General features: G+C 39.3%; 1 protein-coding gene across 4 annotated transcripts; it reads right to left on the bottom strand.

Annotated features, from left to right (window-relative positions):
• Positions 1–16,491: 16,491 nt before the first annotated feature.
• Positions 16,492–48,927, bottom strand: calcoco1.S (calcium binding and coiled-coil domain 1 S homeolog). 4 transcript variants are annotated; one of them, NM_001088576.2, is given in 13 exon segments: positions 16,492–16,777; positions 32,361–32,575; positions 33,984–34,086; positions 34,382–34,477; positions 34,866–34,991; positions 35,646–35,900; positions 38,266–38,356; positions 39,109–39,257; positions 40,604–40,762; positions 43,082–43,272; positions 45,032–45,134; positions 46,862–47,030; positions 48,320–48,597. In NM_001088576.2, coding segments are annotated over 13 exon segments (1,683 nt in total). In that variant the 5' UTR covers positions 48,340–48,597; the 3' UTR covers positions 16,492–16,771.
• Between the last annotated feature and the right edge of the window lie 23,162 nt (positions 48,928–72,089).

The following is a 72,089-nucleotide window of genomic DNA, read 5'->3' as shown; positions in this document are numbered from 1 at the left end:
TTGTTAGACCAGTAGGGGTCCCTAGCACATCAGGAATCAATTGCTCTCTACAGCTGCTGCCATGTTCTCCCTCCCCTGCTTTTACATTTTGTGCTCTTTTCTCCGCTGCTTTGTCTCACATTGCTTTACATTTTCATCTTGTTTTCTGGTTCTGTTCTTCTGTTTATTCCTTTCAGTTGCCTTCTACCATTTCTCTTTAAGCAACGTTAATTATCTCCTCTTACACACATCCGTCTTTGCCTGCGCTCCCCTGCGTTGCGTTTTCTTCCGTTCAACCGCAGGAGAGCGAAGGAGTAGACGCAGTCAATTATTGTGAAGGGGGCTGTACTCACACAGACGCATATAAATGGCAAACGCAGGTTGGGACGCAGCATGTTGCATTTCACCTGCGTTCGGCGCATACAATGAGTCTGTGTAAGTACAGCCCCCTTCAGAATAATTGACTGCGTTTACTCCTGTGCTCTCCTGCGACCGAACGGAAGAAAGCGCAACGCAGGGGAGCGCAGGCAAAAACTGCCTTGTGTAAGAACCCTTACACATGTTTCACCTCAATTTCTCCACCTGTAAGTCTAATAATTATTCTTGGATGTTCTATCTTCTGTTACAGGTGAGTTATCAGGGAAGCACAGGCATATATAGATTGAGGGTAGGGCTACATGGACGTTTTCGGCCTGATCCGATGCGCTGTGACAAAACGCCAGTGTTAACTCGCATGCGACGTAAATAAGGTAAGAGACAGAAATGCCGGATGAAGTCACAGCGTTGATCCGACGCGACATGACTGTCGGAAACAGATGCAGTGTGCAGCGTTTGCATCGGATCAATGCTGCGACTTCATCCAACAATGCAATCACTTACCTTATTTCTGTTGCATGCGATTTGACGCTGGTGTTTTGTCGCAGTGCGTCGGATCGCGCCGAAAACGTCCGTGTAGTCCTACCCTTACCAAAAGATGCACAGGTAAGTTCTCAGAACAGGACACACTCAGCAGGACTATTTCTAAATGGAACCACACCTTGTGTTTTACTCCCTTCCCTTAAGGGCTCTTACACATGAGCGTTCTGACCTGCGCTCCCCTGCGTTCCATTTTTTGGCGTTCAGCCGCAGGGGAGCGCAGGAATAGACGCAAGTCATTATTTGAAATGGGGCTGTACTCACTCAGGCACGTGTAGGCGCCGAACGCAGGAAAAATGCAGCATGTTGCGTCTGAACCTGCGTTCGGCGCCTACACGCGCCTGAGTGAGTACAGCCCCATTTCAAATAATGACTTGCGTCTATTCCTGCGCTCCCCTGCGGCTGAACGCCAAAAAACGGAACACAGGGGAGCGCAGGTCAGAACGCTCATGTGTAAGAGCCCTTAGAGTGTAAGCTCTTTCTGTATAGGGCCTTCATCACCTTTTGTATCGGTATTGATTGTGATGTAACTCCATTTGTTCTATGTATATATTTCATGTGATTTACCCTGTAGTTGTATAATCACATTTACTTTACAGTGCTACGCAATATGTTGGCGCTATATAAATACATGTTAATAATAATAATAATAATAACCAAGTGACAGCCCTGCCTATTGCTCTTGCAGATGCAAAAAAAAGTCTGATTAAATTCTCCTGTTTGGAGTATTTAAGTGTCAATGCCGAAAACCCTAACTGGGGGCTGACTCCAAACTGAAATCTCCACTCTGAGCCTATAGCTAACACCACGCATGCTGATTATAGGACTGATTCTATCTGTAGCAGTTTCCCTAGCAAGGGTTTAGGGTTCTAAAACAAAAAGAGACTGTGCACCTGCGCTAGGAATAGGGTTGGGACCCATGGGAACCTATGCTGTTTAAGTTATGTCCCCAGCATTATTCCTCTCTACAGTAGACAACAGAGTTCAACCTCTTGGATTTAATCTGTGTCCTGTTCAAAAAAGTCTAAGAAATGCTGATATATAATTGGCTTCCGTCCCCTGCTCAGGACATACAAGAAGCTTACTGCATATACTATAGTATTGTCTTTTCTCTGCCTCTCTATTGAATTAGCTGTGCCGGGTGATGTCCCACTAACCTACAGTTGTTTGGGGTTGTTGTTACTATTAGGACACACCCCTCACCTGTTTACTCTCTACTCTACTCTCTACCTCTACTTCTCCCCTCCTTGCACCTTTAACCAACATCAATATGGATTTTGTTTGACCTCAACTGCATTGTTCCAGATATTCAGTTATTGTTATATCAGGGTGCTACTAGGGTTGCCACTATTTTACCGGCCTGACCAGTAAAAATGATGCTTGACCCCAATGTTATTAATAGGGAAAAAAAATCGAAATATATAGGAATATAGGTATTTTTTTCCAAAAAAGGTGGCAACATCCATCAACAAAGCCTCACTGAGCTCAGCAGAAAGAACAGCATTGTTATTTCTTCTTCTGGGCAAACCTCTTGTCTTTCAGTTCTCCTCCCAAGCACAGAAGGGGTTAATTCCTCTCTGCCTCCCATCGTTCAGATAGCCCAGCGGCTGGAAGTATCACTATCTCTGGCTGATTTATTCTCCTGCCATTGTGAGGTACCCTCCCCCAGCGGGATGTTAATGCGGGAAGCCGTAAAGAGGTAGAGGGATTCCATTAATTAAATCGGTGTTATAATTAACTTTCATTAAATGAAAATCAATAACGAGAGAGAGAGAAAGAGGCTCAGGTGATGGGAACAATCCGGATTTATGGCGAGGGATTGAATAGGTGCCCAGGCACCTGGAGACATTAAGCCTGTTATTGTTAAGGTTGCTATATGGATCATAAGAGCCTGCGCATGTGATTACTGAGCCTGGAGGTGCTGGGAAAGAGATTGTCTCCTCTCTCAGCAATCGTTCCCTTTGTCTTTGGTTCATTAACCTGATACAGGTTAAACTATATCCCCAAAATGAACACTTAAGCAACAGACAGTTTATATCATATGAAGTGACATAATCTTACCAAACTGGAATATAGTTTTAAGTAAATATTGCCCTTTTACATCTCTTGCCTTGAACCAACATTTTGTGATGGTCTGTGTGCTGCCTCAGAGATCACCTGACCAGAAAAACTGCAGCTCTAAGGGGGTTATTTATCAAAGTCTGAATTTATCTCAATATTTTCTGCTGCAAACTACGATCAAAACCTCCTGGGTGCTTTGCAGGAAAAAAAATCAGATTTTCACGATTATTTCGGATTTTATATCCGATTTTCAAGATACTTTCGGATTTTTCATTCGATTTGGCCAAAACCCGAGAACTTCCGATTATTGCATGAAACCCAGTGCACATCAAAAAAATCATTGGGACTTCTCCCATTGACTTATATGAACCTTCAACAGGTCTAAGGTGCCGGATTTTCAAATTCGGACTTTTCCGTCCTCTGGGTTTAATTAATTCCGAAAAATTTGAGATTTTTTTCACCAAAAATTTGGATTTTATACAAAAAAACACGTATTTTTAGGGTTTTTGGCATTCGGAGTTTAGTAAATAATCCCCTATCTGTAACAGGAAGAAGTGTGGAAGAAAATGACAGAACTCTGTCTGTTAATTGTGACAAAAACTCCGCAAATAGACGGCACTTCTGGACAAAATTTATTGTAGCGAACTGCTAGAAAAAGGCCTAACGCGTTTCGGGATTAGATCCCTTAATCATAGGCTAACCATATGATATATATATATGTAAGTGCTGTCTATTCGCGGAGTTTTTGTCACGAGGATACAGTGGGGACACGGCATCTGGCTGAGCACCTGGTATGGAGGAATAGCTGGAATAGCGGTGAGCTTGAGCGCTCTTTTTTTTTTTTTTGGTTGCTTTTTTCTTTTTTTCTGTTAATTGGCTCATGTGACCTAACAAGAATATAGTTTGTTTGGTATGTTTGTGTGCGCTGTGAATCGTATGATCCCTTATAAAAATAATATTATTATGAAAATGGTTTATTTCCATGAAGCAGGGTTTCACAATTTTCACAGTCAGCACCCCCACCTCCAAAATACTTTAATGTGATGCACGTCCAATGGTTTCCAACCTCACTCCGTTCATCAATTCAAATTGTAGTAATAGACGGCACCAGTCATTGGTTTGTTGTCTTAAAATGCCTTTATTGGGACATAGGCTCTGACCCCAAACACCCGGCAACGTTTCAGACCTCTCACGGTCTTTTCTCATGAAGCAGGGTTTTACATATGAGCTGTTTTATGCAATATCTTTTTATAGAGACCTACACCTATGGGGGTATAGTTTTCCTTTAACAGCAACAACACATTTTCCATGTTCAATTCAGCCTTTGCAAACAAAAGCCAGAGAGCATTGCTCAGAATGGGCAATAAAACATCGATTCCCTTGCTTGGCTTAGACTGTGGGAGGCTGCTCAGTTTACATATATGCAGCAGCCACTGGTCTGAGCTCCCTTGAGCAGGCTACAGCTCATGTGCCCGTGCCACCCATAATTCTTGGTGTCTTTGTGTAAGGGCTGATAGATTAGGAAGAAATATTTAATTGATTTGTTTATAAATAGATTCTGGGTCTCAGGCTGGAAATATGAGGCTGGACGGGAATAAAGCAAATTTATATAGCCATATAACAACAGCAGCAAACCGTGAATCACAGTAAGGAATAAGGCATAGGTTGGGGCCGTGGGGGAGGTGGTTGAATAAAAAAAAAGGAAACTAAGCAAAAAGCCAGCGAATATGAACAGAAGCCAATAGGGAAAAGAGATCTAGAAATTTCAGTAAAGCACCATAGTTAAATAGATACAGATGTAATATTATAGAACTTAGAACATGCTTACACAATGGATGAGCCAGTCCAGTTCTCATCATGACATACTAGCTGTCAGACCTCTCTACACTTCTCCTGGGCATCTCTTCCCTCTTTATTGCTGATGAATGATGCCATGACAGCAGGCAGTCTCTCTGGCTCTTCTTTCAGTCTCTGTGAAGAGCTACACGTGATGGATAACAGCTCTCTCTCTCTCTCTGTTCTTCTTACAGTCCTGGATAAAGGCTTCCATGAAATCCACGACTGCTGCTGGTAACTCTATCCAGCTCAGTACAATGTATTCACAGGGGCCCTTAGATTTCAAGGCTGTGGTTCCCCAGAGCAGGCCAGTTAGGGGAAAGTCCCTGCTTAAATTTATAGATAATCCTGAAACCCCAAATCAATATGGATTACACTTGGGGTGTAAGGATATTTATAAAGAGTTTGTTCACCATTGAGTTAACTCTTAATACGATGTAGAGAGCGATATTCTGAGACGGTTTTGCAATTGGTTTTCACTTTTTATTTAACGTTTGAGTTATTTAGCCTTTTATTCAGCAGCTCTTTAATTTGCATTTTAAGCAGTCTGGTAGCTAGGGTCCAATTCACCCTAGCAACCATGCATTGATTTGAATAAAAGACTGGAATATGAATAGGAGAGGCCTTAATAGAAAGAGGAAAAATAGCAATAACAATACATGTGTAGCTTTACAGAGCATTTGTTGTTACATGGGGTCGGTGACCCCCAATCGAAAGCTGGAAAGGATCGGCAGAAGACAGCAAATAATTAAAAAACGATACAAAATAAATAATGAAGACTAATTGAAAAGTAGCCTAGGATTGGTCATTCTATAACATATAAAAAGTTAGTTCAAAGGTGAATGGCTGGTAAAACTAGGTTTTCTGGTATATCTGCAGATATGCAGAATGTTAGACCTCAAAGTTGAAAAAGTCCAAAAAAAACCACTGTTGTGAGGCTTAGAGGACCAATATCTTTATTGAAAAATAATAACATGTCCTATAAAAACATATACAGAAAACAAACGGCACATCAGCACTATCTCAATGGGTGGATTCTCCATAAAAATTAGAAGAGGTCAAGCTTGGAGCCTTCACAGGTCAGCGGGAATTGCTCCTTTCAGCATTCAATTTAACAATTCAGTTGTTTTATAACTATTTATGAAGGTGTGGGCTCTGCTATCCAGAAAATTCCAAATTACAGGAAGGCAATCTCCCATAAACTGCATTTTAATAATTGTTAAAAATGATTTCCTTTTTCTCTGTAATAATAAAACAGTAACTTGTACTTGATCCCAACTAAGATATAATTAATCCTTATTGGAAGCAGAACCAGCCTATTGGGTTTATTTAATGTTGCATGTGCAGTGAATCAGCAGAAAAGAAGATGGGGAGCTACTGGGGCATCTTTAGATACACAGATCTTTACTGCTAAAGGGTTGTGGTTGCCTTGGGCTGGTACAGAAGCACACAACATAATGTACAACATTTCTAGCTACTTCTTTAGTTAAGCTTTAGTTCTCCTTTAACATACAGGATCTTCCCTCTTATATGCAGCTGTATTTGCAAATGTGCCATGTAGTAAACTGAAGCAATGGATGACAAACAACCTATAAGGAAGGCCTTGCTGATTTCTTAAACAAATAAGACAATGAGAGCGAGAGACAGAGCATGTCTGGGTTGAACCATGGCCTGGGATTTAGGCAAGGGCCAGACGATACGGATTTTCTGCAGGTGGAGAATTCACTGCCCCATTGCTCCCCTTCTCTTCTTCAGGCATGGAAGGTTCCGGCATGAAATGCAAAATGTCTCGTTTTAGCACCGAACTCCACCACGTCTGCCTGCCCCCAAGCTAGGGTTGCCATCTCTTCGGATTTCCGACAGCCTGGTTTTGGGAAGGGCTGCCATGGTGAAAAGTGCCTGTCCGGATTCCTGGGGCAGCACATTCATTAGATACGTCATGGAACTAAGGGGACTGAGACTAGGCTTTTGATGTATTGACACGTTAATGTAATGCATTTTTTATTGGTAGCAATAGAACAGCACCACCTGTTGAGGTGTATCCGGTGGATAAAACAGTAATATGGTATTGTTCTGCAATCTGGTTGCTAGGGTCCAAATTACCCTAGTAACCATGCATTACTCGCAATAAAAAAATATTTGAAAGACGAGTAATAAAAACTAGCAATAACAATACATTTGTAGCCTTACACAACATTTGTTTGTTTTTTTAGATGGAGTCAGCGACCCCCATTTGAAAGCTGGAAAGGGTCAGAAGAAAGTAAAATAAAGTAACTACAACTTCCAGCAAGTCTTCAGCTTTGATTCCGTGCTGGAGTTGCAACACGTGAGGAGCCAAAGATACAAAACAGCGACAGGTAAAGGCAAATCTTATTGGGGCTGATGTGAGAAGTAAGTGGAACGCTCATCATTATTATTATTGTCATGCACGGAACTGATCGGCAGAAAACGTAAAAGCAGTGGGTGAGAGACTTCCTGGCTTTATAGATGACAAACAATTCCAGCGTTGGCTAACATGCTATTTAGGGCTTTCAACACATCTGCTAGCAACCTGGCTCCTGTAATGCAGCTCACATGCCAGAGTTAGGGGCACAGGGGTTAATTTCCATGAATACTTTAAAGAGTTCTGAAAGCCCGAGGGTGCTAAACATTGATTTTATGCTCCTGCGGGCAGAGTGGCTGGGAGACACAAGGGGTGGGGTGTAGAAAAAGCCTCCATCAGAATAAAACAAAGACAATGTGATTGTGCTCTGTGCCAGCGACTGATTGACTGTGGCTTTGGGAATGGGCTCCCATGTGCTCAGCTCCTTGCCTATAAATTACACTCTGTGTGTGGGAATGGGACACTTGACTTTCCTAAATGAGCTGCCCGTTAAGTTCTAGAAAGTGCCATTGTTAGGAACTGAAAGGGTTAGGGCTGCTATAAAGCATTTTCTTTAGACATGTGTTTCAAATACAATTTACATTTTGGTAGTTATGTGCCAGTCAACAGATTTTTGTTTGGCTCATGGAATTGTGCACATTGGAACGGCGCATCTCTTTATTTACACCCTGGGGTGCAGCACTTTCCATTATTTCCATTATTTCCATTATAAGGTGGTATATTTTATATTTGCACCCTACTGCTGCATTTCACTTAAACGGGGTGTTCACCTTTGAGATAACTTTTAGTATAATCTACATATTCTGAGAAAATTTGCAATTGGTTTTCATTTTTATTATTTGTGAGTGATTTAGCTTTTTATTCAGCAGCTCTTCAATTTGCATCTTAACCAATCTGGTAACTAGGGTCCAAATTAGCCTAGCAACCATGCACTGATTTGAGTAAGAGGCTGGAATATGAATAGGAGAGGCCTGAATAGAAGGATCAGTAATAACAATACATTTGTAGTCATACAGAGCATTTGTTTTTAGAAGGAAGTCAGCGACGCTCATTTCAAAGCTGTAAAGAGTCAGAAGTAAAAGGAAATAACTATAAAAAATAATGAAAACCAATTGAAAAGTTGCTTAGAATAAGCCGTTCTATAACATAATAAAAGTACCCCTTTAAATGACACTTTATTTGCATTATGGGGATGTATAAGTTGCCTGATTTGCATAGTAGACTGATGCATTTCACCCTATTCCCGTGATAGGACGGTGCATTTCACCTCATTTGTATAACAGAGTGGTGCTTTTTGTTACATTTACATATGACAGAATGGAAGAGAATTGCCTGTTTCACTAGGTTTCTGCCTTGGAAGAAGATAGTGGGGCATTCGCTATGATACTACAATTCTTCATAAATACTGTTTGGGGGGCATTAGATGTGATCTATTTGGATTTTCCCAAAGCGTTTGATACTGTGCCCAACAAACGACTGCTTTCTAAACTAAGGTCTGTTGGGCTTAATGAAGTCGTTTGCACGTGGATAGGAAACTGGCTACAGGATCGGGTACAGAGGGTGGTTGTTAATGGGACATTCTCTACTTGGAGTAAGGTTCTTAGTGGGGTCCCTCAGGGCTCTGTATTGGATCCACTTTTATTTAACTTGATCATTAATGATTTAGGGGAGGGTATTGTAAGTAATGTATCAGTGTTTGCAGATGACACAAAACTATCCAGCCCAATTAATTCCATCCAGGATGTGGCATCCTTGTAACATGATCTTGACAAACTGGCAATCTGGGCAGCTAAGTGGCAAATGAAATTCAATGTTGATAAATGTAAAGTCATGCACCTGGGATGTAAGAATATCCACTTATACCCTTAATGGGACTGCACTAGGCAAATCCATTATGGAAAAGGACCTTGGAGTCCTTGTAGATGATAAACTTGGCTGTAGCAATCAATGCCAGTCAGCAGCATCAAGGGCAAAGAAGGTCTTGAGCTGTATTAAAAGGGGCATATAGGAGGGGTTGTATGTATAAATATATAAAGGGATCATATAATAATCTCTCTAATGCTTTATTTACCAGTAGGTCTTTCCAGCTGACACGAGGTCACCCATTCTGATTAGAAGAAAAGAGGTTCCGCCTAAATATTCGGAAGGGGTTTTTTACAGTGAGAGCTGTGAAGATGTGGAATGCTCTCCCTGAATCAGTGGTACAGGCTGATACATTAGATAGCTTTAAGAAGGGGTTGGATGGCGTTTAGCAAGTGAAGGAATACAGGGTTATGGGAAATAGCTCATGGTCCAAGTTGATCCAGGGACTAGTCCATTTTGGAGTCAGGAAGGAATTTTTCCCCCTCTGAGGCAAATTGGAGAGGCTTCAGATGGGTTTTTTTGCCTTCCTCTGGATCAACTGGCAGTTAGGCAGGTTAAAAAAAAAAAGAGTTAAAAGGTTGAACTTGATGGACGTGTGTCTTTTTTCAAACTAACGTACTATGTTACACTGCATGGTCACACCAAATTATCCTTATTTAGAAGCCAGAATACATCTTTATGTACATATTACATGAAAAAGCCTAACTCATTTCATGCTTAGAAAGGGACCCTTTTTTTGATCCTAAATCCCCATTTCTCTCCGTGCTGCTTATTTAAGTAGAAACAAAACTCATCACCAGCCTTGCAAAGGGTCTGTCAAAGCAGATAATCAGAAATGGTACAAATTTAGAGATACAGTGGCTTATTTATAAACAATGGGCAAATGTGCCCCAGGCAGTATTACCTATAGCAAACAATCAGATAATTGTGTTCAACTTCAAGCTGAAAAAAGCTAATCACTGGTTGGTTGCTATGGGTTACTGCCCAGGTGCAAATTTGTCTAGTGTTTATAAATGAATCCCACATACACGTAGTAGAAATGTGTCTGAATTTCCAATGTCTGCTTTGTACATTGGGCCTCGAATGAGTTACATGATGAACCTATGAATGCGAGTCAAGGTATATAAGGTGGTACAAATTTGATTACAGTACAGGTATGGGATCTGTTATCTGGAAACCCATTATCCAGAAAGCTTTGAATTACGGAAAGGCGTCTCCCATAGACCCCATTTTATCCAAATAATCAACATTTTTATAAATGTCCTTTTTCTCTGTAATCATAAAACATTACCTTGTACTCGATTCAAACTAATATATAATTGATCCTTATTGGAAGCAGAAACAGCCTTTTGGTTTTTTTTTTAAGTTTACATAATTATTGAGTAGACTTAAGGTATGAAGATTCAAATTACAGAAAGATCCGTTATCTGGAAAACCCCAGGTGCTGAGCATTCTGAGTAACAGGTCCCATACCTGTATGAACAAGGGTTCTACACTATTACAGGGGTATTAAAGGTGTAGTTCATCTGTCCATTAACTTATCGTATGTTAAAGAATGTCCTATTCCTAGCAATTCTTCAATTGACCTTATTCATCTTTTAATATATTTTTTTTAATTATTTGCTTTCTTATTCCATCTCCTTCCAGATTTCAAAAAAAGCCATAAAACTATTGTTATTGGTAATTTGTTACCCTTTTCTATTCATCTTCCGCTGCCAGGTTGCTAGGGTAAATATGACCCCAGCAACCAGTGAGTTTTTGAAATACCAAACTGGAAGAAAAAGCTTACCATAAAAAAAAAAAAATCAAGACCAACTGCAAATGATCTCAGAATAGAAATGTCGTCTTTAAGTGAGGCTTACAAGCTATATATAATGTGTTGGCAGTGCATATACAGTGTATGCTGATGGCATTTGTTAATATAAGCAGTAATGAGTCATTTTCTCTCTTTCTATATTGAGGCATTTGAGTCTATAGTGAAGCAGTAGGTAATTAAGAGGCTGTTGCTGGAGGGGCATGGGATTAACTGTGCACTCTAAGGATTAGATTGTGGTGGGATGCTGGAAATGAATATTGGATGAAGTAAGTAAGAGGGCTGGAATTCTATATGTGTGCATGTGCAGCAGGAGATTTGGCTGGGTACCTGATACTGGGAATGTGCAGCAGGAAAGCTGGGAACAGCTCAGGATATTGTATGTGTACGTTGGGACAGCTGGAATCTGTACAAAACTATTTCTGCCAAAATCAGCAAGAGCCATAAAGCCGACCACTGACGGGAAACCAGCTCTGTATAAATATCCCAATATTCCAGCTAAATACAGGACCGAGAGCCTGGAACAGAATAAGAGATTATTATGGAACCATGAAAACAAAAATAAAAACCTCTAATGCATTCAGTTTAAAGGGACACGGGTATATGAAGTCTTACAGCACCGCTGTGACCAATTGAGCCTTTCCATTAGACGTCTCATTGCAGGACTGACCAACAGGCTCTCATTAATCCTCTCCTAATTAAGGGGCATTTCTCTATTAAACATGGCCACTCGCTGCAGGACCATCTGCCGCTGGATTGATTACATTAATTATTAATTGTTCCACGTACAGGGATTTGCAGTAATATTACATATTAAACATTCGGCAACTGTAATTGCAGTAAAGAGTTGAGTGTTAAGTGCAAATGAGTAATAATGAGTATTTATATCATACAATGGAGGGATATGTAGAAAGATAATTTGCTCTGTAATGAGGAATAGAAGAACGGGGGAGGGGGGGGGGAAGTGTCATTTGTGTCTATTTGCGGCAGTGGAATATCCATAAAACTAGTTAAAGGAATTGTTCAGTAAATAGATAGTATATGCAAAATAAAAAATGTTTCTAATACAGTTAGTTAACCGAAAATGTAATGTATAAAGGCTGGAGTGACTGGATGACTAACATAATAGCCAGAATAGTTTTCAGCTCTCTAACTCTGCGTTAATCAGCGATTTTAAGGGGTGTCACATGGGACATAACTGTTCAGTGGGTTTGCAATTGATCCTCAGCATTCAGCTCAGATTCAAAAGCAACACTTATGTGCCCCCCCTCAAGTCACTGATTGGTGACTGCCTGGTAACCAATCAGAGGAAGCCAAGAGAGCTGCAAAGCAGGAAGTAGTGTTCTGGCTATTATGTTAGACATCCAGTCACTCCAGCCTTTATACATTACATTTTTGACTAACTAACTATATTGAAAACATTTTTTTATTTTGTACAGCTTATTTATTTACCCAGTTTTTACTTTTAAACTGAACTAGGGATGCACCGAATCCAGGATTCGGTTCGGGAATCGGCCAGGATTCGGCCTTTTTCAGCAGGATTTGGGCCGAATCCTTCTTCCCGGCCGAACTAAATCCGAATCCTAATTTGCATATGCAGATTAGGGGCGGGGAGGGAAATCGCATGACTTTTTGTCACAAAACAAGGAAGTAAAGAATGTTTTCCTCTTCCCACCCTTAATCTTTTGTGAAGGATTTGGGGGTTCGGCCGATTCCAAAATAGTGGATTCGTTGCATCCCTATACTGAACAATTCATTTAATATGATTTCACCTGTGATGGAGATGCTGCGGCCTAAACCTGCAGGATACAAATGTCAGGAAGAAGAAACAATGACAGTGCCCTGTTAGGCCAAGGATAGAGTTACCCATGATGGGACCCCCTGGAGATGGAGTAAAACTGGGGCCTCCACTGGGGGGGATACGATTTTGATAAGTAAAATTACCAACGACGCCCATCCTGGTCTTGTTGAAATAGCAGTTCCACCTGGGAATATAGGGCACCCAAAACATCAATCAGTTAACCCTTTCACTAGCAGATTTACAAATGAGTCATCATATAAAATATGACACGTTCCTATGATGCCGGGTCACATGCTGTCTCTGTCCCAAAAAACTCTCCACACATTAGGCAGCAAATAGAGAAACTGTATCTGCAGGGTTTTCATCCCACAGATCTGAAGACTCCAGGGCCCGTCCCCTTAATACTACTTGAGTGAGTAAGTGGAAGTCAGAGCTGATGGACTAGATTGTGTAAAAAGAAGAAATAATCACCTCCCTGCCCTTCCATAAGCCTCTCATAAAGATGCTCTTTGGAAACACATTACAGTAGGACAGCAACAACCGGCCTTGACATTACGACTGCCTTTTACTCTATTATACTCTAGGTCTTATGACAGACACACTGGGGAAATATTCACATTTTAAACTGTTAAAGCATTTGGCATTGGAGAAAAAGATATTTGGAAAATGAAAATATATTTAGGACCCGCTCACCATCTGGTCTCAATAAAACCAATGGATTTCACATTTACTTGGTACCAATCAGAGCAAAGCCCACAAAACCTCTGTATGGATCAGAGAATAGCAATAGAGTGAGATAGGGGTGCCCATGTAATGACCCTGACCAACAGCATTAGCTTCTTATATGACTCTAGCACTTTGGTAAAATGGTTTGAAAAATATTCCATGGAACGTGGCCTCATTGCAATAGCGCCAGGTAATGAAACTCACCCCCTCACTGTTCATATCTACGGAGTGCTAAATCTGACTGCTACAATATACAGTACTGTACCTTTAAACTGGTTGTTTACCTTTGAGTTAACTTTTAGTATGATGTAGAGAGTGATATTCTGAGACAAATTGTAATTGGTAATTTTTTATTATTTGTTGTTTTTGAGTTATTTAGCTTTTTATTCAGCAGCTCTCTGGTTTGTAATTTCAGCCATCAGTTGCTAGGGTTGCTAGCCCCCCTCCCCCTGGCACCAGAGTTGTCCCTCTGCCCTCTCGTTGGCGTTTTACCTCTTTTGCAGATTTGGCTTCGGACTGCAGCCCCAAGTGTGATTGCACCCCTAGTAGTTACACCACTGACAATGTCCACTGCAACTAAAATAAGTAGGGATGCACCGAATCCAGGATTCTGTCTTTTTCAGCAGGATTTGGATTCCCGTGAATCCTTCTGCCTGGCCGAATCGAATCCTAATTTGCATATGCAAATTAGGGGCAGGGAGGGAAATCGTGTAACTTTTTGTCACAAAACAAGGAAGTAAAAAATGTTTTCCCCTTCCCACCCCTAATTTGTATATGCAAATTAGGATTTGTTAAAGCATTCGGACGAATCTTTTGCGAAGGATTCAGGGGTTTGGGTGCATCCCTCAAAATAAGTGTAGAACAGTATTCTCCAAACAAACATAATGGCATCCAGCCCTATCATCACTCCGATCAACTCCTAATTAAAGCAAATTCACACTGGGTTCTTTTTAAAGAACTCACATCATTCAGATTGGCTTAATGGCAAAAAACAACACTTTCTAATGGCAATCAAGAGCGAAGACATCAGTAAAGAATTAGGTGAGCATATTTAAGGCGACTAACAGCCCATTTAAAGGGCTTAACAGGTCAGGGAAGTATTAAAGCCCAAGTGTTAGTAGGAGCCTATTTGCAGGCGTGTTGGTTTCTTGAACAGCTTCAATTACAAATGTCAATGGTGCATTAAATACATGGTGACAAATGCCCTGGGTGTGCTATAGAGCAAAAGGCCACATACTAAGTACCTGGAGCACTTGCAAAATGTCTCACTAAGTACATTAGCTTGTAAAATGTCTGAAAGCCCAGAATGAAAAGATATTGCATGTAGTAATGTTGTTATGTCACTGCCCTTGATTTATATGCGGTAGTGATGGACTATGGGATTGATTGCATATCTGTAGCAATAGGAAATATGTGACTGTACTGTATGGGAGGCAAACAGTCGGAGCAGAATATCTTAACGAACGATGAAATGATTCTGATGCACTGCCTGTAATTAAACGTGTGGAGATAAATGTTCATTTGCAATCCATCATATTCGTTGCACTGTCTCTGCTGTGTTGTTCTCAGTTCTGCAGCCTCCAGAGATAATGTTATTAGAGATTCACTCAATAAAATATTGTATCATAAATGGATAGGGGGTTACTTGGGGGTAGCTTACAGTTTGGAAGAAAAAAACCCAAACACTTATATATCCATCTATATGGTAAACAAATATATATACAGATAAAAACAAGAACAAGGCCATAATAACCATAAATTGTTGCTGTGAAACTGTACAGTATTTGCTATTTAACTGTTAAAAGCTGCAGCATTTGTGTTAAATAAACCACCGAATCTTCTATTTGTCCCTTGCTCTTAAAGGAGTTGTTTAAATTCGAGTTAACTTTTCCTATGATGTAGAGAGTGATATTCTGAGACAATTTGCAATTGGTTTTCATTTCTTATTATGTGTGGTGTTTGAGTTATTTGGGTTTTTATTCAGCAGCTCTCCAGTTTGCAGTTTGAACAGTCTGGATGCCATGGTCCAAATTCCCCTAAGAGACTGGAATATGAATAGGAGAGGCCTAAATAGAAAGATAAGTAATAAAAAGTAGCAATAGCAATACATTTGTAGCCTTACAGAGCTTTTGTTTTTTTTTAGATGGTGTCTGTGACCCCGATTTTAAAAGTAGGAAAGAAAAAGGCAAATAATTCAAAAACGATAAAAAATAATGAAGACCAATTGCTTTGAATTGACCATTCTATAACATATTAAAAGTTAACTTAAAGGTGAACTACCCCTTTAAAGGAGAAGGAAAGGCTACAACTAAGTATCTACTCTGTTGCACTTCGCCTCGTCTGAGTTGGAGAATGCAAGTCTGGAGCAAGAGGTAACGTTAAACGTAAAAGTAAAATCCGAATCTTAGTGAATTTGCGTAGTAACGTCCATTCACCAGAGCGAAAATGCACCTGGCGTTAGAGTTCAAGTATCGCTACAGTCTATCTCCTTCGCTAGCGAATTTACGCAAGCGTTAGTCACTTCACCCTTTATTAAATTTGCCCCCTAGTGGTATCAAAATGCAGATTTAAAGTTATTCCATTTCTTTACCCGGTGATGTGGTTTTTTTTTTAAAACTAAAATACAGATATAGTAAACTGTGAAATCTAAAATGTAGCAGAAACACCCATATACAGTAAAATGACTGGTGCTATTCAAATAAACATACAAAAACAACATCTAGTGAAGCGTTGTCCTTTTTTCCCCATGCAGTAGGCTTATAACTGTATATTTGAGGCCTGGATTCATTCAATGGTGGTTTCAGAGCTTGAAGAGCCCACGGCTGGCAAAATCCACTGAAAGACCCCTAATCTAATGTAATGTGGCTTCCTGATATAATGCAATGTATTAAAGCAGTTGAAAAGGCCCTGGCAAGGGTTGGCCTATACTAAATCTGCCCATTAAAGGCTTCCCTTATTAATTAAGGAAAGTAGTCGAGTGTTCAGTGGACAAAATATTCTAAGAAAAATGTACCTGGTGAATCATCAAGCTGTTCTGTCTTTCTTACATTAACGTGATAAAATGTGAGGAAAAGAATTCAGCACATCATAAATAATTAATGACATGACAATTCATACTGAGGACACATAAAATATATTCAAACCGTAGGATATACTGCTTAACAACGGGACTGATAAAAGTAATAATTAAAGCTTACAAGAGGCTACTCATTGCATTACTGAAGTTTCCAAGGCTGGTGAGTGTCCATTGCTATATATAGTACATGTGAGAAGGCAGTGAGGATTCTTAAAGCAATGTTCTCCCGGGTTCTTGCAGTGCACCAGTCCCTGGCACTATGAAGCTCTATTTGCATAACAAGTCTTCTGTTTGTTTCCACCGCTTCCATTATCTCTTTTACCACTGCAGACAACACAAAAGGAGAAAGGCACATGTGCATGAATAACTAGTCATCTGGACGTCACATAATCAATACTTGTTTGTGTATATGAGAAAGAACTCACTAAGGCCACCAGCTGCTGGTGCACAACCTCACCCCTGGCTTGTCGAGCCTTTTACCCAAAACAGGTCAGCGGAAATCCTTTGGGGATAACCATTGTGTGAGGGAGAAACCTATTAAATGTGAGGTGATGATTTGTCTGCAGGCGAGGAGCATGCAAGCCTTGGGTTAGTCGAAATGAAGCAGAACATGATAACAAGGGCAATAGTGCTCTCTGGGTGCTGTGCTGCTTCCCTCACATTTATTCTTGAAAACATCTGCTTGATTTCCCTCCTGATTTCCCTTATGCTGAATGCCAGTTGCACCCCCACCCCAAGGTGCCTTCCCTTTCCTATTCCACCTGCTCTTCTCCTCCTCCTCCTCCTTTCTTTTCACCGCTCCTCATATGACTTCCATTTGGATTTTAACCATTACATTTGCAAATTATACAGCCTACTCCTCCCTCCCTAGACCTGTATCCTTCCTCTCTCTCTCCCTCTCTCTAAGTAAGTCTCTGACTGCAGGATAAAGGAATCTAATGATGCTGAAAATTGATTCTGAAGTGTCCTGACAATGCCGTACATCTTTCCCCCTCCTCGCCTGCCATCTTTATGGCCTCCGGCTGTAAAAGTCCCTTTTACTCCCACTGGAGAGAGGGGAATTTATATCACTGCACAGGCTGCAACTCTGCTCTGTTGTATCGTGTTCCATAGTAAGCAGGAGCTGCATATTATTATTATTATTATTATTATATGCAGGAGCTGCATAAGAGAGAGAAGTGGCTTTTTTAATCTAATCACCTGAATGCTGCCTCGCAAAGTTCCTATAAGCAGGGTTTCAGCAACGTCTAATAAATCAGCAATACTGCTCTGCCTCCATCATGTTCCCTCACTTCAGAAAACCAAATTCCCCACATGTATCATGTGACTTCATTTAACACTTTCCAGATGACTTGGTTTCTTGCTTCTAATGTAGAAACACATGTAAATACATACTGTCAATCATTCTTTTTATTCTCACAAGAATATGATACTTCAACATAAAGGAAGCATGGCAGATTCTTCCTTCTGTAAAAAGAGACTTTAGTTGGTGCTTGCTGCAGAATTTTGGTCCCCCTGCAGCTTATGAACCTGATGTAGGCCAGAGAGATTGTACTGATCTTCCCAAAAACTCCCCAACTCTCCGGTTACCTTGCAGTCCATTCTAAGAAACATACAGTAAAACTGCACATGTCACAAGACTGTCCATCTATAATAATGGACACAACACAACACCAGGTAAACGCAAAACAAAAGACCCAGGGTAACAATAACATGAAAAGTATTTACTCTCTACCTTATTTCCCCTATTATTGCTTATTTGTCACACTAAGGGGGTAATTTACTATAGGCTGTTCGGGCTGGTGCAAAACTCAACTGTTTTCTTAAAACTTAAATTTTTTGGGGATTTATTAAAGTCCGATGCTGCAAAAAGTCTGAATCTAAAAATCCGACATCTCAGACCTGCCGAGGTTGTATATAAGTCAATGGGAGAGGTCCCTATCCTATTTGGAAGTTTCTGTGGCCTGCGCTGGAATTAGCCTAATTATCCAACTATTTTGGGCTTTACGGGCAAAAATCTGAAAAAAATTAGCGATTCGGGAAAAACCTCTGAAATAATCGTACGATTTAGGTTTTCTCTCAATTTTATCGAGTTTCCACCCAATTCGATTAAACTGATTAATAAATTAATAATAAATAAGGTCAAATCGTGGATTCTAATTTGCTCGGACTTTTATATTTTACAAGATCCGAAAAATTGGATTTTGATGAATAACCCCCAAAATGTTTCTGATCTTTCTACAAAATGTAATATAAGACAAAAGGAACCCGAGTATTTCAATATTATACTGTACTTATTTGTACCGTGAGAGGTAAGAAGTCACCACATATTGGGGGTAATTTGTCAACACTGGGAAAATTTGCCTATGGGCAGTAACCGATGGCAACCAATCAAATTGCTGCATTCATTGTTCTTCTTGCAGCTGGCTTTAAAAAGCTACTCACTGATCGGTTGCTATAGGTAACTGCCCATGGGCAAATTTGCCCAGTGTTGATAAATGAGCCCCTTTGCAATATCAAAGGCAATTCCATAAGAAATGTGAAAAACATTTTTGATCAGATCAGCTTGGAAAGATTTACTTGTTTGGCAAATTCAACAAACAAGTGGATCTATCCCAGACTGAGGTGGGCAATATCAGGCTGATCCAATCAATCTGATTCTTAAACCTGCCCAAATGATACCTTACCGATTTTCAACCAGATATCAGTCAGGGAGGCCTGTTTGAGGACCCCATACACAGAAAGATAAAATACGGACTCTGAATGGGCTGAATTGACTGAGCCTTGGCTTAGCCTTTACCTTCCATTCCCCTTTATCACACCCTAACCCCCAAATCACTTCCCAATCCATCCCTTTTGCATCACCACTTTGTAACTTTGTGTTGCTTCCTTGCCCACTGTAAGTCTTTATTCCCTTTATGGACCTTTCTGTTCAGAAATTTGTAATTTTATGCTAAAAATGTGGAAACCCTACTAATGACTAGGGATGCACCAAATCCAGGATTCGGTTCGGAATTCGGCCATGATTCAGACTTTTTTTAGCAGGATACGGATTCGGCTGAATTCTTCTGCCTGGCCGAACCGAATCTGCATATGTAAATTAGGGATGTGGAGGGAAATCTCGTGACTTTTTGTCACAAAACAAGGAAGTAAAAAATGTTTTCCCCTTTCCATCCCTTATTTGCCTATGCAAATTAGGATTCGGATCGGTATTCGGCCGAATCTTTCGCGAAGGATTCGGGGGTTCGGCCAAATCCAAAATAGTGCATTCGGTGCATCCCCACTAATGACACATGCACTGTCCTTACAAAAAGAGTGCATATGAAAAACATTTCAACCAATTTAAATGTGCTGACACCTAACCTACATTTATTACTATATTAATTGCAATACATGTGGCATGTAATTTGTTTAGTTGATAAGTTTATAAGGAAGGCTACATTTGCAGATTGTAGAGTCAGATTCATTATAGATTGGATTTTGTTCTACAGTACATTGTAAATATTGTTCCTGCTTATAAACAAAATCCAATCAGCGCTGATTTACTAATCATTTTCTACATTACTATCAATTTATACTAACAAAGAAAATATGTATTACTTATTTGTTAAAGGGGAACTAAAGTCTAAAATAGAATAATGCTAGAAATGCTGTATTTTGTATACTAAATATAAACATGAACTTACTGCACCAGAAGCCAAATAAAACAAATGATTTATGTTTTCAAAGTTGGCCGCAGGGGGTCATCATCTTGTAACGTTGTTAAACATCTTTGCAAGACCAAGACCATGCACATGCTCAGTGTGGCCTGGCCTTCAGTTGGGAGGTTAAAGGAAAACTATACCCCCCAAACAATGTAGGTCTCTATTAAAAGATACTGAGTAAAACAGCTCATGTGTAAAACCCTGCTTCATGTAAATGAACCATTATCATAATAATATACTTTTTTAGTAGTATGTGCCATTGGGTAATCATAAATAGAAAATTGCCATTTTAAAAAATAAGGGCCGCCCCCTGAGATCGTAAAATTCACTGTGTACACATTCAAACCACATGTAAGGTCACATGAGCCAATTAACAGACAGAGTTCTGCCTTTTGCTTCCTCACTTCTTCCTGTTACAGTAAGAGTTGTAGTATTTCTGGTCAGGTGATCTCTGAGGCAGCACAGATAGAGTCACGAAATGGTGGTTCAAGGCAAGAGATGTAAACATTTATGTAAATATATATTCCAGTTTGGTAAGATTCTTTAATATGTCATTCAATTTGATATAAACTATCTGTTGCTTAAGTATTCATTTTGGGGGTATAGTTTTCCTTTAAGCTTAGGGATTGTCATAAATTATCAAAATAGCACAAGTCAAATATTATCTGCCATAAAAGCCAATACAGCAAGACTGATTAATAATCAGAATATACAGACTGCGCTGGGTCTGTGGATACGAATCTCTACCCAGTCGCCGGCTGCTCTGCAGGGAAACAAACAAAGCAGCTCGAGGTCAGGGAAGTAAGGTGGGGGGATCCCCCCTGCTGTTTCAAAATATGATAGTTTCTGTGCAGATCACTTAGGGACCGTCTGAAGTTTCCTATTTGCAGCAGTCAAAACAAAAAAAAGAAGGGGGAATTTCACTGCATACAGTCAGGTTTCATATAAAAACGGTACACATCTTTTAATCAAAGTATATTGGAGATAGCCAGTATAATTGTATAATAGTACACAGTCTGTATAATTGTACGTATAACTAGTAATGGGCGAATCTTATCCATTTCACTTCACTGAAAATTTGTGAAATGGAAAATTTTGCCTAATGCATCGAAGTCTATGGTTGATATTTTTTTTTTTAACGCATTGAAGTCTATGGGTGTCTTTTTCTCGGCAAAACCTGGCAAAATTTTTCACTAATCACTACATATAACCTATGTTTCTGTGTATTTTCTATTTTCTATTACCATATTCGTGCCATGATTTGAATGGCACAACCAGTTTAAGTCAATGGGAAAATCTAGTAGCAAGTAAATTACAGCTGAAGTCATTGTGTAAAAAGTGGTGATGGGTCAAAATCGAATAATCAGTGCACTGCTTGATGAATATACTGCATTTTACGCAATGATGTATGGTGATTAGATGGAGGGGTGGTCTATGTGATTGTGGCTTGTTTTGGTATATAGATGTCTAGAACAGTGACACAGTTCACTTAAAGGAGCAGGGATTTTATTGTAATATTTCCGTGATATTTCTATTCTGCTTCAGCCTGAAATATCAAATGCTACCAAAGCAAGACAATAACAATACAAACCTGCATTTTTTATCTGTTTTCTACCAGTTAGAAAATTGTGTGTAAGTGGACGCAGTTGCTGTAAAACCCAGGTCTGGCAGGCCAAGAAAAATACAGGAGTGGCATATGCGGAGGATTGTGAGAATGGTTACAGACAACCCAAAGGTCACCTGCAAGAACATCTTGCTGCAGATGGTGTATCTGTACATTGTTCTACAATTCAGTGCAATTTGCACAAAGAACATGTGTGGCAGGGTGATGAGAAAGAAGCCCTTTCTGCACTCACGCCACAGAGTCGCTTGTTGTAAGTAAAAGCTCATTTAGACAAGCCACAGTCATTTTGGAACAAAGTGCTTTGGACTGATGAGACAAAAATGTAGGTATTTGGTCATAACAAAAAACAATTTGCATGGTGGAAGAAGAATACTGCATTCTAAAAAAAAACACCTGCTACCTACTGTCAAATTTGGTGGAGGTCCCATCATGCTGTGGGGCTGTGTGGATAGTTCAGGGACTGGGGCCCTTGTTAAAGTCGAGGGTAGGATGAATTCAACCCAAAATCAATGAATTCTTCATTCAGGATAATGTTCAAGCATCAGTCACAAAGTTGAAGTTACTCAGGGGTGGGATATTCCAACAAGACAATGACCCTAAACACACTTGGAAATCTACAAAGACATTTATGCAGAGGAAGAAGTACAATATTCTGGAATGGCCATCACAGTCCTCTGACTTGAATATCATCGAAAATCTATGGGATGATTTGAAGCAGGCTGTCCATGCTCAGCAGCCATCAAATTTAAATGAACTGGAGAGATTTTGTATGGACGAATGGTCAAAAATACTGCCATTCAGAATTACAGACACTCATGAAAGGCTATAGGAGGCGTCTAGAGGCTGTTACATTTGCAAAAGGAGGCTCAACTAAGTATGGATGTAATATGTCTGTTGAGGTGCCCAAATTTATGCATCTGCCTTTAGGATATCATGTAAAGCAAGGCACTCATTTAAAATATGGTGAAAAAGAGACAAAGTTTATTTATTATTCCAACGTTTCCGTTTTCCTTGAGACCTTTGTCAGAGTGAAAAAAATTCAAAGCTTATACCCCTCCTCTTGAAAATGGCGCTACAATGTATGTTATTAGTTGCTAAGAAACCATGTATAGATCAGTGATCAGTTTACTAGTGTTCACATAGCTAAACTCTGTAGACATGGTATTGTAAAATATATATATATTTATATAGGTATGGGATCCGTTATCCGTTAATAAACCATATTTTGTAAAATTATTTCCTTTTTCTCTGTAATAATAAAACAGTACCTTGTACTTGTAATTTTGATTATTATGATTATAATTGAGTCTATGGGAAATGGACTTAATTGACTTAATGGAAGAAATTCAGAACTTTCTGGATAATGGGTTTCCGGATAACGGACCCCATATATATATATATATATATATATATATATATATATATATATATATATATATATATATATATATATATATATATATATAATATATAGAGAGAGAGAGAGAGAGAGAGAGAGATAATATATATATATGAGAAAGGCCTTGGTGTAGGCCAAAACGTCAGTTATGTGTTTGTAATTAAATATTTTTTATACTTTTTTAAAGACCCGTGAGTGCGGATCCTTTTGGAGTGGTATATATATATATATATATATATATATATATATATATATATATATATATATATATATATATATATATATATACATATATATATATATGAAATATTGTACAGACCCACATAGTGTTGGACTGGGATGCCAGGGACCCACCAGAAAACCTTAGGCTCCTCTCCTCACTCAACCTCTTTATTCTCCTAGCCTTTTTTCTCTACATACTATACTCTATTCTTCCATTATTAAAGGAACAGTTCAGTGTGAAAATAAAAACGGTGTAAATAGATAGGCTGTGCAAAATAAAAAATGTTTCTAATATAGTTAGTTAGCCAAAAATGTAATATATAAAGGATGGAGTGAACAGATGTCTAATAAAACAGCCAGAATGCAACTTCCTGCTTTTCAGCTCTATAAGTCTGAGTTAGTCAGCGACTTGAAGGGGGGCCACATGGTACATTTCTGTTCAGTGAGTTTGTAATTGATCCTCAGCATTCAGCTCAGATTCAAATGTAGCACACCCTTGAGTGTACTTTTGCTGGATATTGAGGCTGTGTGTGACCAGGCTAAAACTGCTATTAGTGTGCCCTAGACCCCCAGTGTACCCGTGCAACTCCCTGCAACTCCCGGTACCTGGTATGGATAAATGCAGCAGGATATTCAGCCAGACAGTTTCTTTGCAGTAAACTATAACTGGTTTATTTACAGAGAACAGTAACAAGGTAGTAGTTCACAGGCACTTGGATGTTCACAGTTATCGTAAAATAGCTTCACACAGCAATAATCCCTCTAGAGAGTACAGGGTGCAGCAAACGGGCTAGTATTCAGTATTACAACAAACAATAGACGTGGGAAATAGTTACCACTCTCACTAGGCACTATCCCTCTGGTGAAACACTAAGGCAAGGGTTTCTCAGCCTGAGGTCTTGTATCTTGGCACCGGACTTGATCCTCACCTCACCCACTGTATTCAGCCTGGGATCTTGGGTCTTGGTATCCTATCTGGTCCTCAACTCACCCACTGTAGTCCCTGCACTAGTGGTTCAAATACCACGGGGTCCTAACCCCACTACACCTCCTCGTTGGAGCCACATCTGCTCACTAGCTACCCTGAGCTGACTTTCACTCCTAGAGCGACTATTACAGTACTACTATCACTATCTTACACTTCACTAACTTTCTCGGCAGACCTGGACCTGTAGTACCTCTCAGTGAGGCAAAGTCCCAGGACAGACCCAGACCTCATGGTGCTAAACCCTTTTATATTATCAAACAGTGCCATCTAGTGGACAATCCCCAGGTACTAGTGTGGACCCAGCTAGGGACATAGCTGCCTCAGTTAACTAAAGGACCCTTAGGTGTCCAAATACTAAAGAGGAATGCCTGAGATAAATACACCCAAATCTCAGGGTCTCTACATTCTCCCCCCACTTAGAAACGTCAACGTCCCCGTTGACAAACTAAACAGTTACTCTCAAGTGCACAATAAATCACATTTTAAATCACATTTACTATTTGTACATCACGCTTCAACAGCCTCTCCAGAGGACTGCCCATGGTACAATGGATCCTGTAAACAAAATATTGCAAACATGCATTTTTCCTGAGCACTGTATCAATACTTAAAATGCAACCTCATACTGGGTCCACGGCCGTGGCCCTAAATCCTATTACCTCGGGATTAACCCTACTATTACCAACACTGTACTTAAATCACGTATTCACATTTCTTTTATTTATGCACTTAGGAGGGAAAAAGGGAATTGGGATTTTGGGACAAGTGTCCCTTAACTATTTACAGTCTTTGGGTTGTTTGCCAAAGTCCTCCTTCCAGGTGGGTGCGATTCACCCCGAGAGTGGCTAAAAATAAAGAACCCACTACAGAGTCCAACATGGTTTCAGTCATGCTGCAGGTCAAACCTGAGTCTCTGTTCTTTATGTGTCCTGACTCCAGGGGAAGCCTCCCCAACTTGAAGTGTCTCAACCCAGAGGTTAATAACAAAAACACAGCTCCATTCCTTGAAGTCACTTGAAAATATGGTAAAGCAATAAACAAAAGACCTCCAGTGGTCAACTTTAACTTTAGCTGGGGGTGGTTACTTCACCCTCCCCCCACAACAGAAAAACAGCACCCTCCCGGGTGTGGCTCCTAGCCCGAGGCTACAAATGACAAGTCCCACAGATGCTGGCTTAGATCATGTAGGTGAACCGCATCTTAGTGTCCTCGTAGCTAATGTAGTATTTTGGGTGCGGCTTCTCCACAGTGCCCCCTTCTGGAAGTGGAACATCCACGCTGAAATAACGTGGCGCAGGGTTTTTCTTTCCAAAGCTGTGGACAGCATGGCGCAAAATGGTGTGTCCCCACCACCACTCATTCTCCAGGGACCGCACAAAGCTCCAGGCAGCTGCACGCCTGGCTTGATCAGGGTGGGAGAGAGTATTTCCAATTGTCTTTTCTTTCGCCACAATCTCCTCCACCACCCACTCATCCAGATTTTCCTCCACCTGCTCATAAACCCACAGCGGTGCGTAGGGCATATAATACCCCCATTTCCTGTACACACGGAAGTTTATGACCCGCTGTACCCGAGAAACCCTGCAGAAGATCTCAGGATTGGCTCGGCCGGGTACTACCCAGAAGTGCTTCTCTTCAGCCCGGGTAATTTTCTTAGGGGCCCAGAAACTATGGGGCAATTTGAACAGAGGCCGGTCGGTGGCTCCATCATCTTCCGCCTCATCCACTGTTCCCTCCTTGCCGCTTGACGCACCCTGAGTGACCCCTCTGCTTGGCATATCTGCTCCCTTGCGGGCCCATCCCTCTTTGCTGCTAGCCTCGGGGTATGGGGGGGGTTCTTCCCTCACGGGTGGCTCTTGGGGACCCCGGCTGGGGATATTAACACTTACCCCCTCTGGGCGGTTGGAGTGGCGGGAAGGTGGGCGTCGTTCCTCGCGGTTGGCATCCTCCGCTTCCTGGGAACCTCTGGAATGGATCTCCTGCTTAGGCCCTTCCTCCAGTTTGCTTTTCACTGGCACCATGATGCTCTCCGCAGCCGCGGGCAGAACTGGTGCCGTTTCAGGTGGGACGGAGGCCTCCATCACTGCACGAACATGCGGGGTGCTGCCCTCCAGGGGGGTCTCTCCCTCTGGACGGTCAGTAATCGTCAGGAGGGCGGTTCTCACTGCTAGCTCTCGGTGAGGGTTAGCCGCCTCTGGATCTGTCGATTCGGACTGACTTGCACCCTCCGTGAAGTAGCGCTCCTCATTGGCCATGAGGGCGAGCAGTCCTAGAACAGCCTGGGGTGATCCTTGAACCTTGTCATCCACATACGGCCCAATCCAGCAGCTTTGCTGACAATGGGGGCATCGACCCCTGACATCATGGAATGCTGGGTAAGCTTCACGTCGGCATCGGCCGCAGACGGGAACCATCACGGAATTTCCCGAGTCGCTCACTTTTTGGGCGAACACGCCACCCCAGGTGTATCGGCGGCTTGTGTCTTTTAACACGCCCAACGGCATCACTGCTGAGGTGGATCGGAAACTACCCTGGTCACTGTCAGACATACTGGACCCTTCTGACGCTTGCTGGATTTGCAATTGCAAGGCTCGCTGCATGCGTCTTCTCCTCTGACCAGCTACTCTCGCACTCAGTCGCAAAAGGGCCGCCATGACGTCAGTATAACAGGGGCTCCTCCCTGTTCCCTTTTGGCGCCGAATCCTGCACTTCTGATTGGCTGTTACCCCACCTCCTGGTGTCAGAGGAGGTTGGGCTAAACAGGGTGGTACTGCAGACAATTAGGCCCACATCACTCACACTTGTTCCGCGCCTTTCTCTGGCGCCAATACACACAATCCTGATTGGTTCTCCCCACCAATCTGGAAAGGTGGGCACAAAACTTTCCAGTCAGCCCTTTCCTTCAGGCAACAGTAAATTTAGGGCGGTCGGAACTCAGGCTGCTAACTGCGCTAGGCCAAGATGCCTTTTTCCTCTCTGGTCCGGCACTGCAGCGCCTGTCACACTTTTCTCTCACAGCAATGAGTTCAATAAAGATGATCCCGGACGAGCCCCCAAATGTAGCACACCCTTGAGTGTACTTTTGCTGGATATTGAGGCTGTGTGTGACCAGGCTAAAACTGCTATTAGTGTGCCCTAGACCCCCAGTGTACCCGTGCAACTCCCTGCAACTCCCGGTACCTGGTATGGATAAATGCAGCAGGATATTCAGCCAGACAGTTTCTTTGCAGTAAACTATAACTGGTTTATTTACAGAGAACAGTAACAAGGTAGTAGTTCACAGGCACTTGGATGTTCACAGTTATCGTAAAATAGCTTCACACAGCAATAATCCCTCTAGAGAGTACAGGGTGCAGCAAACGGGCTAGTATTCAGTATTACAACAAACAATAGACGTGGGAAATAGTTACCACTCTCACTAGGCACTATCCCTCTGGTGAAACACTAAGGCAAGGGTTTCTCAGCCTGAGGTCTTGTATCTTGGCACCGGACTTGATCCTCACCTCACCCACTGTATTCAGCCTGGGATCTTGGGTCTTGGTATCCTATCTGGTCCTCAACTCACCCACTGTAGTCCCTGCACTAGTGGTTCAAATACCACGGGGTCCTAACCCCACTACACCTCCTCGTTGGAGCCACATCTGCTCACTAGCTACCCTGAGCTGACTTTCACTCCTAGAGCGACTATTACAGTACTACTATCACTATCTTACACTTCACTAACTTTCTCGGCAGACCTGGACCTGTAGTACCTCTCAGTGAGGCAAAGTCCCAGGACAGACCCAGACCTCATGGTGCTAAACCCTTTTATATTATCAAACAGTGCCATCTAGTGGACAATCCCCAGGTACTAGTGTGGACCCAGCTAGGGACATAGCTGCCTCAGTTAACTAAAGGACCCTTAGGTGTCCAAATACTAAAGAGGAATGCCTGAGATAAATACACCCAAATCTCAGGGTCTCTACACAAAAGCAACAGATATGACCCATGTGGCCCCCCCTCAAGTCTCTGATTGGTTACTGCCTGGTAGCCAGGGTAACCAGTCAGTGTAAACCAAGAGAGCTGAAAAGCAGGAAGTAGTGTTCAGACTGACATGTTATACATCAAATCACTCCAGCCTTTATACATTACATTTTTGGCTAACTAACTATATTAGAGACATTTTTTATTTTGCACAGCCTATCTATTTACCCAGTTTTTATTTTTACACTGAACAATTCCTTTAAGCCTCTTCGTCCCCATAGAGAAGTAGGGGATGGCCATGAAATAGGCAAAATGGTTAGAAGCAAGAGGCCCACTGACACCTGGGCTTACTGGGAGTTTTCCTGGTACCTGGTGGGCCAGTCTGTAGCAGTGTATTTTCTAATTTGCTCAAAGAAGCATTGAATTTGGGGGGGGGGGTCAGAGCATTTTAGGTAGTGGCTAAAGGCACACGCTAAAGTGATATTAACAGTCACAAAGGCAGGCATTCTAGCTGTTTACCTAACAGAGTTAAGTAACTCACACAACACAAAGTTATTGCTCCTCTTGATCCCATGAGTGGTTGCACTGGTTGTTAGGTGTCATGGAAACAGCAAAGCAAAATAACTGATTTCTAGAGAAAAAAAACTAGCAAGATTACCTTAAATTGCAAGGTTTATTAGGTGTTAGTGAGGAAAGGGTGTATCACGGAGGTTGTTGACTAAGAGGGCCCCAAGAGACCGGGATTTATGTCCCCTTCAACTCGACTGGTGGCACCGAGGCTATTACAGGATCACAGAAGCATGACATTAATAGCTGGATCACATATGTGGTGACCCTATTGCCATTTTTATGCCCCATGAAAGGGTTCATGTATATTTTTATGAAGTGCTTTTATGTAGTACTCTAGGAACAAAACTAAATACAGCCTGTTAAATAGGAAGGAGCAGAAAGGTGATGATTAATCTTTTGCTTTGTTGATTTCCAGGATGCACAATAAGTTAAGAGTGAGTGATAGCCTTTGTTCCCGTAGTACTGAATGCAATACCGGTAATCAATAAATCCAATCTAACAAGTGAACAGTTTATTCAAGCAGATGATGTGTATAGTAGAACAGCTATAACATGAGATATATTCAGCTATTCTTCCCTGGCAATGAAGTATCCACTTGGTACTTTCTCTATTCTTTCTTCTGCATCTTGGGAAGAGTGCTGAGCATTACAAATGTGTATAATATAAATTGCTATAACCTGCTTAATGGACCTGCAAACTAACTAGGCATAGACGTATATTTCTGTTGACCCTTGACTGCTGGTACTTTCAACATGTACCCCATACTATGCACAGCAAATTGATAGCCTTTCTGTCATGCACATTGTATTACAGCAGTACAGACAGAATCACCTTCACTGTATAGAGGCTACTTACAGTACAGAAAGGGATATCTGCAAGCATAAATATATGCTTAAAGGAGAAGGAAAGCTACCGAAGCAGTTTATTGCAAATAGATTACAATAGTGCAAGCTATAACACTATATTTATTCTGCCGAATGCTGTACCATACCTGAGTAAACAGCTCTAGAAGCTCTCTCTGTTTGTTTAGAATAGCAGCTGCCATATTAGCTTGGTGTGACATCACTTCCTGCCTGAGTCTCTCCCTACTCACGCATAGCTCTGGGCTCAGATTACAGCAGGGAGCGGAGGAGGGTGGGGGGAAAAGGGAGGGAGAGAGGAGCAAACTGAGCATGCTCAAGCCCTAGCCCTGGAGGTTTATGCTGAAAACAGTAAGTCGGATACATTGTCTTTGCATGCTATCTATAACTTTGCCATACAAGTATTTACAGATGCTTTTACATTACCCATCTGATCCCCGATGTTCCTCTATTGTTAGCATTAGAAACTCTAACTGACATGTTGAGAGGGGACAGTCAGGTTGGCAAAACAGGTTCAGGTTTAGGAACTTCGAGTAACAATTACTTACAAAAGCAAAACTATGAGTGAAAAATGATCAACATGAGCTATAGTTAACTTCTGATGTACATTAATATTTTGAATAATATTTTTTTTGTGTCAGTATCACTTTAACATTTTTTTTACCATTTGAGGGGCATGTCACATTTGTTTTAGGGTGGGCTCATGTCTAGGGCATTAGAGGATCTATTTTGTCTTCATTGAACATTTTGAACAAGTGGCGACTTCAAGCATTTGCACCAACATCTCTAATATATAACTACTACAAGAAGGTCCGCACTCTCAGGACTTATAAAAATCATAGTATTTATTGTAAATGACTAACGTTTCGGCTAGGTCCCTAGCCTTTCTCAAATTAACAAATTGAACATTAAACTGCTTTAAATATACACATTTTTTTTTTCAGTACTCATAAGTACACAGCCAATCAGAGATGACATATCTGTCATATGACTTGCTTGCTCTGCAGCACAATAGACATCAATGACCAAACAACACTGAACATTTTGAGATTGTCAAACTTAAAGGGATACTGTCATGGGAAAAAATGTTTTTTTCAAAATGAATCAGTTAATAGTGCTGCTCCAGCAGAATGCTGCAGTGAAATCCATTTCTCAAAAGAGCAAACAGATTTTTTTATATTCAATTTTTATATTTCAATTTTCAAATCTGACATGGGGCTAGACATATTGTCAGTTTCCCAGCTGCCCCCAGTCATGTGACTTGTGCTCTGATAAACTTCAATCAGTCTTTACTGCTGTACTGCAAGTTGGAGTGATATCACCCCCTCCCTTCCCCCCCCAGCAGCCAAATAAAAGAACAATGGGAAGGTAACCAGATAGCAGCTCCCTAACACAGGATAACAGCTGCCTGGTAGATCTAAGAACAGCACTCAATAGTAAAAACCCATGCCTGCCAGAAAGCATTTCTCTCCTAAAGTGCAGGCACAAATCACATGACCAGGGGCAGCTGGAAAATTGACAAAATGTCTAGCCCCATGTCAGATTTCAAAATTGAATATAAAAAAATCTGTTTGCTCTTTTGAGAAATGGATTTCACTGCAGCATTCTGCTGGAGCAGCACTATTAACTGATTCATTTTGAAAAAAACATTTTTTCCCATGACAGTATCCCTTTAAGTTTGACAATCTCAAAATGTTCAGTGTTGTTTGGTCATTGATGTCTATTGTGCTGCAGAGCAAGCAAGTCATATGACAGATATGTCATCTCTGATTGGCTGTGTACTTATGAGTACTGAAAAAAAAAATGTGTATATTTAAGGCGGTTTAATGTTCAATTTGTTAATTTGAGAAAGGCTAGGGACCTAGCCGAAACGTTAGTCATTTACAATAAATACTATGATTTTTATAAGTCCTGAGAGTGCGGACCTTCTTGTAGTAGTTATATATTAGAGATGTTGGTGCAAATGCTTGAAGTCGCCACTTGTTCAAAATGGATTTCAGTGCAGAATTCTGCTCGAGTAGCACTATTAACTGATGCGTTTTGAAAAAAACATGTTTTCTGATGACTGACAGGATCCCTTTAAAGTATAGAGCAAATTGGGATGATCACAGTGCATAGCCTATCCGATAATTTCAATGCATGCTTATGAGAAGATATTTTTCTCTGTTTAGATTTGTTTTTGATAAGATAGATACTATTTGGCCCTAAATAAAATACTTATCTTACATAATCACATTCAAATCTGATATTTGGGGTCAATATAGAAATATCTAAAAATACTGGGGTACTGTCTTTTTTCTTTACCCTCAAATGTGTTCCCAGTATCCTACTGCTTGTAGATAAATTATAGCCCCCCTCATATCTGCATATGGAAATTCCAAAAGACAGCAGTATATGACTTTTGGGTAGATTTTTGACCCTAAACTGCATATGCCCAGTTAGTATTTGTGGTAAGAGCATATATATTTGTTCTTGATGGATGTATTTAGAACTTATAGTTATTCTAGGGTTATGTAAGCTCAGTTTGCTGCAAGTACAAATTATCAGTCACTCATTTACTTAACAAGTATCACTCACTGAATCAGGGTTGTCCTCAGGGAGAGGCTGCAGTTGACAAGCAATTGGTGCAGGTTGGTTTATCACCACCTTCTGAGGCTCACATGGAAACACAGGGAGGTTCAAGGAGAGGTCCTGTTCATCCAAGGAACATGGTCCAAGCTGCTGAGATACACCCTCATCTCCAGGGGATTCATCATCTGAGTCAGAAAGATCCACTGATAAAGTTGGAGGACCTGTTCACAAAGTATGAAAATCATCATACAGTTCTAAAAAGCACCTACTTCTCAAGTAATTCAATAAGTTCAGCAAAAATAATCGTATATAAAAACACAGCGGCTTTACTTGACAAATAAAGTTCCTTAATGTCATAAAGTGCCTGAAGTCACTACTAACCCTTAGTACAGAACGAAGTCCAAATTAATTTCTACCGTTTATATATCTCTCTATAGATATGATGTTCTTTATGTGTTCAGATGAACTACTTTTACATTCTTATACAAAGAAACAACATTTATCTTTCCTTTGTTTATACCCACTCTTTCATTATTTAACGTTTGTATTCGATTTTGTTACGTTTGCCATTTATTCCCTTACTTACAAACAGCACGTTAGTAGCAGTTACTGTTATACCGTTGCTACAAAAATATACACTGTATTGTATAAGTATATAACTTACAACAGAAGACTTTAATTGGAGGGTACAATGCAGAGTATGATAAAGAAAACAGGAACTCAATTCCATGTAAGAAGGAAAGCTACCGAATCAGTTTATTGCCAATAGATTAGCCAAAATAGTGCAAGCTATAACACTATATTTATTCTGCAGAATGCTTTACCATACCTGAGTAAACAGCTCTAGAAGCTCTCTCTGTTTGTTAAGGATAGCAGCTGCCATATTAACTTGGTGTGACATCACTTCCTGTCTGAGTCTCTTCCTGCTCACTCATAGTTTTGGGCTCAGATAACAGCAGGGAGGGGAGTAGGGAGGGGGGAAAGGGAGAGGGAGAGAGGAGCAAACTGAGCATGCTCAAGCCCCAGCCTTGGAGGTTTAAGCTGAAGGCAGGAAGTCCGATACAGAAGCCCACGTGTACACAATAGAAGGCAAGAAATGCTGTGTTTCTTTTGACAGAGGACTCTGAGCAACATTACTGGTTTACTGATGTATTTATATAGACCTTTCTAAAAAGGTTACTTAATTTTAGCCTTTCCTTCTCCTTTAACAAGTATCAGCTTCAACCCACTAAAAACTCTAGAAACTTGTAGAACACTGTGGCAGCCAAAAGCTGTACATATGCAGCAGTTGCCAAGGTTGTATGTCATTGGCACATAAGATAAGCAGATATCTCCTCTAAAGCCTCATGCATATTTGTATTTTTGTATATGATTCAGATACAGCTAGTTATGTGTTGGTCTGACTCGCTAAATCAGCACTGCCAACCATTGTTATGGGGCAACATAGTTCCATGAACACTATGTTATTTAAGTTTTAGCAAAGAGTTCATTCTAATCAGCTGCACAGTCATATCAATTTCCATGCAACCAGGTGGATCAAATTTTAGATTGATAGCTGCCTCCCCATTTATAAATTTAAGACTGTAAAAAAGTAAATGTAAATCATATGTAGGGAACGTAAGTACATACTTGAGTCTGTTTTGTCTTCCATAAGCATTTTATCTTCTTTCCATTTCTCATCAGCAAGCTTGTCTAGACGTTCTTCCAGCCTACGTACATACTGATGAATTTCCTTAAATAAAAAAAGTATTGAATTTCCAACAAAACATTAATGCTTTCTTTGCTATTATTTCAGAAACGTTTATATTATTAAAACTTAAGTTGGTGCAGCGATCCCATAGTTACTGTAAAAAATAAAAACGGTAAATTGTGAGCCATGTCTTCAATAATAGACTACTGTCCCAATGGTTACTATACAGAAGGTATAAGCATTTCTGCTTGTGCTTCCTTGCTCCATTACCCACATGTGAAATTACTACTGCAAAACAGATGCTTGATAATGGAGAGATGGGTGGTAAATGTCTCACCTGCCTCTCCTCTATCAGTTGCTCCTTCTCCATCTGTGCAACTTTTAGGGCAGATTTCAATTCACTCAGCTCTCGTCTGTTCTCTGATAACTGCACCTGTACCATGATAGACAAATCCATGATCTGTTCTGTAGTCACACCAAAGAAGCAAGAACTGAGCAAATGCTCACATGCAGAGGAGAAACAGACACATTTATTATATGACCTAAGACGTAGCATGCTTCTCTTGAGAGAACATGCAATAAGGCTGTATTTCACAAATACCCAATGCATTTAAGGAAAAGGAAAAATCATGATAAATCATGTTGATGCACATGGAAAAAGGCAGACTATGGGGGGGCACCTGAGGTAAAAAATATGCATTTGCTTGCATACAGTGTCAAATACTAATTAAACATTATTCTAGTTCACATAATGAGCTTCCAGTAGAGTTTGGATACCAGTGGGGACTGACAGCCTTCTGTTTGGGGTTTTGGAGTAGTACCTGTCTGGCATCTGTTTCCTGGTTTAGCTTGCACTGCAGTGCTTGCCTCTGACTTCTCTCTTCCTGCAGACTGTTATCCAGGCTTAGTTTTTCTGCTTTCAAATTCACAATCTGATCCCTCTTGGCCTGCAATGTAGAATGGACCTTGAAACAATAAGGAACCTGGAATCCTAAATGATTGCTGTTACACATGCACTTTCCTTCAGCACTTGTTCTTTCAACAGTCATTACATACTGTATATCCCTTGTGTCTTGCAATAAGATACTGCAAAACAAAAAATGTTTTTAAACAAACCTGAAATACTTTAATTATTAATTGTTAAACTTATCAGTTTTCCAACAAAAGTCCTGAGCTTGTAGTTCTTTATAGTTTTCACTGTTGATTTATTTCAAATGTAGCAGAGACATATCACAACTTACAATTAAGAACGTAGGTTGGACAAAACTACTGTATAAAGAACTTCATGCTTAGTCAGCTGCAAAATGCTACCAAGATAACTTTTCTGTCTTAAGCAACATTTCACATAATTATACACATTGATCTTTAGAAAAATGCCCTGGTTTGTTAGTATTCAATACCAGTCACATTCTTTTGTGAATCACGGCAGGAAAATAATTAATTCAGCCATTGTAAGTATTGTGCCTATTTTCTAATATTGCATAATATACTGCATAATGATATATACAAAACATCTGCATTTCTTATGGAATGAATACTTATGGGCTAAACTGTACAGATTAAAGCTATTGAAGGCTATCAGAGTTTCTGCACTTTTATACCTCCATGCTGTGATTTAAAGCAGTCTTCTCCTGCCACCACTGCCCCATCCCTTCCTTAAACTTCACGCTCAGATCAGACACCTTAATGGCAAGGTCAGCTGTTTCAAGGCGGCTTTTGTGAAGATCAGATATAGTACAGTCTCGAATGGAAGACATTGATGCCAGCTCCTCCCCCATCAGAAGAGCTTTCTGCTGGCTTGAGGAAAGCATATCCTGAGAGCTCCGTAGTTTCTCTCGCAATGAGTCCACTTGTAGCTACAACATCAAAAAAAGTAAACAATAAAATAGGCTTTCAACACAATCTTAATAGTGTTTGTACCTAATGGTGGAGGATACAAAACACCAGCAAAAATGCACAAGGACTGCCCAATACTGCCCAGGCCTCATGAATTTGCTTCAAATGCATCTGCCTGTCGCTAGGCATATGGTGGTCCTTCTGCACAGTGATAGGTTGATGCAGCAAGCAGCTGGGTGGCATGCCGCCCCTACGATTCTGCCGCCCTAGTCCTAGGCCTTTTTGGCCTTGCCACTAATCCAGGCCTGGGAGCACCACCACAAGTGATATCAGCCTAAGGTTAACAGATCATGTGAAAAATCAAGGACATATACAATCTAGGACTACTCTAATTGCATTAATGTGCTTGTACCATGAACATTTATTTTCAGTTTTACGCATTTCACTAAAATCTTTTGACATTATGACATATACCTACAGGCTTACTGTAAAAACAGCATTGCATATAACCAAACATTTACCCCATTGATTATTGTGAAACTGAGTTCTAATTATACCGAAAATATATTGTCACAAACTGTCAACTGTTTTGCTTGTTTAAAATTACAAATGATGATGATTATTATTATTAACAGAGCTAACATATTTCGCAGTGCTGTAAACTAAATGTGGAAAGAACATACAGAATTACATACATAGCAAACCAGTAATCGATACAAAAGGTAAAGACCCTGTGCAAAAGAGCTTACGATATAAGAAGGGAAAGGATTGAGACACAAAGTGTGGGAGTGGGAAATATCAGAAATAAGCAAAGTGAGAGGTGTAGGATATGGTATTGCATTTGGTAGCTAAATAGAGTGAGGGTAGGCTTCTCTAAAACAAAATCTATTTTAAGAGATCTTTTAAAGCAGAAAAGTTGGGAGAAAGTTGGACAGACTATGGGAGAGGATTCCAGAGGGGGGGGGGGTGCAGCCTTTGCAAAGTCTTGAATGCGAGTGTGTGAGGAGGTAATGAGAGAAGAGTTGAGTAGCAGGTCAATAGAGGAGCGTACTAAGTGGTTGGGTGAGTATATAGAGATGAGTTCAGAGATGTAGGGTGGGGCAGAGTTATGAACTGCTTTGAATGTCAGGGTCTTTTGAATTTCATTCTGAAAGGTAGTGGAAACCAGTGCAGGGATTGGAAGAGTGGCATGGCAGAGGAAGTGGTTGCTAAGGTGAATTAGCCTGGCAGCAGTATTCATTACGGACTGAAGAGGTGACAATCTCTTGCAGGGAAGGCCGATTAATAGAGGTACAGTAGTGTAGATATGATATGATGAAAGAGAATAAGAATTTCATCAGCATCTTGGGTGATAAATGATCGTATCTTGGATATGCTCCTTAGGTGGAAGTGACATGATTTAATAAGTGACTGGATATGAGGAGTGAAGGACAGGGCAGAATCTAGAATAACTTCAAGGCAGCAGCCTGGGGAGACAGGGTGACAATGGAATTGTTAATTATGTTAGATACTTTTGGGATGTTATGGATGTTAGTTGTGGGAAAGAGAAGCATTTCCGTAGAGAGGTATAATTTAAGGTAGCGTTGAGACATCCAAGTAGAGATAACAGACAGGCAGGAAGAAACCAGAGTTAAGAGCTCTGGGTTGAGATCAGGAGAGGAGAGATAGATCTGAGTATCATCAGCATAGAGGTGGTATTGGAAACTATATGAGTGATTACTTTGGAGAGGGTGGAAGTATAGAGAAATAATAATAAAGGACCCAGGACAGAGCCTTGAGGAACCCCAACAGAAAGAAGTAGCGGAGAACATGACACTCTATCATAGAAGAAGAGAACCAAGACAGGGCTGTGTTGTAAAGGCCAAGCAAGTGGAGAACATAACAGTCTTCTGACTAACGCAGTATAGTACAATATTTGGAGATAAAGAGAAGGAAATATTATTCAGAATGTCTAAGATGTGATATCTAATATGGACAAACATAAGGATGTGTAATAATGAATAGGAAGGGTGCGGTAACAAGGTGTTCTGTTAGGTACACTCAGATAACACATTATAAGGTATAGTGCCCAAGTCATCACCAAAAACCCAATGCTTCAAGCAGTGGTCATGTCCAGCTGCTGCCTCTCCTATCACTCAACAACTTGTATGGGGTTATTTACTAAAACTCGACTTTTCATCACTTAATTTAAAAAAAAAACCCAAAGCCCGAGCTCCAAAACCAGAATCCCCTTAATTTACCAATAAAACTTCTTGAAAAAAATGGTATGACAAAAAGTAGCGACATAATCAAGCATCAATCGTGCAACTTTTTCAATTTGTCACTCCGCAAACTCAACTTTATCAAATATTTGCCCCAAAAACTCAAATATATATATTTGCCAACCTGGTAGCGCTCAATTTCCACTGTTGTCTCTCCAAGACGTTGCTTTAACTCCCCCTTTTCAGTCTCTAAAGAGAACTTTATTGCGACTGTACTGTTAGGAGACAAAAAAAAGTACCGGTGAAAGAATTTTAGTTTAGCTTTCAATTTTATAATTATGTTTCAGTCCTTCTTTTTATGTACGTACCACGGACTCTTGTTTGTTTTGTTTTTTGCAGGTCTTACTTAGACACAAAAACAAAATGGATGTGCTTTTAAGGAACACTGTAAGGTGTAAATGGTCAAGTGTTCGTATTTGTTGGCTGCTGTGAATACATGCACCAAATTCATAATTTTAGGAGGGGGGGGGTTACAAATGCTGCAATGGGACAGCAAGAATGCAGTTAATTTGTGATGGTTAAAGGGTAAAACAACCACCTATAAAACTTGCTCAGTGTACTCTTCTGTGTACGTTTGCAATTTACATACATTTTTTCATGTTGTTTACTGCTAACACCATGAGTATGTAACAGAAGCACCCTCTGCTTTATAGCATATATATAAGCAGTAGAAATATGCTGATTAAATATTTTTCTTTAATATCCAGTCTAGAATTAAAGACATGTAGCAAATTGACAGGATTCCATTAGATATTGGTCTAATTTTCAGGCAGATATTGGTCAGCAAAGTTTGGCAGTGTAGTGTATAAAACTGCAGGGGACTAATAACCAAAATGAATTCACTAAACATCTGGCTAAAAAATTCTCATCTGAGCCTTACCATTATCTATATATCTTCAGCACTGTATAGATTAGGACAATGTAATGGATCACATTTTGAATATTAAAAAAAATAAAATAAATGTACCCTTCAAGCACCCTATCATTTTCCTGCATCTTCTTATTCATACTCTGAATTTCACTCTCAAGTTGCAAAATCCGTTCACGTAACTCTGCCTCCTGACAGTTGAGAAGGTTCCTTTCTCCTTTTGCAATTTGTTCTCTCGTAACAAGATCCTGAACCGAACAGACAACACCAAAACATCATATTAAACGGAAAAAATAAAACATTGAGAATATTATCCAACACTGATAAGATGAGCAGGTAGAAGATATATCAGTTGGTGCATATACTTACATATAACCTACACCTAACGAAAAAAGAATGCAACGTTTAATTATCTCAGATGCAGAGGATGTGCTATGGCTACACCTTAAAGATTGAAGAGGGCTTTGAACAAAAGGTTAATGAAACACAGGCCCATGTTTGGGTTATCCGGTCACTCAGTCCACAGCACATTTTGCTCTATTGCATTCTGCATATTAGTACGTATCACCTATTAATGGGAGGTTCACCTTTCAATGAACTTTAAGGGGGTTATTTATTAATGTCCCATTTTTCTGGTCGGACTTTTTTCCGTTGAAAAAAAACTAAATTTTTTTGTGATCTATTAAACCCCGATGGTGTTAAAAGTCTAAATAAAAAAGTACTCCAACTCAGAACTGCTGAGTTCATGTAGAAGTCAATGGCAGATGTTCAGTGTACAATTAGAAGATATCCCAATCTGCTCTGGGGTTTGTTTAATAATCCGACCATTTTGTGGTTTTCGGGGGTCAAATCAGAAAAAGTCGTAATATTCCGATTTTTTTTTCACAATCTTTTCCCGCACTGTTTTTTTCTGGAAAATGTATTGATAAATACAGTAAAAAAGTCTGCGGGAATTTGGTTGAAGTGGTTTCCTCCTTCTTCACGCGGCTGCACATGCGCAGTAGAACAAAAAGCCAAACTTTAACTAAAAAGTCGGCTATTTCGTTCAACTGCACATGTGTTTGCCCCGGGAAATTCGAAGACGGAAATGGATCGCTCCACTGGCATAATCCCCGGGCCGGTGCAGTTTTCTGCTGAAAGGAGCACCGGCCCGGGGTTTCAGGTAAGTTGATACAATCACTTGGGGGTGCCTAACATTTGTCACCCCCCAAGTGCTGCAAGCCTTTCCTTCTCCTTTAAAATATATTTTGTATTTAAGAGTTAATTACTGGGCGACAAAAAAAAGCTAATAGCTCATGTGTAGTCTTTTCCACTGGCATTTACACAAATTTGCTCCAAGCTGCTCTGTGTTTGTAAGAAATGACAGCAACGGGTGCTAAATAGTCCTTTTTGACCCCAAATCTCACAATGCACACTGACAGGTGGATGTTATTCCTGTAAGTATTTACTGCCACAGGGTGGTTCAAAGTGCACTGGTTTCTCCACTAGTGTTTTTCTGCTTTTATCATTCTTATTAGTGTTTCATTACCTGTGGGTTATTGACAATAAAAAACAGACTGAAAATATGCAGAACATTTCCCATGACATATCATACCTCACACTGCTCTTTCAAAGAGAAACATGTCTTTTCTGAAATGTCTAATGCAGCTTCAAGATAGCAGATTCTTTTCTCTTTTGAGATCACTTCCTCCTCTAAAGCAAGCCTAGCCCTCATGAGATCATTTCTCTCCTTTTGGGCCATCTCCAGCTGATTCTGTGACAAAGGAAAAAGTAAAACAAGAGAAAATATATTTTCTTACTTTATCATATAAATAAACCTTTCCATTATAAAACAAACAACACAAACACTTGCCAGTTTCTTTTAAATAATATTTGTAAGCTCAATTACCGTATATACTTGAGTATAAGCCGACCCGAGTATAAGCTGAGGTACCTAATTTTACCTACGAAAACTGGGAAAACTTATTGACTCTAGCCCTGTCTCCCAGCAGCGCACATTCTGCCAAAGCGACCCCCCCAGCGATCAACAGGACTTCTTTGCAAAGTTGATGGTGACAGAGAATTGCCAAACGGATTACTGTGTGCATTGTCCCACTGTCCCACTACCATGTGCAGAGGGTGATGTGTGATATTGCCATCACTGTTAATCCTTCATATAACCAACAGAGGGCGCTGTGTGATATTGCAGTCACTGTTATTCTTTAATATAACCAACAGAGGGCGCTGTATGATATTGCAGTCACTGTTATTCTTTCATATAACCAACAGAGGGTGCTGTGTGATATTGCAGTCACTGTTATTCTTTTATATAACCAACAGATGTCGCTGTTGGATATTGCAGTCACTGTTATTCTTTCATATAACCAACAGAGGGCGCACTGTTATTCTTTCATATAACCAACAGAGGGCATTGTGGGATATTGCCGTCTCTTCACAAGTGAACTGTTGGTATAGGAATGATTAAAAGTGACTGCAATCTCAGCTACTGCCCGCTGACCCGAGTATAAGCCGAGGTAGACTTTTTCAGCACATTTTGGATGCTGAAAAACTCGGCTTATACTCAAGTATATACGGTACTATATCACAAAAAAATAGAGCTGTTTCAGTTTGACATTCTAAACTGCTATAATTCCATAAATTAGTCAAACCAATTGAAAGCATTTGTTTGATGCTACAGAGAAATGTAACAGTGGCACTGTTACAGACTTTAGTAGTGCTGTGAATGCATTGTTCAGTAAGAGGCCTATTTATCAACAGTCTCATTTTAGTGGTTTTAGAGGTTTTTGAAACAACGACTATAAACTCACTTTCTCTGAAACCACAAATGCCATGGAATTTATTAAAAGATGATCTACACTTAAAAAGCACAAATAAAAAAAGCGCTGAACAATCCGAAAAAAATACAAATATCTCTAATTTCAGCAACTCCTAATGACTTCTATAGGACTTCCACAACTTTTATATGGTGAATCTTTGTATTAGAGTTTTTCATCGTTTTTACACTGGGAGGCACATGTATCAAAGGTTGAATATCGAGTTCATGTTAGTTTTTAAAAACTCCCATAAACTTCCATGAACTCGAAATGTATTTAAAAAAAATAAAATTTTCAAAACTCGGGTGAATACTTGATTTGAGTTTCTTCTCCGGAAAAAAATTGAATGCTGCAAACAACTCCATATTAATACCAGGACGTCTTCCATTGACCAAAACAGCAATTCGTCAGGTTTTAGGTGGCGAATATTCGAATTCAATTTCTTAAAGGGCCAGTGTATCATAAAAATCTAATTAGAATTTCTAAAAAAAAACTCAAATCGAATTTTAACAATTCCCTAGTCAAATTTGATAGTTTTACGAATAATAAAAAACAGCTGAGAAGTTGTTTAGTGATAATAAAAATCAATGTAAAGGAGAACATCGCTTTGAAGCTTCTGCAGAGCACTCTGTCACTCACATTGTAATAGTCAGTGATCTAGCTTACTAACTTAAACTCAATATAAAAATAAAAACTGGTTAAAAACATAGGCTGTGCAAAATAAAAATGTTTCTATATAGTTAGTCATAAATGTAATGTATAAAGGCTGGAGTGACTGGATGTCTCACATAACAGAACAGAACACTACTTCCAGCTTTGCAGTTCTCTTGGTTTCCACTGATTGGTTACCAGGCATTAACCAATCAGAGACTTGAGGATAACTGTTTGCTTTTAAATCTGAGCTGCATGCTGAAGATGAATTGCAAACTTACTGAACAGTTATGTCCCATGTGGCCCCCGACTAACTCAGAGTTAGAGAGCTGAAAAGCAGGAAGTTGTGTTCTGGCTATTATGTTATGTTCCTTTGATACTGGGAAACACAAGAGGGTGGTAAAGCAAATGAATTTGCAAAAATGTGTACAAATTTGAATTTGTATACATTTAATAAAAAAATATATAAATATATAGCAGTGCTGCAGTGCAAAGTCTCTAAAGTTGAGTTACAATATTTGGAGCTTGATTTTAGATCCTATGGGAATTCCTTCCATTGCTCTCTATGCATCAGGTTAAGCAGCACAGTACTTGCAATCTTACATTACCTGAAGGAAAGTAGCTTTTGGGACAATTAAGAGCATATCCAGACAGGAATCTTCATCTTCCAAGGTAACCATTTCTTCCATAGGCTGTGGTTCTCCAAACACAAAAGCTTCACTACATCCTCTCACACTGCCACACTGATCCACATAATGAAAGTGGTATTGCTGTTCTCCAGGATGCGGCAGATAATAGGCTGTTGAAATGGAAAAATACATTTATTGGCCTCTGAAGAAAGTGGACGTAAAATTGTAAATATCTTGTGCAGTTATGATAATAAATAATGTAATTATATGTCATGTTGTGTAAATTGTTCCTACTGACATGGAGACTGTTGTTCTAATTACACAAGACAAGGTAAATATTTATATTAAAGTAATGCTTTAATGGGATAATGTGGCTTTTGCTAAAACAGAAAATCAGAATTGCTGAAGCTATTGGCTTAAATGTACATTGTGTGGCTTATGGATCCGTTTGCATTAGTCAGAGATCTAACCAGTGGTCTACTCTGAACATGAACCGTCAACATTGATTGAGTGATTGATTAAGGGGCAGATTTATTAAAATGTGACAGAGTTTGCCACAGAAAAACCCGCTTTCAATTAATTTCTATGGGATTTTTAGTGTATCAGCTGGTGAAAGTTAAGAGTTCACCATTTTATAAAGACAGTTTTAAACATCCCAAAGGAATGAGTAGAAAGTGGGTGAATTTTTTTGTCGTGAGTTCTAATCTCACATTTTCATAAATCTGTCCCTAAGTGTAAGACACACGTGACACGTGTGTTGTTTCTTCTAGCCATATAATAATCAAGTACACTAGATGGTTCTTGCCTTTAATATACCTATACTTACAACCTGCTAGAACACAGCAGATATAGTTAAAATATCTTCCCCCTAGTTGGGTTACAGAACTAAAAACTTTTAAAAATATTGAGGGGCAGGTTAACTAATGCTTGGTCATTTTGCTTGGTTGCATTGCATTCAAACTAAGCAATGCTACTTTTTTTTTTTTTTAGGAAATGATTTGTTAGGCTGATATAATGCAGCGGTGTTGCTGATTCTTATACTTCATTGGACTAATACAATTCTTTGATACATGTGCCAATTCATTAAAACACTTTGGGAGTTATTTATTAGAAGTCCGAATGCAAAAAACTCAAGGTTTTTTTTACTATGAAATCCAAATTTTTACTGATAAAAAAATCTAGATTTTTTTTAGGATATATTATACCCCGAGGATGGAAAAAGTCAGAATCCAAAAATCCTCCATCTCAGACCTGTCGAGGTTGTATATAAGTCAATGGGAGTCCCTATCCTATTTGGAAGTTTCTGTGGTCTGCGCTAGATTTAGCCCGAAAAGCCTGAAATAGTCAGGGCAAAAATCGGAAAAAACGTTTTAATCGTTTAATTCTATTTTCGCTCGATTTTATTGAGTTTGTCTCAGATCTGATTAAATTGTGCTTTTTTAACAATAAATAAGGTCCAATCGTGGATTATAGTTTGGTACGACTTTTTTTTATTTAAATAAATTGGATTTTGATAAATAAGGCCCCCTGTGTCACAAATAGGGCCAAACTGACCAGTTTCCCTTCGAAAGAGTGAAAAATCTGCCAAATGCATTGAAGTGTATGGGTGACAATTTTTTTTGACGTGCAACAAATTTTTTTTAGTGTGCAACAAATCCATAGGAGTCTTTTTCGTGGTGAAACCTGGTAAAAAATGTAGCTCATCACTAGTCACAAATATGATAAAAACTCTTTCTCCTCACAGAGAATTATAGTAAATTTCACGTTTTCAAGTTTTTACAAACAGTTGTTGATGAAGATGAACCGCCATTGGTGTTCGTAATAGCGGGAAAGGCTGCCATGCTTATTATGTGCCCCTGGATACAGGAATCTATGCATAACCTTTCAATTTAACATTTAAATTTGATAATTCAGTTGTAAGGCTCAAACCTTGAAACTGGACACTGCAATGAGATATTGATCTTTCTCCGGCATTTTCAGGGGGCACAGCCCAGACAAATGTTTCATAATCCCGTATAGATGAAGTGTTTACCTGTTTCATAAGCAATGTAGGAGACAAGTTTAGAAGGTATATTTATGACACAGTAAAATACAATTATTATTACAATAAGAGAAAACAAAACTGAAATACAGACTTTGTTCCATAGTGAGGCGAGTTTCAGTAATATTATTCATAGCGGTTATTGTTGCAGTTGACCCTATTAACATTTCTCTGACTGGATAAAGAAGTCCTACCACCAACGCCACTGCTGCTACAGGAGGTTTGTAGGCCAAAACTGATTATATTTGGTTTAAAAACTGCCTGAATGAGTGGTGATAGGCTGTTTCTGTTAATCCTAATAGCACAGTGGTTTTGGTTTCTACACTAACAAAGAAACTTCCTTATCTGACATTATAATACTCTGGCTACATGTAAACTTTTAAACATTTTGCAGCACAGGGAATTCTGTATAGACTGTGTAACATACGGACACCATGTTTGGGGAAGAAACTCAAACCCTCCTTAGGGTAACGGCACACGGGGAGATTGGGGGAGATTTAGTTGCCCAGCGACTAATCGCCTCTTCTTCGGGGCGACAATCTCCCCAAACTGCCTTCCCGCCAGCTATAATGAAAAATCACCAGCGTGATGGCACTCGTGAGGCACCTTCGGGAAAACAAAGTGCCGCGAGTGCCATCATGATGTCGATTTTTCATCATAGCCAGCTGGAAGACAGGGGAAGGCAGTTCGGGGAGATTGTCACCCAGAAGAAGAGTCGATTATATCTCCCCGAATCCCCTTACCCTTACATTGACTAGAATGGTAACTTCAGGCGACTTCGAAAAACGAAGTGCCGCAAGTGCCATCCCGCTGACGATTTTTCATTATAGCCGGTGGAAGGCAGTTCGGGGAGATTGTTGCCCCGAAGAAGAGGTGATTAGTCGCCGGGCGACTAAATCTCCCCGTGTGCCCTTAACCTAATAAACTGCAATTATGACAGCAAATGCATCCAAAATTGACATTCAAATCAATATTCAATTCCTCGCCCACACAGTGATAAGAGAACCAGGCAACAAAATGCTTAAAATTGCCCCATAAGCCAAAAGTAGATTAGTTGCAGCTACCTGTATCTATCTAAGAACTAACGTCCTTGTTTTCTATAGCAAAACTAACAATATGTCCCACTGAAAACAATGAGACCGCAAAGGCCTGCTATTCATACGACTTTTATCGAAGACATAACATATAGTTACAATTTATTAAACACTTCTTAATACAGTGCTGCGGTATATGTTGGTGCTTTATAAATACATGTTAATAATACAAATAATAAAAACAATGTATTATTATTTGGTAAATCAGATTGGATCCTTTGGGGCAAGGCATGTCTTTGATACGATGTTCAGACTAGGCATTCATAATACAGGTATGGCATATGTTATCCAGAATGTTCTGAACCTTAGGTTTTCCGGATAATGGATCTTTCCGTAATTTGGATCTTCATACTTTAAGTCTACTAGAAAATCATGCAAACATTAAATAAACCCCAAAAGCTGGTTTTGCTTCCAATAAGGAATGATTATATCTTAGTTTGGATCATGTACAATGTACTGTTTTATTATTACAGAGAAAAAGGAATTATTTTTAAAAAATTATTTGGATAAAATCTAGTCTATGGAAGATGGACTTTCTGTAATTCAGAGCTTTCTGGATAACGGGTTTCGGGATACCTGTACAAAGTCACAAACATAAAGAAATACATCAGATCACTTTCTCACTTTAAAGATTCCTATCCAATCTCTAGTAGAACTCTTCATGCCAAAAGGGATAGTATAATGACACTCCACTTTAGTATTTGGTACATAGGTATGAGCAACATTCAGAAAGCTGACCCCCATTGGAAGCTGAGGTTGAGATATATTTTCCATGATGTTCACTTTCTTACATCTAAAGAAAAAAAAGAGAAAATGATACATTATTATTAATTTTACATTTGAGCACGTTTCAACCACCTAGAGGTACAAGCATTACTCAGTACAGCTTACTAAGCGCTTACTACTGTTCTGAAATTCTCCAGTGTCATTCTCCACAAGTGTACTGTTAAAAGGGTGGTTCACCTTTAAGTTTATTTTTAGTATGCTATAGAATGGCTAATTCTTAGCACCTTTTAAATTGGTCTTCATTTTTTATTACTTATAGTTTTTGAATTATTTGCCTTTTTATTTTGACTCTTTTCAGCTTTCAAATGGGGGTCACTGACCCCAGAAGCCAAAAACGATAGCTCTGTGAGGCTACACATATATCGTTATTGCTGCTTTTTTATTAAAGGGGACCCGTAACCCAAAAAAAGTATTCATCAAGCAAAATAAACTTTAACTACACAATATAAATTATTTGAATCTTGTTTCCTTCAGTCTGGGAATTCATATTTAAAGCAAGCAGGCAGAAGTCATATTGTGGACACTATTATTAAAGGAAAACTATACCCCCAAAATCGCAGGCGTCACATCGGATGCAACGGAAATAAGGTAAGTAATTCAATTGTCGCATCGTGTAGCATTGTTGATGCGACGCGACACGACTGTCGCGTCGCATCAACAATGCGACACAATCCGACACTGCCATTACTTACCTTGTTTCCGTCGCATCCGAAGTGACGCCTGCGATTTTGCGCAGCGCGTCGGATCGCTGCGAAATCGCCTGTGTAGTCCTGCCCTTATTTGCCACATTAAATACTTAGAGGGGTTTTTTTTTTTACTAAAGTCCTACAATTTCTCACTATTTTCTTAAAAGCACTTTGACAAAACTCTCATGCAAATATTTACTGTATTTATCAATAAATTGACTCAAAAAAATCTGGTGCAGGAAAAGACAATCCAAATTTGCATGATTTTATTGGATTTGAAAATAAATTTTTTCAAATTATTGCCGGAAAACTACAAATTAATCGGATTATTGTACGAAACCCAGAGCTGATCAGGATATCTTCCGGTTCTAAATGGGCCTTCTGCCATTGACTTCTACATGACCTTGGCAGATTTTAGATGGGGTACTTTTTAATTTGGAATTTTAGTAGCACTTAGGTTTAATACCTCACAAAAAATTTGAGTATTTTCTTTCCTTCAAAAAAACTGTGTTCTCCCCTTCACTCGAAAAAAACTGGTCTTTAATAAATAATCGCCTAAGTGTTGGTGGATAGAAAAACAATATATATATATATATATATACACACATACACGTATAAAATAAGTTCCATATTTACATCTTTCAGCAGCAAGAGGTTCACTGACTGTATATCACTATGAGCTTATTACATGACGAGTAACTTATGGCATAAACTTGTGCAGAAGGAAAAGTTCTGTCATTATGACAAGTCTCCTGTGGCAATAGTGTATAGCAGTCGCCTTGTCACTGACATGTGTCTATGAGAGCGCGCCGTGTGTTTCTTTTCACCTCAGAGGAGAACGTGTCCAGAGAGCGCAGAAGGCCCGAAACAGACAGAGCTTTGCTGCGTATTTACAATCTATAGGGAAAGCATGGAGACGTCACGGAATGATTCCAACCTACGGAATCCTCACGGTTCAATGAAGCAACCTGTCAAGCTACGGCGTTACAAACAAACACAAAAACATTACCTTAGCCTCGCACTCGCAAATCAGCTGTTTTCCAAAACAACTACGGGGTTGCGAGGTGCACGCTGGGAAATGTAGTGCGAACCCAGGCTGCTGAAAGAGAGAAGTCGTTTAAGGGAACTACGAGATCCAGAGAGCGCCGCGACTCTTGTTCGGCCCGTAAGGACAGTTGCTAGGGGTTACGAAATGAAAATATGGGGGGGGAAGCTCCATTGTGTTACAAAGTAATATTTGGTGCGCAGACTGGGCTTCCCAAACTTTTGAGGTAGGGTGGGAGGAGTTAATAAAGTTGTATGGTGGGCAGGGCAGAGTAGGGCAGTGGAGGAAACACTGCATTGGTTTAACTACAAACTAATATTTAACCAATAGGGCTGTCGTGAGAGCCTTGGCCTATGTCTCCTATGTGTGAGTTGATATCTCCTATAATACATATTTTTCCTTTCAGGGATTAAAGGTGACAAAACTCCGCCAAAAGGAGGGTGATGAGCAGTGTCGGACTGGCCCACCAGGGCACCTGGAAAAGTCCTGGTGGGACCAGGTGTCAGTGGACCCTCATGCTGCTAGACATTTGGCCTATTTCATGGCCATTCCCTATTTCTATGAGAACAAAGTGGCTAAAGAGATGGAATAATAGATTATAATATGTAAAGAAAAGAGATGAGAATAGAGGTTGAGTAAGGAGAGGAATAATAATAGTACTAAGAGTGAGTCCCTGGTCTAAGATTAATTGGTGGGCCCCTAGTCAAAGGTTTTTGGGTGGGCCCCTGGTGTCCCAGTCCGACACTGGTGATGAGTGCTAGGGTTGCCACCTGGTCGGTATTTTGTATGGTTGATCCCAATGTTATTAATAGGGAAAAAAAGATATATAGGAAGGCCGGTATTTTTTTCCAGAAAAACTGGCAACCCTAGTGATGACACAGAGGGCTGGAACTGTATAGGGTGGGGGTGGGACAGCCTCCAGCAGGGCAGCCAGAAATCATGGGGCTCCTACAGCAACATTTTCTGGCCCCCCTGGTCCTATCTTGGCCCCAAGCCCCACGCCAAATCCTGCCCCCACACAATAGGAAAAAGTCCACACAGACATCAGCTCTAAAAACGGTCACCCCCCTCCCCCACCGGGCCGTCCTATACATTTATCTTTTTTCCCTATTAATAACATTGGGTTCAACCATCATTTTTACCGGCAACCTTAGCATCAGGGCATCAACTTCGGATCTTTTCATGGTTTCAGGGCCTTTTCACAGCTTTAGGACTTCAGAAATTCGGGACATTCAGCTCTTTCGGGGGCGCATCACTTCCTCACTGGTAAAGGGGGCATGGCTAATTCTAAAAGTGCAGCACAGCCGGGCCCCCCTTGAAGCTCCGGCCTGGTATAGTTGTACCCCTTGTGCTCCCCTGATGGTGGCTCTGGCCTCCAGGTGCACCCAGACTTACAATCTGTGGATGCTGGCATAGAGGGGCTGCTATAAAATGCCATAGACAGCCACTATTTATTTGGCTGTTTGGGCCTCGGTGTCCTTGAAATTCCGGGGCCTGTTTTGAATGCCAGTCCAGACCTGCCTTCAGGGACAATGAGGGACAGAGCCAGAACAATGTTCTGTCCATGGAAATTACAGCCAGTTGCCAGTAATTAAAGGTCATGTTTTGTCAGTGTGTAGTCTCAGTTAAATATATCGTTCATTATAGGGTTTACTCAAAGGGAAATATTTTTGACATAAGCGCCTTCAGCTGGGCTTATGTAGAAAAGATTTATAAACACTATAAATACTATATATAAATAATATATATAATAATATAAAACACTATAAATGCACATATATATATTTTACACAGACATACCTGATTTCATTGGTTGAAAGGGATCCATGATAGTCTGGGCACTCACTGGCCCTAGTTACCCACCCACCTTAGGCTCACAGTGTAATGCATGCTCTCCTATACTCGGGAGATTTTGTTCCCTGAGACAGCTTCTGAGATGCCACCTCCCTTCACCCTTCAGCGGTGTGCATGATGTGCGTGACTTAAGAGGGGCCCATCATTGGTGCATTGAGTTTGTAAACAAGCCCCCTAGTCCCCAGTTTTGGAATGTGCATGTGTTTATGCAGAGCTGTTAAGCCACCTCCTCCCCGAATTTATCGGGAGTTACCAGAATTTGAGGTCTGTCCGCATGTCTACCGTCACTCACATTCACCTGATTTTTGATGACTTCAGGCCATTTTCATTAAAAATCAGGTGTGCGCATGCGTGCGCAGAACATTTCAGTGATGTCAGCTGGTGCGATGTGTGCATGTGCAGCACAATTTTTTTGGCTTCAGGAATACTTGTGCACATGTGCGTGACTGCAGTTCAAATCCTCCGACTGTGTACTCTGCCAGGTTGACAGCTCTGGTTTATGTATGTTTCCCATGTTTGGTGTCCTCTCTACAGGCAGGCAAGATGATCTGTTAGATGTGTATGACTTAAGAAAGGTTGTCTGTGCCATTAAACATTATTAATGATGAGATAATGTGTTTAAGTATACGACATGATTCAGATGTTCATTTTCTTTTACGCAGTCAGTTAAAGACACTCTGTATAAGAATTGTTGGATTCGCTGTACTTGCTATGTGAATATTTTTTTCTTTTCCTGTCTAAGAAAATGCTTATTCCTTAAATAAAGAATATACAAAAAAACATTATTAATGACACATGCCCTATTAATATCTGCATTGAACATTCTCTCAGTGTACAGTCTTGCACAGAGCTACTTAAAGGTACTGTAGGACCCACACAAATATTGCACAATTTACCCACAAATTTAAGGCAGTGCAACTACCCTATCTTTATTAAATGCACACGTATTTGTCTTAGGAAATCATGAAAAAGTCATGAACTCTAATAGCAATTGTATTATTAAATTTTTTTTTATTTTAGAGGCCCCTATGTACCAAGTTATATTTGTGGTAGAAGTGCACATTCTTAATTTACAAAAGAAACTTGAAACATACATCAATCTACATTATTCCAATTGAGCACACAGTCTGTACAGGTCAAGTAGAGCTAATACAACACAAGGCACCGTATGGATGGAAGTGTCTTGTGTTGAATTAACTCTAATTGGAAAAAGTTGAAAATTTGTGAAACTCAAATGAGTGCATATTTATGGAAAAACTCAAAAACATAATCACAAATCTGAGTCTGGGAAACTTGAATTCTTACCTCAAAATACTAAAATTGTCATAAAAAGTTGTGTTTGTATGCTGATATATATTATTTGTAAACAGTTATAGCCTTCATATTTATAGTTGAGTTTCAATACTGGGGACGTTAGATGATTACCTTTGAAGTCAATAGGAGGCAGCAGGGTGAATGTCATAACATACTTCACCAGCATATATTAACTGTGTGCCATTTGCTTTATTGTTAAACCAGCCCAAGTCATACCAAGGAATGCATTATATATATAATTCTATATAAGGATTTACTATGGTAGAATTAAATCAGAGAAGACAATATGCACCCAGGTATGAATAATACCTTATGTAATATGAATTGTCTGTATTGGAAAGTTTACAGAATTTGCAAGGTTATGAAAGTCTGAACACATGTCTGAGAGTTTTAGGGCTATGTATTCTGTGTTTTAACAGTTTTGCTAATCAAGCTGAAATTGGCCTTTCAGCTGTGAGTCACAGTTTCCCCAAGAGTCTTACTTATCTCAAATAGTTACAATTGTTTCTTTGCTTATCTTAAATTGTTACAAATGTATCGAAGTGCAACTGCACAGTGTTCTGGGCTCTCTCCCAAAAAAGCCCAAAAAGTTAATTAACCCTCGATATTCGACTGGGAATAAAAATAGAAAAAAGATTACAGACATTATTTCAAAACATTGATTAAAAACCAGTTATTCAAAAGTCATAAAACATGAATGTATTACAAAATATACAAAAGTTAAAAACATAGTATCCAGTTAATCTAGAAAGGAGAGGCAAAGCGATAAGCAAAAAATGTATCAATTTTTTAACTATTTTTTATCTATTTCTTAACAATTAAGGAAACAAAGTTGCTAGCTTACCCTACATGGGAGAAGGAAGCTGTCTCTGGCAAAAATCCGGCTGTAATTATTATCTACAAAAGAAGAACAGGATATTAAATATCGTAATGCTTTACAGAAATGTTTTACAAATAACAGGCCATATTGAAATCTTCGTTTAACCCTTTTGGGTGGCGTGTCTGTAATAGCCAAATCCAATAGCATTCACTTTGCAAGATATTTTTCTTTTTATCCATGCCCGTACTAAAGCTCACTTTCTCTAACACCTGCCATCGCAGTTGTGATACTCGGTGTCCATGTTCAAAAAAGTGTTTGGCCAATAAAGATTCTGTTTTAGATTTATTTATCTTATCCACTGGCTTTTTACCGTGCAATAGTGTTGTAGGCAAATCGGGACGATAAGTCCTAATATTTGATTTATGTTCATTGAGCCTGATTTTGATCGCTCTACTTGTTTGTCCAATATATAACAACCCACATGGGCACTTAATACAGTACACAACATCATATGTATCACAGGTAAAGAAGCCATATAGTTTATGTTTCTGTCCTGTCTGTGGGTGAGTCACACAACTACCAGGGATAATGGCACTACAGTGACTACAGTTTCTACACGGAAAAGTTCCCATGCTTTGTGTGCCTAATATATTACGTATCCCTTTTTGTGAAGTAGTCTTCCGCTTTATCAGTTCACCAACGTTCTTCCCCCTTCTATACGAAAAAATTGGAGGTGCTTTGAACAAATGGCCATGTTTAGTATCAGTACTCAAAATATTCCAGTGTTTTAAAATTACATTACGGTAATACTTAGAGTTAGTATCATAGGACGTAACAAAAGGGATTCTTTGTGTAACAGATTTCGATCTTTGTTTCTTAGTTAATGCTGATTCCCTAGGTATAAGCTCAACCTCATTTTGTGTAGCCAACAATTTGGATTTATCATACCCCCTTTCCACAAATTTTTCCACCATCTTAAGTGATTCGGATTTATAAAGTTCAGGTGTGGAGGTAATTATTTTCACCCTCATTAATTGGCTCCGTGGAAGACCTTTAAACAAGCTAGGAGGATGGAAGCTCGAAGGACGTAGTAAATTATTCCTATCTGTAGGCTTGCAGTATATAGATGTAACGAAAGTAGACCCCACCACCTGGATATTGACATCCAGGAAATGGAGATTACTAGGACTGGCTTCAAAAGTAAATTTAATCGTCGGATGAACCTCATTCAAATATGACACAAAATTTTCTAATGTTTGCATATCACCGGACCATATGAAAAAGGTGTCATCGACATATAGGTCATCATGTAATTTTCCAAAAGCTTTAATAGAGCTTATCAGCTGAAAAGAGCCTTTGGTCTGCACCATTCACTGTTTTGTGGGTGCTGTTGCATATTTTGATGTTTAATCTATAACTGTAGCTCAATTAGCTTTTCTGTTGTATTCCTGGAATTTACTCTGAATGGAATATACCATTCTGCAATGTCATTCCTGCTCACAAGTACTTCTCATTATTAGGCAGCTCAACACATTTTTACATTTAAATGTGGCCCACAAAGTGGTAAAATAATTTTGGGGACCCCTGGTTTACGCTCTTATGGAGCTTGGCTTGATGCCACTGTGACCTTGAAGCAAAAAAAAACAAAAAACAAAAACAAAAAACACTTAGAAGAAGCAAGAGTAATTTAAATGAAATGAATAAATAATTAAAATAATATATAATTATAATCAAGCAGCTCTGGAGAGGCCTATCCCTGCCTCCCAAACTGTACCCCACCAGTATTGTCCCTTATGTCACATGTGTTCTGAAAAAGAAAAGTTCTGCATTAGAGATGTTTGGTGGCATCTTGCATTGCTTGATCTGATTTTCTAAACCAGGGTTATATTGGCTTCAACTGCTACACTGACCCTGGCAACCAGAAAGCAGTTCAAAACTGAGGCTAGATATTTCTTTTTGTATTACTATTTTTATTTTAAACATTTATCTGACATTCAAATCACATACTGGCTGCTCTAGTAAGTGGGACCCTTACAAACATGTAAGAGTATAAATTCTAAACTGGGAAGCTGAAAAAAAACAAACCAAAAAACAGTTGACATTGTACACTGTCTACATTGTATAAAAAAATAATTTTAATAGTGAATGGCACTTTTAAGATTCAAATCTTTCTGCAAGGGGTCTGAGGGGTGTTGCATGAATGTCTGGGGCTTCAGAGCCACAAAAGGAAAAACCCAGAAACTATATTTTTGAGGCTGTAAGTATCTAGTGTTTCTGGTAGTATGGGAAGGGGTACATACGAGGGCTTAGGGTTGTACCTAAATCCAGAATTAAGACAATACTTTTTGCAGATGAGTTTTTTAACAATGATTTTGCTAGTTTGCTTATGTAAATTAGTTTCAAATTTGTTCAAAATTGTGGATTTATTGCATCACTATTAGGAGTCCTTCTATAGGGAGGTTATGTGAATGTGAATATTTTAATGCTAGCCCTGCAGTAGTACCAAGTCACTATTTTGCAGAGCAAATTGAAATAACTGAACTGTATTTTAATTGTTTGTAAAGTGGAAGAATATACCATTTAGCTAATATATCTCTGTTTCTAACACTGAGACATGCAATGTATGTACTGTATAATGCATTGCCTGTGGTAGAGAACTTACAGTCACGCACATGGTGTATATTTTTAAAACACACAGGGCTGTCATAAAACATTAGGAAAATATGTTTGTAATTCTATATCCCAGTGTTTTCAGACAAGGAAAGCTAAAATCTTTGTGGGATTCGTTTCCTATAAATTAGTAAAATTAATAAATCAATTTTGTGCAACACCTGGGTACAGTTCCCTCACTTCAAATATTTTGCATCCAGACAGGCAGTTAGACTAACAATAAATTGCTTGCCTAGGAACTTTGTTCTTTGTAATTCAAAAGAGAACTACTTTGGCCAGTGAAATTTTTATATACAGTTATTATCTCTTTATTGTGATTACGGGCAGTTATAGCCGCCATCCTAAATGTAAGTTGCATCACACAACTGCCAGTAACCTTTGTTTAAGTTGTAATTTTTTTATTTAGGGCCCTCATTTCCATCAGTAGAGAATGTGCATGCAAAACTGCAAGGTATAAAACACTAGTCCTACACTGATCGTCAAAATATGAAAATCTGTTCATTACATATATGTGTTTGTGTAAATACACACACACACACACACACACACACACACACACACATATATTTATATTTGAGGGATGCATCAAGTTCAGGATTCAGCTTGGAATTTGGGTGAATCCAAATCTTTTTTAGAATGATTCAGTTTTAGCAGAATCCAAGTGCCTACAACCCGAATTGGAATTGGTGTGTGACAATTTTTTTGTGTGTAAAACAAGCACATTTTCAAATATTCATATGCAGACTGTGGTTCCAATTTGGTTCAAGATTTGTCTGAATCATGCGTGAAAGATTTTGGATTTGGCCATATCCCAAATAAGATGATTACATGTATCCCTTATTATTAAACTATTATTTACTATTAAAACTACTTGTTAGTCAGTGCCCTATTGGGCCCCAAAACCTTCTGGGCGAACAGTGACAGAGTCTGGTATATAATTCAAATTTTTTCCTGGTCCTCAGATTTTTACAACTATCTAATTTCTTGGTCTGGTTCTCATATGATTTCACACAGCTGTGCGTGTTGCTGACATTCCAGTGCTGAAGACACCTTTGTCCCCCTTGCCTGGCTCACAAGTATGATTGTGATATGATATCGTGGCACACACAGGGCAACAGCCATATCTTAGAGGTGAAAAAGAACTTTGGAATGACAATGCAGTGAGTCCTCGAGTTACATACACCCAACTTACATACAACTCATACTTACGTACAGAGGCTATTGCAGTAATGTACTATGGTTTGCTTGTCCTTTATAATCATTATAATAAAACACCTGCCCTAATCCCCTCTGGCATGTGTTGTCTACTGCAGAGCACAGAAAGGTAAAAATAAATAATATGTTAAGACAAACATCTGTCAAATATCTGTCTTGTTGCATTTAATAAGTAAATGTATATATTCAACTTAAGAACAAACCTACAGACCCTATCTCGTACGTAACCTGGGGACTGCCTGTATTTGCATAGATTTCAATTTTTTATTTTAGTTTTGGTGTGCATGATGGTTTAAGTAGTTTTAAAAGCTCACAGTTTAGTAAGCCAGTAAAAGTTATCACCTACCCTATTTTTTTCTGGTTTTAATCTATATCACACTCAGTACACTCTGCTACCATGGTATCTACATTTTAAAGGTTTTATTATAGTTATATCCTATTACACAACAAACCTGTTCGATATCACCACCTTGTGCAAAGTTTCAGCACCTCAGTATACTGACTTGCACAATAAAACTGGCAAACAGACCATTGATATATATTTTCCAGAAGCTAGCAAATGAGTTGCACCATATAATATTACACACAGAACCCAGTTTACTGTTTGTCCATTTGGTAAACGTGATTTGTAGAACTGGTAAGAGCTCAACGATCAAGGTGTCAGCACAGTCCACATTATCTCACAATGTTTATTGTGTGCACTTTGGACTTTTTGATAATACAACACATTTCCTTAACGTGAAGCACCACAATCAACTTGTCTGTCTCATACGGATGCGGTGACTAAAGGTGGCCATAAATGGACCGACCTTACACTTAACCAGCTGATCGGCCCAAAGATTACATGTTATATAGACTAATCTATTTTGTTTCACTTGGTGTCTTTATTTAGCACTCCAGCAGTCATGTTTTACTGTGTATTTCTTCTAGTTTTTTTTGTAGAAGGAATGTCAGTTCTATAAATGATTTGTTTTATTTGCAGAATACTGGGGTTTGCTTACAATTATTAAATATATTTAGTTAGGGAATTTTACCACAATTTTTATGAATGTGGAAATAATAAGCTGACATGCTGTTTGCCGCAAAAGATGTGCCTCTTGATTGTTTGGCACACACTGGAAGAACTGCTGGATAGACAAGGTTTTTAAATAAATATATATTTATTGCTGTGCCAAAAATGGTACACAAATATCAAAGATACAGTAAAGGTCATCTACAAAATCAGTGCAGTGAGAAGTTGCTCCCACCACAATTGCACCCACTCCATCAAAACAAGCACAAATGAGCGTGCAGGAGTTCACAAATAGGGTGCAAGGTGCGGTGGTGTGTCTCTTCCAGCATTTGCCTTTAAAATGGCAATAGTGTGTGATCCTTTTTTCACAGGTCTCCTATGCTTTTGGGCTCATTTATGAACACTAGGTAAATTTGCAGCTGGGCAGTAACCCATGACAACCAAACAATTGTTTGCTTTTATTATTCAACCTGCAGCTAGCTGAAAAAAGCCATTTATTAATTGGTCACAATGGTTTACTGCCCATATGTAAATTTGCCCAATGTTAAATAAATGAGCCTGGGGAACCATGGCATCATTGCTTCATTCAGGTGGGTGGTAACTTTCCTAGCATCAGTAGTTGCACTTGCACATAATTCAGCAGAAAAGGCAGGAAAAACGCAGTGTCACTTAGAGCAGCTTTATAGAGGTCCAAGAAGCACTTTTGGAGGCAAGTACCTTTAATGAATGGTAAAATCAAGTGCAATATTTGCATCCACTTCAGCATTGCTGCATTTGTAAATGAGTATATTGCAGAATTTGCTAGTACAGATATGGGATTCATTATCCCGAAACCCATTATCCAATTACGGAAAGGCCATCTCCCATAGACTCCATTTTATCCAACTAATCCAAATTTAAAAAAATATTTCCTTTTTCTCTGTAGTAATAAAACAGTACCTTGTACTTGATCCAAACTAAGATATAATTAATCCTTTTTGGAAGCAAAAACAGTCTATTGGGTTTATTTAATATTTACATGATTTTCTAGTAGATTTAAGGTATGACGATCCAAATTATGTAGGAAGAAAACCCCAGGTCCCAAACATTTTGGATAACAGGTCCCATACCTGTACCATTTCATGGGAATTTTCTTTTTTTTTTTTAAGACACTAAACCCCCAGGTCAAAAGTCCCCACTGGCCCCCCTCCCTGCCTCCGTCCTGCTCAATGTTACTCCAGAACTCTGCTGCATGTGCGGTCAGTAATCCTACAGGGGACACAATTCTGGGGTAACACTTAGCAGGGGGGAGGCAAGGAGGGGGGCTAGTGGGGACTTTTGACCGTGGGGGGTTGAATTCTACTTTAAATGCTTTTCAACCATTTTTTGCATAGTTTTATTTTCAGGGCAAACTAGGCTTGTCTTTTCATAGAAGGTAAGCACAATTTAGATAGAAAAAAGAGAATAAACATCAGACAGTGTTTGACGTTAATTGGGTGTTCATTTTTCAATAACAATATGAAGTTAGTGATCATATAAACCAAAGGCTCATTCCACCTTTTCTATTGTGGACCTGAACATAATGTCTTTCTGCCTTGTCAGTGCAATCGGATAAGAAGAGGCCATGGGCGTATCATTAACTTGGTGTAATATCTTCCTGGGGAGTACGGAGGAGTAAAGTGCTGACTGGGCTGGAGTGAGCAGTAAGACGGCAAGGCACACCGGGGTGCTAAAATCCACTGCTCGTTCAGTGTAAGCAGCTAATTAAAAGAGAAAATCTCAGGCATGGAGTGTCCCCTCAAGATCAGTCATAAGCACTAGTGACTCTTCTTCTTCTTCCCACCTTTGCCTGTATAAACCCACAGATATAATTTTCTTTAGAAGAGCAACAATTCAACATCTGTTCCTAGACTAGCAACAACTACCTAAGCTTCATGACTGAGAGCCTGAAAGAGATCATCATTCAATCACACAATTAATCTGAACGGAACCTTGTTTTTACTGTGAAAAAATCGTACATCTGGGTCACATTTATTGTTTTTCTTTAGAATCTTTAATTAAGCAAATCCACGTTGTCCTTCGAAATGAATAATTATATTTTTTTATATTTTACGGTAGAAAATAAGGCAGTAGGAGAGGAAAAATACAATCTTTTATATTACTGAATATTTAACTTTTTAAAAGGTCAGTGTTTTCTACCCAACCAATATACAAAGGTTTGAGGGAAAATCAAAGCAGAATACTAGCAGAATAAAGCATAACAATAGGATGCTGAACACTTACAGGTGTGTTTTTATGGCACGGATTCATATGTTCCAGGTGCTGTTTCGGAAGAATTAGTCAGATCAAGGTAGAACAGCAATTTGAAACCAAAACCAAGAAAATATACAATATGGTTATTCTATCCTATAATGAAAACGCACCAAAAGGAGTATTTACCTTTAGCATTTCGCATTCTGTACATGGGTGTCGCTTACTCCCTGTCCTCATTTTTTACATTTTGTATGTTTTTGTAATTGCTTTCCTACTCTGCCCTTTTCCAGTTAAAATGCTATTTGAATGCTAGCAGGCAAAGCATATTGATTGGCTGTCTAGATTTTTATATTACTGCCCAAGGCAAATGAAAATGCATTTTTGTCTCCATCTGACTTCGTAGAAGGATTTGGTATTTGTGAAAATCCTCTGTACTTAGAAGAACTGCAGGAAAAAAACACACTAAATGCACAGCAGTGTAGATAATATTACAGCTATGGAAAATCCAGAAAGCTCAGAATTACAGGAAGGCCATTTCCCATGAACTCCATTTTATGCAAATAATGCAAATATATATATATGCAAATAATCCTAATTTTTAAAAATGATCTTTTTTTCCCCTTTTATAATAAAACAATAGCTTGTATTTGATGGTAACTAAGCTGCTTGAATCAATATTAGTGGAAAAACAATCCTATTGGGTTTGTTTAATTTTTCCTATATGTCTTATATCCAGTGTATCATCTACTGTAATATAACTAAATGCTGGAGATTTTTCTGTGGTGCTACAGTTCCCTGATAGGCATAGATACACGCATATACAGTAGACTAGATATTGTAAAGAAGGGAGCTTGTCCCCCTAAAACATTGTTCTTACCAATAGGTTTTTATCCATGGGCCGTGGTACTTATAAGCTCAAGCCAAATTCCTTTGCATAATGCTTTATACACACACACACACACACACAATATATACATTTTTTTTCTACAAATCTGAAAAAAATTTATGTGAAACATGAAACTTATATGGATTCTATTTGTATGGACGTGCTTAGTAAGGAAAGTTATGCTGTTAGTTTAAGCACCATGAAGGTATACAAAATATACAGGAAATATTGAATTATCATCAGTAATTTCATTATTTTCTCCATATTTTATTGATATGCCCCTTGAGCTAAATTCCTGGTGTTTTTGACTCTCCGATTCAACCCAAGGCTGGCTTGTATCCCATTTATATGATGTAAAGAATTTAACATTGCTTTCATACCATAATAAAAATGTTGGTAAATACTATTTTGCACTTTATAAGCAGAGATTCTGTTTGTACATCTAGGGGCCCATTTACTAAGGGTCGAAGTGAATTCAAAGTGAATTTTCAATTCAAAATCTTCGAATTTCGAAGTAAGTTTTGGGTACTTCGACCATCGAATAGACCAAAATTTGATTCGAATTGAATGTTGAATATTCGACCATTCGAAGTACTGTCTCTTTAAAAAACTTCGACTTCGACACTTCGCCACCTTAAACCTGCCGAATTGCTATGTTAGCCTATGGGGACCTCCTAGAACCTATAGCCAGTTTTTAGAAGTCAAAGTGTTTTTTTTGAAAATCGTTCGAATCGTTCGATTCGAGCGATTTCTACGTTCGATCGAACGATTTGAATTCAATCGAAAACTGCTAAATTTAATTAAAAAAAAATTTGACTATCGAATTTTTACAATTCGATGGTCGAATTTCGAAGTTTCACCACTTTGAAATTTGACCCTTGATAAATCTGCCCCTGAGTGTGTGATAATATTCTAGATAGATAATTAATAGAAATATAGCCATACACTGTATCCATCACTAACTATTTTTAATTGTATTGCTTACAGGCTGATACAGCATTGTACCTATCGCTGGAAGCATTTTTCACCATTTGAACAATAGACTGATAACATTTTCAAGATGTATTTTCACCAACAATATATTAGCATATAACACTAGCAATGGTAAATTTACCATAGAGACCAGCAAGCAGTAAGGCATAAGCCAATTCTACCCTCAGTTACAATCACAAATTAAAATCACTGAAACTGCTAAATCAGAAAGTGGATTAGAATGACATTTTCTTGGGAACGTTTCTATATTTAGTCTATAGTCCCAAATGTTAGGCATCCCCCAATGTTAGTAATCACTTACCTGATAACCTGGTGCTCTTGTTAGCAGAAAATGTCAGCAGTCTGGGGTTCTTCTTAGTGAGCACCACAAAGCCACCCTCTTACTCCATGGTGATCCTGAGAAAAACCCCAGCCTGATGCAGTTAAGCAAGAGGTAAGAATATAAGGTGATTACAGTCACTAGGGGGTGCTTAACATTTGACACCTGCAACTTCTCCTTTAACTAAGGCGGAACCAGCACTACAATACAGTTAGTCCAATGCCCCTTGAACCACAAACCGTCTTTCTAATATAACATTCCCAATCTTCTCTCACTATCAAGGCCGCCATCAGAAATCGCCGGGCCCCATAAAAAATTTCCTGGGCATCCTGGGCTGCGCCCACCACAAGCCCCACCTACAGGTCTGCCCTCCCCACACCACAGGTCCATCCCCACCACACACAAAAAAAAAAAAACATTGGTGGCTATGGTTCCCACATGTTAATAAAAAAATATTGGTGGTCAGGAACCCCCCCATTGAAAAAAAACATTTGTGGTCAGGGCCTCCCCATTAAAAAAAACATTTGTGGTGAGGGCCCCCCATTAAAAAATATTGGTGGCTAGGGCCCCACATGGGGGAAAAATTGGTGGCCAGGCCCCCCCCACGTTATAAGAAAATTGGTGGCCAGGGCCCCCCTTAAACGTCCATGCCCACCACACAACAGGGACCACAAAGGGTTACCTTTAGGGGGGCCCTGCCATGTTGCCCTTACTTCATTAGTGCTGTCAGTGAGCTGCCAACTACAGAAGGGAGGGGAGCAGTGTCAGACTGGGACACCAGGGGCCCACCAAAAACCTTTAGACCAGGGGCCCACTCAAAGTATTATTTTCTTCCTTTACTTACTCAACCTCTATTCTCCTATTCTCTTTTCTTTACATACTATATCCTATTATTCCATCTATTTAGCCTCTTTGTTCTCATAGAAATAGGGAATGGCCATGAAATAAGCCAAATATTTAGAAGCAAGAGGCTCACTGACACCTTGGCCCACCGCGAGTTTTCCTGGTATCCCGGTAGGCCAGTCCGACACTGGAGGGGAGCACAGGTGGCTGCATCTTCTTCCAGTGACTGATTAAAAACTACTGAGCTGACCATCTTCCTGGGGATAATGTAAAATAATTTGATAATTGCAGAAACAGTTCAGATCCATGAGATCAAGCTTGATTTAGATTTTCATTGTTGTTAAAATAACATGAGAATTCATATATATATATGAGAGCATTTTCACCTTGTAGGGCAAGGCATGATTGAATTGCCTGATACTAGGCTATGACAAATTCCATATTTTCACAAGATAAAGCTCATATTTGAGACAGCTCCCCTTCCCACACGTGTTCATAATCTTTCACTTAATTAATCTGCATGTTCAAAAAGGCTATTCTATGTATTTATCACCTTTCTGTAGAAGTAGTGTTACTTTTTTAGCTTTCCAACCACTAATTTCAAGTTGTGTCCCAGGGTACTAGTCAGTGGGGCAGAAGGCTGTGCATATAGAATAAACTTTTGACAGTCTGGAATCTGATATGGCTCTCTAAAAGCAAAAGAGATTTAATTAGGCTTTAGGAATCAGCATCTCTCATGTGATGAATTTTATGTAGCATGAATGCTATAATAGCCAATGATATATATATATATATGTGAGCCAGAAAATTCGCAATGACACACTTTAGAAAAACTGCTATTGCTCTGGTGCAGGTCATTATTGCACCTTAGTAAACGGATACCTAAGTTCTTTTATAGCACCCTCAAGGTCTGTGTTGCCTGATGTCTGAAGGAAGTGTCTCAAAGACATGCCTGAATGACTTAATGCCAGGTAATACTGTAATATTTAATTTTCTCTGCAATGAGGGGGAATAGCCTTTTTGCCATGATTTGTTTCTGCTCCTGCTGCACTTCTTATTAGAGCCCACTCTGATGCATCTAGCATGATAGCAGCTGAAAGAGTTGTCTCATTTCCAGTATGTTAGTCATTATCATGGGTTTGACTGCATTTCTGAAATGTTTGTGATTTGAAGCAGAAAAAAAGCTTTTGGAAAAGATATGTCATATGGCAGAAAGCACACAGAAGTGAAATTCTGTCTTCATGCAGCAGTTGGGTCATTGACAGTTAGATCCAATATATCTTATAAGGTGGCTCTTTTCCTAGCAGATGTATTAGAGCTCATTCAAATAGCTGATTCAAGTACAAACAAAATCTAACAAAATAACTGCTTTTTGCACAAATCCTGCATGTAGAGAGACATGATGTCTGGTGATTTAATAGAGAGAGCTCTAATACATCTTCTAGGCAAAAGGAGCTCCCCTATAAGATATATTGGATTTAACTGTCAATGAATATCTGACACCCAACTGCTGCATGAAGAGAGTATAAAGAGATGCTGAGAGAGAAATATAGAAGATAAACTTGATTATTTCAGAAACGGTACAGCATTTTTAACTGATTATATTTAGAAATCTTCTTATTTCAGTATGCTGAAGCTTATGTTAAATTTTCTTTTTCGCGGTAGTTCCCCTTTAACTAATTAACATGTCTTCAGCTTAAAATGGTGCAAACTGAATAAGCCACAGTAGTTTGCAAAGTAAGGCTATATTTTGCAAACTATTTTGTAGGAATGTAGTGTAATGCTGTCTTGCCCAATGCTTCAGCTTTGTTCTGTCTTAGCACATACCATACCATGCTGCAATCTACCCATTTATCTCCCCATGCCATGTTTTTGGTGTAGGATTATCACATTTGGACTAGAGGAAAATTTTGGACCAGAGAAACAGAAAGCAAAGACTCCAAAAATTACAGTTTTGATTTGACTTTAATATTTTGTTAAAAACATGCAGTTGGAAAATACTTAATGATAATTTAGTAGTACAGAATAGTAGATCTGTAAATGAAAGGGCAGAAATTACAACTCAGGCTAATATATAAAATAATAAATATATGATTGGCTAGTCATATTAAAGGACTGAGCCAAAGTAGATGCAGCAGTTGCATACATCTCATTGGCTCTGCACCCTTACACACAGTGCAATGCTCTGTGATGGTTAATTCCTGTTCTTAATAGGATAAGCAGGCAGTAATTATAGGGCTCCTTTGCCCCTTGTCATACCATCACTGAATGAGGTGCAAGTTAGAGGGGTTCCAGGGGACACCCCTGTTTTGCTTACATATAAGGGACACCATACTGCTGAACACGGACAGCCCTACTTACAGAAAAAGGCACAACTCTTTGCTCTCAATTCTATGAGCACAAAAAGGTGTGCCTTTTACAGTATGTGCAATGAGCAAATTTAAACCAGACCAGGTGCAAAACGCAAAAAAAAAAAAAAATCACTTTGCATCTGTTTTTAGCATTTTGTACTGGATATAAAGTTTTTTTTCTGCAAATTTAGTCCTGTATTATTTTTTTACAGTTCTACAAGAGGTAGAATACTTCCTGCTAAATAAGAATACCTAAGAAGCATCACAAAATAACTTCAAATATGTTGCAAATACATCCCAGACAAGGTTAGATTGTTATTGTTATCACTAAAGCAGAAAGCTGCATTTACTGTGAAGTTGTTAGCTGGTAGCAAATGACTTACACTATGGCCAGATGGATGCAGGAAGGTTAAATAGATCCACCCGCCCTTCTCTCCAGTTAGAACATTGTGTCTCTCATGCAACATGCTTTCTAGTCCGCTCTGCCTGAATTGTAAGCCATTGCCAGACAGTCCAGGAGTAGGGATGTAGCGAACTGTTCGCCGGCGAACTTGTTCGCGCGAACTTCGACCGTTCGCGTCCGCCGAATGTTCGCGAACGTCGCGCGACGTTCGCATTTTGAGTTCGCGTTCGATTCGAATACAAATCGTTCGACCATTCGACCATTCGAATTCCTTCGACCGCTAAAAATCGAACGATTTCCATTCGTTCGAATGATTGTAAGCATTCAATCCAATGGAAAGCATTCGATCGAATGCTTCGATCGTTCGATTCGAATGAAAATCGTTCGATCGAACGATTAAAATCCTTCGATCGTTCGAATCGAACGATTTTAGCGGGTGTTCGAAGTTCGTGAACTGTTCGCGAACGTTCGCATTTTTTTCCGGTGTTCGCGAACGGCGTTCGCGAACACCAAATCGGCAGTTCGCTACATCCCTATCCAGGAGAGCAAAGGTCCATCTGCCACTGGAGGAGGGTTTGGAGAACATATTCTTCCCCCCCACCTGTCATTAGCAGACTATCTGCCCTGTGATGGTGGTGCTGAATGTGCTTAGCAGATGCTATTGGTTTGGAAACAATTCCAGATAATGGCAGAAAAGAGCCTTTTAAAGGCCAAATGAATTAACACATGAAACTAAACTTTTCTGAAAAGAAGCCAAGACTAAAAAGTTATACTGTAACACTGATTCAGCTGAACAACAAACACACTAAACTTTACTATTTTAAACAAATGATGCTTGAATCAAGGACGTTTGGCTGTATCAATTATGACTCACCCATTATAACTTGAGGATTGACATATATTGTGATAAAAACAATCCAAAGTCTTTCCCGAGTATCTGTGCACCACCCACTATAGAATCCAAAGAGATTTCAAGTCCCAGAATCCATCACTTTGCAAGGTGAGGGAAGCGTTGTGAGCCTAAGGGGATTGTGACTCTGTGAGCCTAAGGAAGTTGGGAAATGGTTCCTATGAGTAAAAAAAAAACTTTTATAGCTTCCTTTAATTCTTGATCAGATATACCTGTGTAAATACTGTAAAAATGTATTTATATTTAAATAGTTACATAGTTAATTCGAGTTGAAAAAAAGACAAAGTCTATCAAGTTCAACCCCTCCAAATAAAACCCAGCATCCATAAACACACCCCTCCATCCCCTCACATAAATTCTATATACCCATATCTATACTAATTATAGAGTTTAGTATCACAGTAGCCTTTGATATTATGTCTGTCCAAGAAATCATCCAAGCCTCTGTTAAAAGGAAGTTAAGATAGCGGATATGAGGGGTTTTGCTATACTTCAATATTATACATTACCTACCTGTACAGGTCTGCTACCAGGAGGATTATTGAGTGTGTTTGTACACATTAAAATTTCCTTCTACATACTTTGCCTCAAAGATGAAAGCTGCAAGTAAAAAAGCAGTGCTGAAAACAGCTTTGCATAGTCTTTGCATTCAGAGATAGGAATACAAGGTTTATTGCTCTAGATTGCAATATAGGTACACAGCTGTACTTTTACTAATATTCACACACATACACACAAGTGTGCACCTATATATACAACTTTACATTGCCTTCATTATAGTCTCTTCACAATCAAATTTTTCTATACAAAATGGGCGTTGGTTTGGGCAGTCTCCCTTTCAAAAGCCGAAGGTGGCGGGGGAGGATCTAGTCCACAGATTGAAACCAAGCTTTTATATTTTGATCACAGGTAAACAAGTTGGGGACCGCTGTATGGGGTTTGCCTTGACGCGGTGTGGCAGCTTATCAATTTTGTGATCATGGCTTTGTAACAAAAAACCCTGTTTTTCTTTTTTTAGACAGGGGACTATTGTATTTAAAGGGGACCTGTCACCCAAAAAAATTATTCAAAATCCTATTTTATTACATTAGTCAAGCAAAATGAACTTTAATTACACTATATACATGATTTGAATCTTGTTTCCATCAGTCTGGGAATTCATAATTATAACAAGTAGGCAGGAGCCATTTTGTGGACACTTTATTAAGACAAGCCATGTATCATCTCAGAATCTTGTTTGTGCACCAGAATGGGGGACCTGATGTCCATCCTCATGCCCTGGCTACACAATTAAATGGTGAAGAGAAAAGGGAATGTGTGGAGAGCAGTGACATCTAGTAAGTGCTGAATGGAAAGTGAAAGCAATTGTCTGCCCCGCCTCTATGTCTAGGCAAAGAGGAGGGGCAGACAATACTTGATTGACAGCTGAGATTTTTAAATGCGTTTACAACAACTATGAATGCTTTAATAAAAATAGAAATTGGATTTCATGTTTAATTTGAAAAGGACTTTTATGATACCGTTTTTTTTTTGTGTCTGGGTGACAGGTACACTTTAAATATGTTCTAATATGGCCTTATGAGTGTACCCACAGCCCTCCTTTTTGTATCTAGATTTCAATACCTTTTAAGGCAAAAGTACAGTATTTGACTGTCTTAAATTTTAAGGGCATCGTGCATGAAAATACATTTTACAGATATCATTTGTGTATAGCAGGATATTTGAGGGTCATGTAAATAGAATTCTTGAGTGCATGCGCTATTTGCAATCCTTTGAATTGATTTCAGTTTTATGTACCTGAGATTCCCACTGCTGTTCACTGCAGGAGAAATCTCAGGGTTTTACCAGGAACACAACCAAAAAGGAACCTGTGCGTTACAAAAACCCAACATTAGTATACTTGGCATGCTTAATCCTCACAATGCAGTCTTCAGAATTAAAGATTAATTGTGGCCACTTATAGCAGAGTGAGGGACAAGGCATTTCGGAACAGACAAGGTAGGTTAGGCAAATTCAAGGCAATTCGTTTCTCAGTTTTATGGGATTATCAGGATAACTATGTTAAACAAGATTTAGGGGGTTATTTATCATAATCCGATTTTTTCAGATTTTTTAAATAAAAAAAAGTCCAACCAAATTAGAATCCATGATTTACCCTTATTTATCAATAAAAATCACAAAAAAAATTGGATCGGGAAAAACCACAATTTGGATTGTCGGCCGAAAACTGCAAATAGGATCTCTGCCATTGACTGCTACAGGACCTTGACAGGTTGAAGATTTTTTTTGCAGCCTCGGGGTATAATATATCTGGATTCTATAGTAAAAAAAAAAAACTAGAATTTTTTTCGTTTTTAGCAATTGGACTTTAATAAATAACCCCCTTAATGTAGGTTCTCTTTAGATGTACAATACTCTGGGGGTCATTTAATGAGGGGTTGTAGTGAAATACTTGGAACAGGTGTGACATTTAAGCAGATGATTTCTGTTCTTCTCTCCCTCTATGATCCACTGAGTGCAAACCATACAGCCATCATCAGCCATAATTCCCTAATGCTGATGACTGCTCACTGTCTGTAGACCAGCACTGTAGACTTGGTCCTCCTTGGTTATAAAAAATAAGCAATAAGCAAATAACAAGCACTGTTGGATGCCATGCAGCACACACATGATGGTGGAATGTCAACTTCAGCTTCAGGCTCTGAGATAGAAAATGAACTGTATATATTCCCATGTTGTCACAAAATAAGATATGAAATAGTGATGTAGACATACCCCAAAATGTTACATTATGGCATCCAACACCCATGGTATTATCAGAGGAGCTGAGCCAGTTTGAAGGGCTATTGTGAGGCCATGATGTTCACCTGAAAAGCAAATTATGTAGCACCACCCTGGAGACCAAGTTAATCGAAATTTCTCCAGCGCCAATTAGAAAGCAATTTGGTTTATTGTTCCTGCAATTTAAGCAGGTGTTGTACATGCACTTAATCTTAGCATGACATGCAGTTTAGTCACTGCAACTAAATTTAAACATGACCTGAAGGGGTTGCTGGTATGAATAGAGTTTGTTAAAAATCCAAATACAAAGATCATTTTAGGATTCATTTAGGAAGCATTCTTCATTGTTCTCTTCTTGCAGAAATGGTAGATAATGTCTTGGAAAATTATGATTAAGTTCAATAAAATAATGGTGGGAGAAGCAAGTTTCTTCATATAAGGATTTCAGCTTTCCTATCAATAATGAAATCATATGAAATGAAGCCGTGCCTACCTACTGGTTAGTGCCACAACATTGGTTTATGTGTAACCAAGACCCATGGGGGTACCTTGTTATTCACGGAGTTAGGCTGCCCTAGACACATCTGCTTAACACAGCACGTAGATCCATATAAATGTCCCCATCACTATCTATCCATAAAGAATGTCCGGCATTTGGTATAATTCAGGGAAATTAATGACAGCTTTAAGCAGGAGTAGTCACTGGGGAATAATTAACACTTCACAGTCCATCAGATTAGTTAGAGCCAGGCGCCATAGCAACCATTTGGCGGATGTTCAGTGCTATTAAAGGCTATTGCTGAAAACCTCAACTAAAAATGGCTACTCACAGGGAGAAGAGGGAAAAAAAAGTAAAACACAAGAAATCTGGGGAGTGAAATGACTGGTTTGTGGCCATCAAATGGAGCTAAAGGAATGTAGGCAGGAGAGATTTTTGGTCTGCAAAGTTTACAAACTGTCCTAAAATATTATGACTTTTATACAAATGTGAGTAAAATCATAATTATCATGATCATAACTAATCATAATTATCATGATCATAAATAGTCACAAGATCAGTGACAGGTGATGTTTGAGATGTCAGCTACCTCACATATGACCCCTGACTATTCAAAGGAGGGACATGTTCGAACTTATGTTGGTGACAGCACAATACAATGCTATTGCCATGGAAGCAAGTGCACTAAGATAAACAAAATCAAGACCATGCATAGAACTCTTGCTTCTAATGCAATGGCTAAACTCTTGCACCATGCCATATGGCAGTTGGTAAGTACAGGGCTCTCCTGTGCTTCCAGAAATGTTTGTCATGCAAACATTATTAACATGCAAACTAGGGACCTGGGGTTTTTGGATAATACATTTTTCTGTAATTTGGATCTTCATACCATAAGTCTACTAGAAAATCATGTAAACATTAAATAAACCCAACAGGCTTGTTTTGCTTCTGAAAAGGATTAACTACTGAAGTTAGAATCAAATACAAGGTACTGTTTTATTATTACAGAGAGATATAGAATTATTATTTGGATTATTTGGATAAAATGGAGTCTATAGGAGACCGCCTTTCAGTAATTCGGAGCTTTCTGGATAACAATCCCATACCTATATATGCAAGCACTGATGGCACTGTTTAAAGGAAAAGGCTGAAGCTCTTTCCCCAATATGTAATAAAGGGCACTTAGGGGCACATTTACTTTGCTCGAGTGAAGGAATAGAATAAAAAAAACTTTGAATTTCAAATGTTTTTTTTGGCTACTTCGACCATCGAATTGGCTACTTCGACGTTCGACTACGACTACGAATCGAACGATTTGAACTAAAAATTGTTCGAATATTCGACCATTCAATTGTCGAAGTACTGTCTCTTTAAAAAAACTTCGACCCCCTACTTCGCCACCTAAAACCTACCGAGGTGTAATGTTAGCCTATGGGGAAGATCCCCATAGGCTTTCCTATGTTTTTTTGGTCGTAGAAAAACTAATTGCGGTAAATCCTTCGACTTCGATATTCGAAGGATTTACATTCGGCAGTCGAATATCGAGGGTAAATTAACCCTTGATATCCGACCATATGTAAATCTGCCCCTTAATGTGTTCAAGTGGTTGTCTCATAGCAACCAATAAGATGTTTGCATTTAAATGGGTGTCAAGTAAATGCTTCCTGCTTATTCGTTTCTATGGGTTACTGTACCTGTGCTTAATTTGGTAAGGTAAGGTACTAATTAGGCTTAAATCTGCAAGTTATAGCAATACAGTATGTACTGAATGGGAACACCTAGACGTGCAGCACTGGCATTTAATCCTTATACATCACAGGCCATGTTCCCTCTAAGATGTGTGAACCTGCATGCGCACACAAATTTCAAGGCCAGCGCAAACAAAAAAAGGAATTTTTGTGAAAACACTAAATCTTGCATTTATTCTGACCTGCGCACATGGTTTTTAAAACTGCGCACACAAGTTTAAAATGTGCACACATAGCCGAGAAGGAATTAGAGGTAACACCGATCATGGGGCTTATTTACACACCACTGGGTGCAGAAATGTGTGCAGGACTTTGCTTATCAATATGTCATACATAACACACATGCTCCTACCTGCACTTCTCAATTCTAACGCTATGAGCCAATTTGTCAGTGCAGCTACTTTGGGGTATGAGACGAGGCATGCTCTGGCACAAGGGAGTGCCCTGTGGTATTGTTCACTTTTCTACTTGTCTTGAATGGAGAG

The sequence above is a fragment of the Xenopus laevis genome, chromosome 2S, assembly GCF_017654675.1.
Source record: "Xenopus laevis strain J_2021 chromosome 2S, Xenopus_laevis_v10.1, whole genome shotgun sequence".
In the NCBI taxonomy this organism is placed as follows: Eukaryota; Metazoa; Chordata; class Amphibia; order Anura; family Pipidae; genus Xenopus; species Xenopus laevis.
This window is presented reverse-complemented; position numbering and strand designations above follow the sequence as displayed.

Bases quoted from the DNA above. Each gene is read 5' to 3' on its own strand.
- calcoco1.S (XM_018248113.2), bottom strand. From the start codon at position 47,011: ATGGAAAATATATCTCAACCTCAGCTTCCAATGGGGGTCAGCTTTCTG. The intron at 39,258-40,603 runs GTATGATATGTC...TGTTCGGTTCAG, and splicing joins CTTTGAAAGAGCAGTGTGAG to GATCTTGTTACGAGAGAACA. The intron at 34,992-35,645 runs GTATAAAAGTGC...TCTACATTGCAG, and splicing joins CTTTAAATCACAGCATGGAG to GCCAAGAGGGATCAGATTGT.